The sequence below is a fragment of the Mauremys reevesii genome, unplaced genomic scaffold, assembly GCF_016161935.1.
Source record: "Mauremys reevesii isolate NIE-2019 unplaced genomic scaffold, ASM1616193v1 Contig110, whole genome shotgun sequence".
NCBI lineage: Eukaryota > Metazoa > Chordata > Testudines > Geoemydidae > Mauremys > Mauremys reevesii.
Genome location: NW_024100728.1, coordinates 191,537 through 260,010, shown reverse-complemented (window position 1 = coordinate 260,010; position 68,474 = coordinate 191,537). Strand labels below are relative to the sequence as shown.

The 68,474-nt window shown below is 58.4% G+C and overlaps 3 protein-coding genes and 1 long non-coding RNA gene across 6 annotated transcripts; 2 read left to right on the top strand and 2 right to left on the bottom strand.

The window, feature by feature from the left end:
• Positions 1-709: 709 nt before the first annotated feature.
• LOC120392716 (lipolysis-stimulated lipoprotein receptor-like) lies at positions 710-10,271 on the bottom strand (the record flags this gene model as incomplete). The annotated part of the gene is made up of 3 exons (XM_039517486.1): positions 9,941-10,271; positions 6,784-7,125; positions 710-858 (listed from the first exon to the last, which is right to left on the bottom strand). Coding segments are annotated over exons 1-3 (561 nt in total), but the record flags the coding sequence as incomplete, so codon positions are not given.
• A 3,525-nt stretch (positions 10,272-13,796) lies between these two features.
• Positions 13,797-16,557, top strand: LOC120392718. Its single transcript, XR_005591763.1, has 2 exons — positions 13,797-13,855; positions 16,162-16,557. It is a non-coding gene; the product is annotated as an uncharacterized LOC120392718 (long non-coding RNA).
• A 4,877-nt stretch (positions 16,558-21,434) lies between these two features.
• Positions 21,435-44,967, top strand: LOC120392711 (myelin-associated glycoprotein-like). 3 transcript variants are annotated; one of them, XM_039517481.1, is made up of 12 exons: positions 26,986-27,084; positions 27,769-27,836; positions 32,381-32,454; positions 34,810-35,178; positions 36,168-36,464; positions 36,741-36,998; positions 37,388-37,648; positions 38,154-38,441; positions 39,167-39,263; positions 40,612-40,711; positions 41,951-41,990; positions 43,035-43,166. In XM_039517481.1, the coding sequence occupies exons 3-11, from the start codon at positions 32,409-32,411 to the stop codon at positions 41,981-41,983; spliced, it is 1,749 nt and encodes a 582-aa protein (XP_039373415.1). In that variant the 5' UTR covers positions 26,986-27,084; positions 27,769-27,836; positions 32,381-32,408; the 3' UTR covers positions 41,984-41,990; positions 43,035-43,166. The 3 variants fall into 3 exon arrangements, with proteins under 3 accessions (XP_039373414.1, XP_039373415.1, XP_039373413.1); XM_039517480.1 differs by lacking the exons at positions 26,986-27,084; positions 41,951-41,990 and adding an exon at positions 21,435-21,463 and having other exon boundaries at positions 43,035-44,967; XM_039517479.1 differs by lacking the exon at positions 41,951-41,990 and having other exon boundaries at positions 43,035-44,967.
• A 1,808-nt stretch (positions 44,968-46,775) lies between these two features.
• Positions 46,776-59,401, bottom strand: LOC120392715 (B-cell receptor CD22-like). Its single transcript, XM_039517484.1, has 8 exons — positions 59,152-59,401; positions 57,123-57,386; positions 56,418-56,699; positions 50,117-50,204; positions 49,724-49,763; positions 49,322-49,428; positions 48,512-48,602; positions 46,776-47,648 (listed from the first exon to the last, which is right to left on the bottom strand). The coding sequence occupies exons 1-8, from the start codon at positions 59,399-59,401 to the stop codon at positions 47,529-47,531; spliced, it is 1,242 nt and encodes a 413-aa protein (XP_039373418.1). The 3' UTR covers positions 46,776-47,528.
• Positions 59,402-68,474: the final 9,073 nt, after the last annotated feature.

The following is a 68,474-nucleotide window of genomic DNA, read 5'->3' as shown; positions in this document are numbered from 1 at the left end:
AAGGGACTTTGTTGGAAGACCTCCTTAGTTTCGGCTCCCTAAGTCCCTTTGTATTAACTCCTGTCCACTCTGGTATTTACCTGACTGGGAGGCTGAAATTCCTGTTTGTGAAGCAGTGCAAGCAGCACAGAGAGGAAAGGGCCCATGAGGAAGCTGCCGTGGGGCAGAATCGGAAAGGCCCTGGGGATGAGGAAGGGAGGCAGGAGCTGTGTGCGAGCAGGACAGCACTGCCCTACGTGGGCTGCAGGAATCACTGCTTCCCCTTTCTGGTTAACCTCTTCCTAGCCCAAAAGGCTGTTGATGCCTCCGACTAGTGCTGCTGTTACTCTGCTCCAAAAGCACCTTTGGGGAAGTTGGGCACTGGGCAGAGAATGGCACGCACCAATTTACCAGCTACGTGTGGAAAGGGAAGTAGCTGCCTGTCTAGCACTATATCTGCCCCTGCGCCAATCTACGAACCCCACTGCCCTGGAGCACAGTGGTGAGCCCATATAGCCTGGTATTCCACCTCCTCCCCAGATCAGTCCCCTGGGCTCATCTAGCCCCATATCCTGCCTCCTCCCTGCCACACAGATTCAGTCCCCTGGGCCCATCTAGCCGGGCATCCTGCCCCTTACCAGCCACCCCGATCAGACCCACAGGCCCCATCTAGCCTGGCATCCCGTCTCGACAGCACCTCCCAACCCCACTAGAACATCCCGCTCCTCACCTGCCTGTGTCCCAGTCCTGGCCACTTACCCAGCACGATGAGCTCAGCGTAGGCCTCGTTGTTGCCCTGCAGGTCTTGTGAAGAGGTGACGGTGCAGTAGTACACACCACTGTCGCCCCAGGCTGTCTGGTCAATGCTGAGGTCGGCATCTGTGGGGGAGACAGAGGAAGGCAATGCTGGAGACGTCAGGGTGGGAGCATCAGGATCACAGGCTAACATGCAGGAGGGGTCTCCAAGCAGGTGAGCCAGTGCACCAACGAGCCCTTTCAGCATAGTGAAGGCAAAGGCAGTGGTGTCCAGTGGTTAGAGCAGAGCCAGGACTCCTGGGAGGGGAGTGGGGTCTACTGGGTTAGAACTGGGGAGGCTGGAAGTCAGGGCTTCACATTATTGTTAAGATACCAGCCAACTGCATGGTGTTCAGAGAAACAGCAACAATAATTAAGGGGGTCCCCGGGGGAGGCGCTCGGGCCCGGGCTGTGCAGGGCGGCAGCCTGGAGGGGCATCAGCGCCCCGGCGGGCCCCTGGGGGGGGGGGGGCGGGCGGGGAAATCTATGAATTATCCAGGGCTTGTGGGACCAAGTTATGCAGAGAAATTAAAGCGGAATACTCCCACTGGGTTCAACGGCTGCAGCCCCGCCTGCTGATCTCGAACAATGGCACTTCCACCAATTGAGGGCTTTGAAAATTGAAATGAACACTAAACCTCAAGTATGCACACAAGCCACCATGCCTGCCATCGGGAACAGGCTGGAGTAGCAGGAAGCCAGAGAACAAGCCCTTTTGATCTCAGCAACCCAGTGGCAGAGCTGAGACTGGAATCCAGGTGTCCAGAATCCCGGCCTGGGCAGCTTTGGGACAATATTTTTTAGAGACTCAGACTTTAAGGTCAGAAGGGACCATTATGATCATCTAGTCTGACCTCCTGCACAACGCAGGCCACAGAATCTCACCCATCCACTTCTATAACAACCCTAACCTATGTCTGAGTTACTGAAGTCCTCAAATTGTGGTTTGAAGACCTCAAGCTGCAGAGAATCCTCTAGCAAGTGACCCGTGTCCCATGCTGCAGAGGAAGGCGAAACCTCCAGGGCCTCTGCCAATTTGCCCTGGAGGAAAATTCCTTCCCGACCCCCAAATGTGGTGATCAGTTAAACCCTGAGCATGTGGGCAAGACTCACCCACCAGCACCCAGGAAAGAATTCTCTGTAGTAACTCAGATCCCAACCCATCTAACATCCCACTAGAAGTGGCTAGTGATTCTGGCCCTGGATTTTCAGAATGTGCCGAGCCCCAAATCCCCCAAAAAGAAAGAAGTCAGGTCTCTGTAAGGAGTCCCACCCAAATCGCTAGTTGGTTCTGAAAGTTTCAGCCCAATGTACAATATTCCCTCTAATTTTTTACATGCGGAATTAATTTTGTTATGTGCACCAATATGGAGGTGATGTGTGGTGGGGGTGGAGCTGAGGGGTTCGGAGTGTGTGCGCGTGTGTGGGAGGGGGCTTAGGGCAGAGGGTTGGGGTGCAGGGGTGAGAGGGTTCTGGCTGGGGGTGCAGGTCGTGGGGTCAGAGATTTGGGGTGCAGAAGGGGGCTCAGGACTAGGGCAGAGGGTCAGGGTGCAGGCTCTGGGGTAGGGTCAAGGATGAGGGGTTTGGGGTCCAGGCTGCCCCAGGGCTCTGAGAGAGACACGGACAGACAACAGGGACTCCCCCTAGCTCTCTCTCGCCATAGCCGGGCTGGGGCAGAGGCAGAGGCATCTCTCGCTGGTCGCAGGAGTCCCGGGGCTGGAGGAGAGGCGCCTCTTGCCCCGGAGCAGCCCTTGACAGCCTGCTGCATGGGCACATGGCTTAGAGGGAACTTAGCCTGGCTGTGTGGTGTAGTGGATAGTGCACTAGACCAGGGGTCAGGACACCAAGGTTCTATCCCCAGCTCTTGCCAATGACCTGCTGTGTGACCTCAGACACCTCTCTATGCCCAAGATCTTGTATATTGTTGGTTTAGGACCTGAACCTTGAGTCGGTTTTGACAAACTTGGTCTCGGATTTTGCTGCATGCCCATTAGATCATCTTGTACTTTGGCTGGATGCCTCCTCTCATCTGGCCTCCTGTATAACACAGGCCAGGGACTTTCACTCTGTTACCCACGGATTGTGTTGGACAAAACCATCTTCCAGAAAAGCCTCCAGTCTGGATTGAATGACCCCAAGAATGGACAATCCACTACTTCCCTGGGGAAGTCATAACAGTTAATCACCCTGGCTGTTAAAGCACTTTCTTTCTAGTTGAAGTGTCTGGCTTTAACTTCCATATGTTGGTTCTTGTTCTACCATTCTCCACTAGACTGAAGAGCTCATTAGTACCTGGGATTTTTTCCCCCATGAAGAAGAGATCAAATCACCCGCTATCTTCTTTTGGACAAATTAAACGGATCAAACATTCACACACTCTCACTGTCAAGCTTTTCTCTAGCCCTTGGATTATTTTCACAGCTCTTCTCTACACCCTCTGCAGTTTTTCCAACATCCTTCATAAAAAGCACACCCCAGAGAGCTGGACACAGCCTTCCAGTATTGCTCTCCCCAATGCCAGCAAGCTTTTTACACTTCATAAACAAGCAGTGTTCCCCGCTGCTCCAATTCACGGAGTGATGCTGAAATCTGGAATCTGTGACATCAAACACTCATCATAAAATCCAGCCACAACACCTAGCAGCCTAACTAGGACATCACTGGAGTCCTGAGCTAATTGGTTCAATTCTGCTGACCTGCATCTTCAGCCAGAGTTTCAGTTAGACTCTCACACTTCCTGCCCCAAATGGTAATTAAACTTTTGCAAAGCACTGCAAGGATGGAAAGTGTTATGTAAGAGAATCATTAGACCTGTGATCAGCTGTAATTAGGGTTATGATTTAACTGTTGGGTAGTGCTGTTAGCCAGTTGCAGCGTTCCACCCCTGAGCTGGCTGCATTTTGGTAGGGGGAAGTGAACCACATAGTTTATGAAGTGCAAGACTCTAGATGAGTATTAGAAACTGAAGATTTTTGCTGCATGAATCACGCACCAGTTGGGCCAGATTACGACAAAGCTGCTGTTATCACAGAAACGCCTCCGGGTAAGACAACACAAAAAGAAAAGGCATGCTAATTTAACAGAGTTTGGCTGGAGACAGTTGAAGCACAGCTCCAGTTGGTTTTAGACACATGATCGCAGGGCAAAGAGTTTTGCTGTGGACTTTTGACCCATCATAACACAATGCGGTTGATTTACATTGTGAAACTAAAGCAAATGCAGTAGAACCTGAAAATATTTGTCTTGGAGTAGAGCCAACCGAGATCCTGGCCCCATCATGCCAGGCACTGCTGAGATGCAGTCCCTGCCCCAGCTGAGAAACAACCCCCATCATGCCAGGCGCTGCTCAGACACACAGCAAGAGACAGTCCCTGTCCCCAAAAGCTTCCAATAAAACTACACAAAGGCAGGTTTATTATCCCCAGATGGGGAAACTGAGGCTGGTGGGAAATAACTTTTCCAAGGTCACATAATGAGTGACACTGCAGAGCTGGGAACTGAACTCAGGATCCTAGTCCTAGTCTGTGCCTTAACCACAGGATAGCGTCCCTCTCCCCTTCCTAATGGAGCTCAGAGCATCTGACACCAGAGCACTCAGCTTAACCTTAACCAGATACTGCTGTTCTGATACCCAGGGGTAGGTCACTGCAGGGCTATGAGTGGTTACAGCTGGAACAGGACCCAGGAGTTCTAGTCACAGATGGGGGACTCAGCACCCACACTCTAACCCAATGCCCCAGCAGTGCTATGCTGCAAAGAGCTGGGTGCTGGCTCTCTCCCCTCGTAGTCAGTGCTGGCCCAAATGCCCCAGCACGGTGAAATGTGTAACCGAGGCTGTGACAGTTTGCACAATGGTTAAAGATTCCCTAGTATTGTTGGAGATTGGCCACAACGCTCCTGCTATTATAGGGAGCTCAATTCTGCCTCTCTCAACTTCTCCACCTGCTACCTGTCATACAGGGCATTCTTTGCTACCTGCCCTGAACTCTCTCCTGTTATTGTCCACTGTTAAATATTTGTTTTGCCAAATCCCAGAGGTGGCTGCATTTCAGCCCTGGGTGAGCGACACTGAAGGGCTATTACAGAGTTGCAGCATTCCACCCCAGAAGTGGCTGCATTTCCATGGTAGAGAACTCTCTTCCAATAACGTAATGGCAGCCCTTTCTTTTCAGAGCCCCCACTTCAGTTTCAAAGCCACTGCTGTATTAGTTCCATCCTTCTGGAAGCCAATATGCCACGGGTATAAACAGGAATTATCCAGCTTGGAGTTAAGACACTGAACTGGGACTCCGGAGATCTGGGTTCAGTTGGTGCTTTGCCACAGGCACCCTGAGTTTGGGCATATTACTACATCGCTCCGTGCCTTAGTTTCCCCAACTATAAAATGGGGATGATAATCCCTGCTCTGTATCTCTAGACTGTGAGCTCTGGGGGGCAGGGACTGTCTCTCACTGTGTGTCTGTGCAGCACCTGGCACTACAGCCCCAAGCTCAGCTGGGGTGGGGACTGCCCCCAGTTCTCTGGCTGCTACCATAAAACACCTAATAAGCAAGCAGTACAAATGCTAAGCGCCCCACCTCATGTTATCCCCATCTCAGTTGAGGGATCCCTAGACCCCACCAGAATGCACTGAATAAGCAAACACACAGCAGCTCCTTTGTCCCATATATACTGAGGGTGATGGTGATCGGACATCACTCATAGAAGTCCCCTGAGCGCTACCGTAATACACCTAGTAAGTGAGTTGGGGGCTACCATGAAACACCTAATAAATGACCAGCACAACAAGCCCTCTACCTGGCACAGTTACTCCTGAGGGCTTTTTGCACCAAAAAATTAAAAATTCTGCAAATTTTATTTGTCAAATAAATGTGGAGGCTCCAACATGGCACTGGGGAGCAGAGGCCACTGGCTGCACAGGGATGAGAGATCACTGTGCTGCTCCCCTCTGGGACACAGAATCAATGGTGAGGCTGCACCCAACCCTGACACAGTGCAAGGACCGGGCCTGCCCCAGAAACACCCCAGGGCCCTGCCCTCCATGCCAGGTGCGGGCAGGCAGGCTCAGCAAGGCAGGAGTGGAGTGGCTTAGTGAGGGGGGGATCCAGGTGTGGGTTGAGAGGGTTTTGTGTGGGGCAATCTGGGTGCAGGGAGATCTGGGTGCCATGGTAATCGGACTCTGCAGGGGGGTCCAGGTGAAAGTGGTTCAGACTCAGCAGGGAGGGTCTGGGTGTGTGTGTGTGTGTGGGGGGGTAGAGCTCAACAGGGGGTCTGGGTGTCAGAGTGAGAGCTCGGGGGGGGTTTCAGATGCTGGGGGAGAGGGGCGGGGATCCAGATGCAGCTGGTTGGGACTCGGTAGGGTGGGGATGCGGGTGTGAGTGGCTCGTTGGGGTGGTCCAGAAGCAGGGGGAGTTGGGGAGCTCAGAAGGAGGGTCTGGGGATGAGAGGGTCTGGGTGCATGGTGGAGCAGCCCCCTGCAGCTGAGGAGCGATGGGTGCCAGAAGCAAGGGAGGAGTTTGCAGAGCTTCCTACAGCCAGAGGAGAAATCTGGGGGTGGGTCTGACAGCCCCAGATGCAGTGCAGGGAAAGAGGAAGTCCCAGCCAGCCCTAGTAGCAGAGTCCAGCACAGGGTAGGAGTCACTATCCGGGTCTTCCCCAGTCCCATCCCCTGTGCCACAGTGATTCACCTCTCTGCCAGCTGCCATGGGCACCCAAACCATACTGCTGGGGAGGGTCATATGACCACTCTTGTGACTTCCCTTTCCTTCTCTGTCAGAAAGGCAGATTTCTTTGCTTCCCCACAGAAAAATGCAGGGGACAAATTCTGCACATGCACAGTGGTGCAGAACTCCCCCAGGAGTACACAGTGCTGTAGTTCCCAGCACCCAGTGTATTACCATACTACACCTCATAAGCCCTCCACCAGGCACAATGCCCCCCTGGCATGCTACTATAATCTAGCTAATAAGTGATCAGTAAAAAAACCCTCCATCCTTCCCTGGAACTTACTGTTGGTGATGGTGATCCGACGCCCCTGATAGAAGTCCCCCAATGTCACGGCGTTGCCCTGCTTGGTAGCCACCACCCGCACGGTGCGAGTGCTGTCCTGGCACTCCACATAGGGGTTGTAGCCAGGATTGTTCTGCTGCAGCTGGTTGTTGATCTGGTTCTCCTGACTGCTAGGGTTGAAGGCATCGGCCAGGCGGCTCCGGCAGTAGGACTTATACTTCCAGGTGACGATGGGCGGCTGGGTGGCTGAGGTCTGATAGTTGCACTGCAGGGTAACAGGCTGGAAGAGGATCACCACGTTGAAAGGGTTCAGCACCGTGACTTGCATCCCGTGGGCAGGGCCTAGAACAGGGAAAGGGCAGGGTTAGCTGGGCGGTCAGGTCAGATGGGCCAAAGAGGGTCACATATGGGGAAGGGGCTGTGGCCCCAGGCAAGTGAATGACAGAGCCAGAAAAGAACCCAGGAGTCCTGCCTTCCAGACCCTCCTGCTCTAACCGCTAGACCCCACTGCCCTCCCAGGACTGGGAACAGAACCCAGGCATCCTGACTCCCAGCCCCCTGCTCTAATCACTAAGCCACATTCTTGTCACTCTAGAAGTCAGATTGCCATTACAGTGGTTGACTCAGAGACATGACCAGACTAACTTCTCTGTCCGCCCCCATTTGAGGGTAAACAGCCATTGAAGAGTCAAGCGTAAGAGGTCTCAAGTGACCTTATTACAGGACAAATCAGGAACAGAGCCATCTCAGGGCTAACTCATCATCGCTTGGATCACCATCACTTCCACTGGCCCATGAGCCATTCTGTGAGACACCCAGCCCCATGATGCTCAATCATCCCTGACCTCACTGTATTCAAAAGAGGAACGCCTGGTGCTTTTCAGAGTCACGAGTTACTAACCCACACGGCTTCATGTCTAAGAACAGCCGGGATATTCTGGAGTGGCAGAACTGGGACTAGAACTCAGAGGAGTTGGGGGTCAGGACTCCTTTCTCTAACCCGCCAGACCCCACTCCCCTCCCAGAACTGAGGATAGACACCAGGAGTCCTGGCTCCAGCTGCTCTGCTCTCATAGAATCATAGAATCTCAGCGTTGGAAGGGACCTCAGGAGGTATCTAGTCCAACCCCCTGCTTAAAGCAGGACCAAACCCAACTAAATCATCCCAGCCAGGGCTTTGTCAAGCCTGACCTTAAAAACCTCTAAGGAAGGAGATTCCACCACCTCCCTAGGGAACCCATTCCAGTGCTTCACCACCCTACTAGTGAAAAAGTTTTTCCTAATGTCCAACCTAAACCTCCCCCTCTGCAACTTGAGACCATTACTCCTTGTTCTGTCATCTTCTACCACTGAGAACAGTCTAGATCCATCCTCTTTGGAACCCCCTTTCAGGTAGTTGAAAGCAGCTATCAAAGCCCCCTCATTCTTCTCTTCTGCAGACTAAACAATCCCAGTTCCCTCAGCCTCTCCTCATAAGTCATGTGCTCCAGCCCCCTAATCATTTTTGTTGCCCTCCGCTGGACTCTCTCCAGTTTATCCACATCCTTCTTGTATCCTGCTCTAACCACTAGATCACATTTCCCTCCCAAACCCAGGGCTAAAACACAGGAGACAGAGTTGGCACTCTTCAGATTTAACAGATCTCACACCCTCAGTGAGGAAATGAAGCTTCCTCTACTGTGACCCCACAGCAGCCATTTTAAAACCACCCACACCACCACAAGCCCCAACACTTTCCAGTATCAGAGGGGTAGCCGTGTTAGTCTGGATCTGTAAAAGCAGCAAAGAATCCTGTGGCACCTTATAGACTAACAGACGTTTTGCAGCATGAGCTTTCGTGGGTGAATACCCACTTCTTTGGATGCAAGACACTTTCCAGGTCACTACACCAACAATGTTCTCCGTGCATAGTAGGGCATGCATTCCAATTAAAGGGCAGGAGGAAAGCCAGGTCACCAGTTACACCAGGAACAGGGCCAGGAGACCAGGGTCCACGCCCCAGGGGAATGGAGGGATCCTGCCCAGAGATCTCAGCTATATCTATCTTTTGCTGAGAGATCATGGTGCTTTCCCAGCACCCTGCGTTCACACCACCCCGCAGGGATAAGGGTAACAGAAAGCCCCTCCCTCGAGGCACATCACCCAGCAGGGAGTTTCGGCAGACGTGAGCTCACCAGGACAGGGCGGTTGCCCTTCCGGGAAGGAGGCCACACCTGTGTCTCTGCATTGGGGTGCGCCCAGCACCAGGGAGAGCTGTATGTGGGTGACATGGGACACCCCGCCGTCACCTCACTTGGCGTGGGAAGCTGAACAGGCCAGCGGGCATGAAACCCAGGGTTGTGGGAAAGGTGAGGGCTGAGGAGGGAGCTATATTTGGCAGCTTCTTGTGCTACCTGTTTACCTTGGAGGGAAAAGTTAAACACACACACAGAACAGAGAGAGGCGCAGGCTGGTTAGACAGAATTGGGGGAGGTGAAAGGACACTTGCAGTCTCTGATCCCACTTCCCCACCCCGCTACCTGGGACCCCCAATCCTACCCCCACGCTGCCCCCACCCCACTACCTGGGACCCCGTATCCTTCCCCCGTGCTGCCCCCACCCCACTACCTGGGACCCCCTATCCTACCCCCGCGCTGCCCCCACCCCGCTACCTGGGACCCCCAATCCTACCCCCACGCTGCCCCCACCCCACTAGCTAGGATCCTCCAAGCTAGGCCCTGAACTGCCCCAGTAGCTCAAGGGGACCCCTATGCCAACCCCCCCATGCCCACTAGTGGGGTCTCAGGCAAAGGGCAGCCCAGGGACCCACACTAACCCTGCCCAATGCCCACTGGGGGGCAGCCCAGAGACTCCCCCACTCCAACTAGTAGGGCTAAGAGCCCACCCAGATGTGGGGCAGCTCAGGGACCCATTCCAACCCCCCTGCCCCTATGGGGGCACAGCAGCCCCCACCCTGAGGGAGCCACAGCTGGACGGGGCTAATCCCCCCTCACACCTCGCCCCTCCAATCAGCCGTCGAGTTTCTCCCTTCCCGCCCCCCCTGCAGCTCGGGGCAGAAGACCCCGCAGCTCGCAACGACCCCTCAGAGGAGGGTGGAGGGGCGAGGGTAGGGGGCTATGGCGCCGCCGCTCTCTCGCTCTCCGGGCAGGGCGGTTACCTGGGATCCACGCGCCGACCAGGAGCCACAGCAGAGTCCGCAGAGCCGGCCGGGGTCCCCGGGTCTCCATCCCCGCCTCCCCCAAGCAACGCGGCCGGATTAATTCGCCCCCGTCGGGCTCCCGCCAGGGGGGCAGAGACGCTGCCCGCTTGACTCGGTCACGTCCGACTCCCGATTGATTCGCCCGCTCGCTCCGCGCGTCTGTCTCCAGCTCAGGTGCTGCAGCCTCGCCCAAGGCGCGGGACGTACCAAGTCCTCGCGGGAGTTGGGGGGGGGTGAGAAGAGAAATACCTCCCTCTTGCTCAACAGCCCCTCAGGCGTGGGCTGTCAACTCTGATTCCATCGTGTCTTTGAATCAGGGGCTCCCCCCTTCCCCTTTAAAGCTGGGGTTTAAAATAAACAAACACCACACCTGTCTCCCTGCCCCCCCTCCCCAGGGTTGAAAATGGTCCGGCCCAGGTACCCATAGGAGGGTACTTGGGACAAACCAATTTGTAGTTTGGAAATTGGGAGAGAACTTGGTTGGTTTACCCTCCCCCCCCATGCCAATGAATTGGCCCAGGGACACGCCCTAGACTAAGTTGTGGGAGAAACCACAGTAACTTTAAAAAGGGAAAAGAATGAATGTAACATTCCCCCCTTTATGAAAATGGACTGGCCCAGGGGCACACCCTAGATAAAGTGGTGGGAGAAACCAAAGTAACTTTTTAAAGGAATTGGGGGGAGGGAAGTTGTGACTCTCATAGCACCCCTCACATAATTGGGAAATGGACTGTCTCAGGTGCAGCCAGGCGAAGTGTGTGTGTGTGGTGTTTCTCTTTCTTGCAGGGCCAGTAGCACTGGGATCAAAGGGGAGTTTTGCCTCAGGCTTAAAGCCATCTTGATCTAACATACACTGTCTAACAAGTTTTAAAGACTTTAAAAGGAAGGAAACAAAATTGGGAGTGAAAAGTTTTAAAAACTTTTTTTGGAAGGGGAAGCGGAAACTTTCAAAACTTTTTCCCCTTCCAAAAAAGTTTCTGAAACTTTTTCCCCTGCCAGCAAATGATTTTGACAACTTTTTTTTGCAAACAGTGTCTGAAACTTTCCTCCCTGCTCAACACAAGTTTTGAAAATATTTTCCATCTCCAAAAGAAAGCTTCCAACACTTTTTGCCTCTAAAAAGAGTTTCAAAAACTTTTCCTATTAAAAAAAAAGTTTCAGAAACTTTACTGAGTTTTGAAAACCCTTTACCCTTCCAAGAAGAGTCTCCGAAACTTTTTCTCCTTCCACAAAAATTTCAAAAATATTTCTCTCTCCAAAAATGTTTCAAAAATTTTTCTACCTCCCAAAAAGAGTTTAAAACACTTTTCCTATTTAAAAAAAAAAAGTTTTTAAAACTTTACTCTCGGCACAATAAAAGTTTCCAATACTTTTTTCCCTTCCAATTTTTTAAAATGTTTATTAATTTTATTTAGATTGATGTAACGCCTAGGTGCCCTAGTCATGGACCAAGATCCCAATGTGCTAGGTGACGTACAAACACAGGAAAGAAAGACAGTCCCTGCTGCAAAGAGCTTTCAATAAGAGAAGAGACAACATGGATTCAGACAGACCCACGGGTGAGTGCAAGGAAACAGTGAGATGATATCCAACTCCCACCAAATATTTATCTCCCCCAGAACTTTTTTACCCAAGAGGCAGAAAAGTTATAGAAACTTTCTTTGAGGGGTGGGAACCTTCAGAAACTCCTTTTTAATGGAAGAAAACTCTTCAAAATGTCTTTATTTGAGGAAGGAAAAGGTTTTGAAAGGAAAAATGGTTCAGTTATGAAAATCTGGGACAAAAAGGTTTTCAAACTTTGTGGAGGAGATGTTTTCCAAAACTTTTGTTGAGGGCTGAAAAAGTATTTGAGTCTTTTCATAGAGAGAGGGGAAGATCTTGAATTTAAGGATGAAAACATTTGTGAAATTTATTTTTGGAGGGCAGAGAAAGGTTTTGAGAATCCTTGGGAAAATTTTTGGGAACCATTTTATTGAGGGGAGAAAAGTTTTCAAAAACTTTTCATAGAGAAATCTAAGGTTTGTATCCTACAAACACATACGCATGTGCTTGCAGCGGAATTACTTCACTCCCACCGGAAACTCACTTGGCTATGTCTACACTGCCTTTTTGTCAATAAAACTTTTGTCAGTCGGGGTGTGAAAAAACCATCCCCCTGACTGACAAAAGTTTTACCGATGTAAAGTGCTGGTGTGTACAGTGCTGGAGACGCTCTGCCACCAACAAAGCTACCGCCCCTCGTTGGGGGTGGTTTTATTTTGTCACAAAGAGCGGCTACACTGAGTACCTTACAGCAGCAGTGTAGACATAGCCTTAAAGTAGGCACATGCTTAACAGGAGCAGGATTGAAGCCCTGAGACCCTCCTCCCCTGTGGCCCATTCCCAGATTCTGGCAAACAAAAGCTAGGGATGCCCAGAGCGTGTGGATGCATTTTGAATTTACACATGTGTATTTGAGATCAGAATTATTACCGTCAGAGCATGACTCTGGATCGACCCTGGGGAGCTGAGATCAGAACCCAGCCCTGCCCCTGCTGCAGTCAGGGCATGACTCTGGATCGACTTGGGGGGAGCTGAGATCAGAACCCAGCCCAGCCCTCTTTGTAGTCAGGGTGTGACTCTGTATCGACTTGGGGGGAGCTGAGATCAGACCCCAGCCCTGCCCCTGCTGCAGTCAGGGGGTGACTCCGGATTGACCCTGGGGGAACTGAGATCAGAACCCAGCCCTGCCTCCATTGCAGTCAGGGGGTGACTCCGGATCGACCCCGGGGGAGCTGAGATCAGAACCCAGCCCTGCCCTCACTGCAGTCGGGGGGTGACTCCGGATTGACTTGGGGGGAGCTGAGCTCAGAACCGAGCCCTTCCCCCATTGCAGTCAGAGGTGACTCCAGATTGACCCCAGGGAGCTGAGAATCCAGCATGCTCTCCCTGGGGCTCCCCAGCTGGCCCCTGCTGAGCTAGGGCAATTATGACCTCACTCTCAGACTGATGACATCACAATGAGGTCAGCAAGCCGTTGCCTCCTGCTCCAGCCTCTGGGCACACCCCAGCTAGCCATGTGCCCCCGAGCAGTGGCCCTCAGCTTCCTCTTTGCCTTGATCTCTGCCGTGGCCAATGGCGACCCATCCCTAGGCGTCTCCCTGCCAGAGCCCTGCCTCCCGGGCCGCCCATGCACCCTGGCCTTGATCTCAGACAACCCTGTGACCCTGAGGTGCCCGGGCGCCCCCCACCAGGGCCCGGTCTCTTGGCAGTATGTGGATCCCTCCCGGCCCGGGGAGCGGCCGGCCACCTTCATCCGCACCGGGCACCCCTTGGCACTCATCCCCATTCGCGCAAGCTGTGGCAGCTGCGCTGAAAACCCGGCTGCTCCGGGGCGACCTGCGGATTCTGGATCCCGGCGTGGAGGACTCGGGCGTCTACACCTGCCGCCGCGGCGACGCCATGCTGGCCTACTACGAGGTGGATTTCCAGGACGCCGGGCGCCTCCACATCAGCCACGCCAGCCTGGGAAAGGCCGCCCTGGCTAACACCACCGTGGAGCTGGCCGGTGGAGCCCGGGGGCAGCTGTTCACCGCCTGGGCGCGCTGGCAGCCCTGCGACCGCTGCGGCGGCCCCGGCGAGAGGAAGCGGGTGGGGTTCTGCTATGCTCAGCTGGCATCGCGCCCCCAGGGGCCCCTGCCATGCGGGCTGGCCGGGCGAGGGCTGCCCCAGCGGGGGCCGGAGCTGCGGGTGGAGAGCTGTGAGGTGCCATGCGACAGGGCCTACACCCTCAGCCGGGATGAATGGGGCAAGGCCCCCTCCTTGTCGTCACCGCCACCGAGCCCTGCCCTACGCCAGCGCCAGGCTGAGGTGCCCAACGGCCTCTATATACAGGTACAAGGAGCCTTTCCATGCTGGGGAGACCCAGGGGCCCATGCAGCCATGTATCCCCACCCTCCATCCCCAAATCAGACCCATGGGCCCATCTACCCTAGTATCAGGCTCCCTCCCTGCTACCCCAGATCAGACCCATGGTCCCACCTCAGCTGGTATTCCCACCCCACCCCAGATCAGACACGTGGGCGGCCTATCTAGAGCAATACCCGCCCCCCATCTCTAAAAATCTGTCCCCTAGCCAGGAGCTCAGGCCTGTTGCAGAATCCGGCCCTCATGTACGGGGATAAATCCAGGCTCCTTGGTAGGGTGAAACTGGAGGGGGCCCCCGGGAGGGAACGGGGTAGATTGGAAGGAGTCAGCTTGTTTGCACTGAGCTGGTTCCTGTGTGGGTGTTGGGAACGGGAGCCAGGTTAATAATTTACCACCGCAGTGAACCTTCACCCTGGTCGAAACTGAGCTGTGGGATCAGGAGACAGTGCCTGGAATGAAAAGGTCCCAGCCCGGCATTAGGGGGCGCTGTGCCACAGGGAGCAGGGTAGGGGCACTCTCCCCTGGCGCCAGATGCCCCAGCATGACACTAGGGGGCGCTGAGCTGCAGGGAGCAGGGTGAGGGCCCCCCCCCCAGGCAGTCAGTGCTGGCCCCGATGCCCCAGCATAGTGCCAGGGGGGGTCTGTGTTGCAGGGGGAAGGGTGGGGGCTCTCCCCTGGCAGTCAGGGCTGCCCCAATGCCCCAGCATAGCCTTAGGGAGCGCAGTGCTGCGGGGGGTGCAGTGGAGGCGCTCTCCCCTTGTAATCAGTGCTGATGTCAATGCCATCCGTAGCAAAGTGTAACAGCAAGTCCCTGCCCATGTATGGTCTTTTAAAACCCCAGCGCACTTTAATAAAGAGATACTGGCTATGAACCCAGGCGTCTTGGCTCCAAAATGAGTCTAGCTCCTGCTCAGAGGATACAAACTCCACCTCTGGGGGCTTCTGACCCGTAACTTTCACCATCCACTAACTTCATCCCAGATCCCAACAGGAAAATCACACCTCGTTAATTCATTCCCCACGGGCTATTTTCTGGTAGCATTCAGTGGTGCCAGCCCTCATGATTTTACTGTGACTCCCGATTTTCCTAAAGCCCTCGACCGCTGGAATCATGTTAGCGCTCGGTCCTCTGCTTTCACGGAAAACACATGACTAGTCTTCATGGCTACACAGAAACCCTTGGAAATGTGACTCCTCCCACCTCCAACATCAGAGGGCCAATTAAAATCAGCCTGACACCGATCATTTCTTTAACCTTATGATTTTTGGAAGCTGCTCTCACGGTTTTTTTAGCCAGCCTCAGACTTTTTTTTAAAGCCGATCTCACCATTTTTTAAACCAAACAAAGGGGTTTTTGAAGCCGATCTCGCGATTTTTAAGGCAATCTCACAATTTTTCCACAGAACACCTCATTAAAAGTGAATGCCAGGTCGTCCTCTTGTGGCTGATGCATTGGAGAATAACCTACTACTGCTACCAGCTAACCATGCTTCTTCTCCTGTAGCTCAAGCACTAGTGTCTAGGGTTCAAATCATGCACAAAATCCTGCCTGGGGCCTGTTTTGGTGGCATCCCCGCTCCAGCCCTGCCCAGCTGTGTGTGGGGTGGAGAGCTGTGCAGATGAGTTTAGCTACCGGCTGCAGATGTCTCACTGGCAAATCTGATCCCACTCTAGCCCCAGCCTGTGCTTAAGGCTCTGGTAGGGTTGGCATTTGCTGTTGTGGGGATGGTAATATCTTGTGGGCCAGACACATCTCAGGTAGTTTCATTGGGAGATGCTGACTCTGACATTTGTGCTGCCTGGTAATTCCATAGATAAGCACAGGCGGAGGGAGAGATTCCTGGCATCCTAGTCCCGGCCACCTGGACCAATTTAGCCCCCCCCATCCCAGCACCCCAGACACCCCCACCCCCAGGGTCTCCCTCTAGGGGAGATCAGGCTCCATGGATAGCCAGCCTTCGGCCTCTGGTGATGAGAGCAAGGGGGCTGGTTAGTGCCAGTTGAAATGGGCAGAGACCGGGTGAACTCATTCCAGCCAGCACCCCTTAGAGGGGTCCCATTCCCTACCCCTTGAGCCAGCCAGTTCCCCGCCCTGGGGCTGGATCGGAGCTGGTGCCCCCCCTCCGAAGGGTAATGCTTTACTCTCAGCCCCCCCGGCTCTAACCTCTAGACTCCACTCCCCCCCAGAGCTGGGGAGAGAACCCGAGTCTTGTCCCGTGAGCATGTGCAAAGCCCACGCCCGACTCTGCTAACCTCTCTCTGTCTGCTCCCAGCCCCGTGTACTGGCAGGAAGGCCCCACCGCCCTGACCTGGCTGGACCTTCATCAACGCAACGGCTCCATCAGCCTGGACAAGGCGACCGGCGGCGGGACCCTGCTGCTTTCCTCCTGGAACGGCACCGATGCCAGCTATTACCAGTGCTACGTGGGCGGGCGGCTGGTGGGCCGGTTCCTGGTTACCCCACCTAGGGTGCTGGCCCCCGCCCCAGAGCTGACCCGCGCCTACTCAGCCATCGAGTCCCTGGTGGTGGGGCTGGCCATCTTCCTCATCTTCCTCCTCTTCCTCAGCATCCTGCAATCCTGCCGCAGGAAGCCAGGAACCATCATGGCTTGAGGGGGCTGCAGCTGACATCATCGCGAGGGGCTGGGGAATAAACATATTGACCAGCAGCTTGGCTAGGTGTGCACTAGGGGGCGCTGTGCTGCAAGGAGTGGGGTGGGGGGTTCTCCCCTGGCAGTCAGGGCTGGCCCCGATGCCCAAGCATGGCGCTAGGGGGCGCTGTGCTGCAGGGGGCAGGGTGGGAGGCTCTCCCCTAGCAGTCAGGGCTGGCCCCGATGCCCCAGAGTGATGCTAGAGGGCGCTGTGCTGCAGGATGGGGGCTCTGCCCTAGCAGTCAGGGCTGGCCCCGATGTCCTAGGGGGCGCTGTGCTGCAGGAGGGGCAGGGTGGGGTTCTCCCTGGCAGTCAGGGCTGCTGGCCCCGATGAGTGATGATGCTAGGGGCACTGTGCTGCAGTGGGGTGTGGGAGGGCTCCCCTGGCAGTCAGGGCTGGCCCCGATGCCCCAGAGTGATGCTAGGGGGCGCTGTGCTGCAGGATGGGGGCTCTGCCCTAGCAGTCAGGGCTGGCCCCGATGTCCTAGGGGGCGCTGTGCTGCAGGGAGGGGGCAGGGTGGAGGGCTGTCCCCTGGCAGTCAGGGCTGGCCCCGATGCCCTGACGTGACACTAGGGGGCGCTGTGCGGCAGGGTTTTGCAGCCCTAATTTATTTGCATGCTAAGCCTAGGTGCCTACCCGTCAGCAGAGGGCGCTAAAAGCCAGTGTTCAGATACAGCTGCCCCAGCCACCTTTAAAGGTGCCATCGCGAGGTAGGCACCCACCTGGCCAGTAGAGGTCACTGTTCCCGGAGACTTACCAGCCTCTCCTTGCTCCATGGGCACAGCAGGATGGTGTGGGATTGCCCGCAGTCAGCTCCCTGCCGCTGTTCCTCTCCGTAGGCCAGTTATCAGCTGTGTAACCCACTCTGTAACCCAAAGCAATGGGCCCATCTACCCCGGCATCCCTCCTCGCCACGCTGCCCCAAGGCAAGAGGTCCATTTAGCCCAGGCCTTGGTTAAGGAGCAGAACTAGGGATAGAACCCAGGAGTCCTGGTTCCCAGCCGCCCTCCCCTGGCTCTATCCACTAAACCCCACTTTTCCCACAGATCTGGGGCTACAGTCCAGGAGTCCTGACTCACTGCCTTCCCGGCTCCCACCACTAGACCCCACTCCCCTCCCAGAGCTTCGGACGGAACCCAAGAGTCCTGGTTTCCAGCCCCCTCCCCTTATCTAACCCACTAGATTCCCCACCCAGAGCTGGGAATAGAACCCAGATGTCCTGAGTCCCAGCCCCACGTCCTCTAACCACTAGACCGCACTCTCCTCGCAGAGCTGGAAATAAAACCCAGGAGTCCTGACTCCTCCCCTCCCCCCGCTCTCTCCCATGTCCTGCTGCCTTGTGTTTACAAGGGAAGAAGGAGGAGAACGGCTGCAGGTATCCAGATGGGTCCAGCCAGCACACTCTGGGGTGAGTTAATTACCCGCCCCACTGCCCGGAACAATTAGCCAATTCTCTGCTCCCAACTGCGAGGGGTTGGTGGCCGGTGAGCCTGTTCCTTGCTGCCTTTGTCTGCGCGATGAATCAGTCACACTGCTCCGCAGGATCGCCGTGACTCATGGGCGCTCACAAGCATGGCCTTTGTGTGCCTGTCCAGTGGGACGGGACACTCCGTGACTGCCACCAGCTTTCTCGCCCCGCGCCGGGGCCGGCCAACTGAGGGGTCTTCAGATACGGCCACTTCTCCGACTGCCTGAACCCAGCCCTGGGCGGGCCCCAGGAACGTGCGTGCGTGAATCAAGATCGGTGCTTTGCACGGGGCACCCGCAGGGCGGGGCACCTCAAACGTTTGAGAGACGTGTGCCAGGACGCAGCGGGGACGGACTCTCCTGCTTTAGCCACCCGCCCTCTGGGGTCAAACAAACCACAAAGGAAGGTTTCTAGGCCTCTGGCATGACGGCTGCCACACAAGAAACGGGTAAAGTTCATCTCGAAATCCTTGGCTTCACGCTGGCCCGGGGGGGGAGGTGGTCGGCCCTGAGGCTCTTAGGAGAGGGGACTGACTGAAAGAGGTTGGCTGGCTTAGCCTGCCAAATGTTTCGAGGGTGAACAGCAGCAACGGGGAAGAGCTGTTGACTGGACATCTAGAAATCAGATTGACCCAGCACGAGTGAGTTAGGTCAAGCCCCAGTGTAGACGCAGCTAGCTCAGCGGTGGAATTCTTCCGCCCATCTAGCTACTGCCGCTCCGAGAGGTGGGTCAATGACAGGGACTAGTACGCACACTACCCCGCTGGCTGCCACGGAGCACTTGCCCTGGGCTCTGGTGCACGCAGGCGGATTTAAACCGCAGGCAAGCAGAGGCTTACTCCAGGCGCTGGCATGTGCTGTGCTAGGGCACGCTGGGTCGGGCACGTGTTGCATTGGTGCAGGCTGGCTGGGTGCACCTCGCCGCCCGCCCCATCTGGCGTCAGGCGATTCGTGCCTCAGTTTCCACTTCAGCTCCGGGGTCAGCCGCAGATGTGGATCAGCAAACTGCAATGTGATGAGACCGGCCCCCTTCCGGACTGTCTTTTTTTGTTCTGTTTGTACAGCACCTAGCGCAACCGGCCCTGGGCCATGAATGGAGGCCCTAGGCACTACCGTAATACACCTAATAAATTGCACTATTAATGTACAGCAGGGAATTTTGGTCCCTGACTGGGGCGCCTACATGCTACTGTAATGCACCTAATAAATAGTACTAATAATGTACCCCACCTAGCACAATGGAGCCACGGGCCATGCCTAAGGCTGTTTACTGCTCCTGTAATGCACCTAATAAATGATAATGTACAGCTCCTAGCACAGTGGGGTTGTGGTCCGGGACTGGTGCTTTCAGGCGTGATGACAGTACAAATAATCACAATAACAGCGACATAATGGTCCTGCAGCGATGTCCCTCTTATGGTGCAGCTCCATCCCTGGAGCTCTCTGCATGATCCTCTGTGAACCTCTTCGGGGATGACTAGTCCTTTCGATCCATCCAGGACACCACCTCCTCCTTCCACAAGCATCTTCTGCCACTGACAGTCCCTTCTGGACGCGGAGATTCAAAACGACAAAGCTCTCGAGCCATTTGAACAGAAATTGTCAACATCACGTCTCCAGATATACAAAGTAAACTGCCCTAAATCAACCGGTGATAATTTCGCAAGCTGCTGTTTTCTTACTTTGCCTGTCGATAAGTTTGGATTTTTGTTGATGGGAATAATTTTTCGTCAGTTTGTGTGCAGAGTCACCAACCCTCCAGGATTTCCCTGGAGCCTCCAGGAATGAAAGATTAACCTTTAATGAAAGATTATGTCACGTGATGAAACTCCAGGAATACGTCCAACCAAAACTGGCAACCCCACTGTGTGTGTGTGGTGAAATCGACATTTACCGATAAAAAGCTAATCCTTGCAAGCCTATATATATATATACGTAGTGTATTGTGTGATCAGACATCAAATATGAAATCGGGTCGCGGGTGGGGGTTAATAGGAGCCTATATACGAATAAGATCCAAACATTAGGACTGTCCCTATAAAATCGGGACATCTGGTCACCCTAATAGCGTAGCAATGGGGTGAGTAAAATGGGCCAAGGACCCTGTTCCTTCATAGAAATCTTTCTTCCAAAAGATGCTTGTCCTTGGCCAGCCGGGCACCTGGTTCAAACACCCTGCATGGGGGATCTCTGTTTTAGAGCTGTGTATGCTGCCCCACTGGGTATAACCGACTGCAATGATTCCTTGTACCACGGCACGTCTGCCTGACTCTTTCAGGTCCCTTTTCCAGGGCGTTGCTTTATTCACCCAAACAACACTGGCAAAGTAGCACAGAACATGCAGGCTGCAGGGGCAGTTCACTCAGCTCCACTGCTAGCCCAGTCAATCAGTCAATCAATCAGTCACCTACCCCCCCTTCCTGCATCCCTCCGACCTCATCACCTGGTGCATCTCAGCTGGGTCTCATTTGCACCCCGCGCTGGCTGGCCCCAGAATCTGTGGCTCCTAAAGGATCAGGCACCGCAGTTACACTGGGCCCACGTTTTGTGACGTTGTGCCCGTCTTTATGGAACCCACCAGTGGGGTCGTGGGCCCAGCTGCACCTGCAGCGTCCGAGTCCGCCCGGCAGCGCGGCAGGGTTGGCCTTTGAGCAGCGATGATCCGCGCAGGGGGCTGGCTGGATGCGGGTTGCTCCCTGGCCTTTCGCCGCCGGTCCCTGGGTCGAATCCAGCCCCTGCTCCTGCGAGCTCAGCCCCAGATCCCAGCAGGACTCATCTCCCCTGGGGAAAGGGCTGATGGTTGTGGACACAGAGCTCCCCATTCCCAGCCCAGGGAGCCAGTGCCCCCTAGATGGAAAGGCCCCAGGCCTCCTTTTCTGCCCCTCTGAGCCAGCCTGTCCCTTGCCATGGGGCTGAAACAGAGCCAGAGCTCCCTAGAGGGGACCCCCCGCCCCGTGCCCCATTCCCTGCAAGCCGTGTCCTGGAGCTGGATGGGAACTGAGGCACATTGGTGTGGTGGCTCTTTTGGGCGGGCGGGGGGGGGCTGTATTTTAGTGTGTGTGTCTATTGGGGCTCTGGAGGGCGAGGGGGGGCTCTATGTGTGGGGGGGAGGGAGCTCCTCCTGCCTGTCTTCCCCCCCCACCCCCCGAGATTCTGGTCCCAGCCCCCTTGCCTCCCAGATCCCACCCCCAACCCCCCTTTTCCTTCCTCTCCCCGTCCCCGCCGCTCCTCCCATCGGTACATAAGCCCTGCCTCACATCTGGCCCCGAACTCCCCAGCAAAGGGAGCCATTGTGCTGGGTGCCTGCTCTGTCGCGTCCTCGTCGTGCCCATCTGGCTCTAGTGAGCTGGCCATTGAGGCTGACAGACGCTGGTACCCACCCCGGGGACATAAACCCTTCCCAGATCTCGGCTGGACCCGGAGATCGGACGCCAGGAGACATCCTGTGGATTCCGGGTAGGTGTCCCCATGGGACAAGGGGGCATCGGGGCAGCATTAGGAGCTGGTGACAGGAGAACCGGGGGGGTGGCCACGCTTATGCTTCTGGGCATGGATGGACCCCAGCTGGCAGGGTCAGGAAGTAATTTGGCACAAATAAGGGAGGGGCTAATGCTCCCCTTTTATGAGGCCGGTGGACAGTTGCTGCACTGGGAGCCAGGACTCCTGGATTCTATCCTCAGTGCTGGGAGAGGAATGGGGTCAGTGAGTGAGTGAGTGGGGGGGGGGTAGGGAAGGGCAAGCTGGGAGCCAGGAGTCTTGGGTTCTGTTAGCCTCAGTTTCCCTTTCGGTGTAACAGCAGTGACTTCCCACCCAGGGACTCTGGAATTTCAGCCCAGCCGCCTTTAGCCAAGAGATGCCCAGATATGAGGTTCTGGCCCCATGTTACCCCAAAGTCCTGGCTTCTCTCCTGAGCAAATCAGCCTCGTGGATCTTAGGCGACAGACTCAGTAGCAGGGAAGCAGGATGGGCCAGTGGTCAGGGCTCCAGCCTAGTACTTCAGTGACGCCCTGTTCAATTCCTCGTGCTGCCCCCAGACTCCCCACTGGGAGTTAGGCACCTGGTTGCTCTGTGCCTCAGCTCCCATGGCCCAAACGTGGATGCATCTCAGTGCCAGGCGAGCCATCCCTGTGCAGTGTTATGTGTGGCTGTTCCCCAGCTGCGCCAGCCCAGAGGTGGCTGCATCTCAGAGCCAGGCTAGGGATCACTTTGTGTCTAACAACTCAGTTGGGTGCTGACTCTGCCTCAGTTAAGGTTGCACCAGAATCTGAATTTTAAACAGTGTGGGCTGTGCATTAGCTCGGGGGCTGCAAAGACTTGTGAGTTTGAGGGCTGCGCGGTTTGGTTTGTTATTGTAGGGTCTCTCCTGAGCGCTGGGGCTATGCAGCCTGGTTTGTTGTTGTAGGGTCTCCATGCACTAGGTTGGTGCAGTTTGGTTTGTTGTTGTAGGGTCCCCGTGCACTAGGTTGGTGCAGTTTGGTTTGTTGTTGTAGGGTCCCCGTGCACTAGGTTGGTGCAGTTTGGTTTGTTGTTGTAGGGTTTCTGCTTAGAGCAGAACCTGGTTTGTTATCGTCGAGTGTGTCCCTGGTGCTGTAGTAACAGGGAGAGCCAGGGCTGCTGGCAAGGGTACGTCTGAGACCCCAGTGGGGACGGGACGAGTGAGAACGATTCCCCTTAACACATCACAGAGAATCACAACACGACACCAGGCTGGGTACCCCTGTCGTACCCCCACACCTGGCAGGTGACACAGATAGATCTCATCCAGCAGGGGGCAGTGCTCTCACCTCCCCCCCTTGCTGGGGCCCCTCACTTCCAAGCTGCAGCCTCTGCTAGCCCAGCCCTGGGCTCCCTATGCCAGCTCTGCCAGTGCCCCTCACTCCAGACCCACAGCCCCCTGCTAACCCAGCCCCTGGGCTCCCCCCAACCGCGCCGGTGCCCCTCACTCCTGACCCGCAGCCCCCTCCCCCTGCCATGTGACATCAGCAGATTGCACAGCCCAGTATCAGCCCAGCCCCAGACAAACAGCTTTGTTATTGGAGGGGCACAGCGTGGCGCTGCCAGGCTGTGCCATTCGGGGGCTGCCACCACCTGCTAGGAAGAGCCACACGGAGCCTGGTGCTCGAGAACCAGCCACTGAGGGGCAAAAGGAACGCGGCCCCCGAGAGAAACGTGATCTGCACGTTGCTCCCACCACTGGACCCTGCTCCCCTCCCAGAGCTGGGGATAGAACCCAGGAGTCCTGGCTCCCAGCGCCTCCCCTGCTCTAACCACTAAACCCCACTCCCTTCCCCGAGCTGGGGATAGAACCCAGGAGTCCTGGCTCCCAGTGCCTCCCCTGCTTTAACCACTAGACCCCACTCCCCTCCCAGAGCTGGGGCTAGAACCCAGGAGTCCTGGCTCCCAGCACCTCCCCTGCTTTAACCACTAGACCCTACTCCCCTCCCAGAGCTGGGGCTAGAACCCAGGAGTCCTGGCTTCCAGCACCCCTGTGCTCTAACCACAAAACCCCACTCCCCTCCCAGAGCTGGGGATAGAACCCAGGAGTCCTGGCTCCCCGTGCCCCCTGCTCTAACCACTAGACCCCACTCCTCTCCCAGAGCTGGGGATAGAACCCAGGAGTCCTGGCTCCCAGCCCACCCTGCCCCTGCTCTAACCCCTATACCCCACTCCCCTCCCAGAGCTGGGGATAGAACCCAGGAGTCCTGGCTCCCCGTGCCCCCTGCTCTAACCACTAGACCCCACTCCTCTCCCAGAGCCGTCAGTCCCAGTGCTACTGCTGTGATTTTCCAAAGATACCTGCCATGTAGTCTGTGCCTATACCTACCAGGGGGAGCCCGGCCTCCTGGGTCCAGTCCCAGGCTCTGGGAGGGGAGTGGGGGGCTCGAGAGACAGATGCAGCAGTGGAGGGGTAGGCAGAGGAATGATTCACATGTATCATTGTCTCCCCTGGGGGGGTGGGGGTGTCTCCTCACATTCACTCACCGTCCTGGCTGTATCAGCCCCTGCCAGCAGGGGGCACAGCGAAGGCCTTGAGATCCTTTCCCCAGGCTGCGAGCGGGCAGCCCCGAAGCTGTGGGGCGGGAGCACAGCTGCTGCTGAGAGGGGAGTCAGTCACCCCCCCCCCCCCCCCGGGGCAGAGCCGCAGGGTGAACACGGGAGGGGCTGGGGAGCCCCGTAGACAGACACGCTGGAGGCAGGGATCTGAGACACGCACACACACTGCACAGACCAGCTGTTGATTGAAAGCCGCATCCCAGTGCCCACGACGGCTCCCCGAGATTCACCCCTGGCCTCGATGCAGCACCCCGGGCTGGGGGTGAAGTTGCCCCATGTGCTTGTGCGACCGAGCTGGCTTTGAACCAGGAATCTGCCTGTGCAACGCACGGACACCTACTAAGGAAGCAGCAGCCAGGCTGTGATCCACTAGAGATGGTGCTAAAGGGAGTCGCTCCATTAGCTGACAGCTGTAGCAGGGCTGTTATCCTCTAGGTGGCATAAAGGAGTTGCTCCATTAGCTGGCAGCAGCAGTAGGCTTTTGTCCTCAGTGTGGGCCAGGCCACTGGAGGGGGCTTGGACTTGAACTTAGCTGACGTTGCATTTAAACAGCTCTGCCCTGTCTTGTGTCACTAACCCCCACCCCCCTCAGTCCATCAGCAGCTCCCTCGGCCCTGGGGGAGGTCGGCAGTTCGACGGATCAGCCGATGCCTGTCGGTGTCACCGTCCGGGGTAACAGCCCAGCTGCCACAGATACCAGGGTCATCCATCCATCTACCCATCCAACCTTCCATCCCTCTCCTCCTTTGCTTCCCCATCCATCCATCTACACGCCCTCCCTCCATCCCTCCCTCCCCCCTTCATCCATCACCCATCCAACCTTCCAGCCATCCTCTCCTTTGCTTCCCCATCCATCCATCTACACGCCCTCCTCCCTCCCTCCTCCTTTGCTTCCCATCCATCCATCCATCCAGCTACACACCCGTCCTCCATCCTTCCCTCCCCCTTCATCCATCCACCCATCCAACCTTCCAGCCATCCCCTCCTTTGCTTCCCCATCCATCCATTCATCCATCCATCTACACGCCCTCCCTCCATCCCCTCCTTGGCTTCCCCATCCATCCATCCATCCATCCATCCATCCATCCATCTACACGCCTCCTCCTCCTCCTCCTCTCCTCCTTCCCCATCCATCCATCCATCTACACGCCCTTCCTCCATCCTTCCCTCCCCCTTCATCCATCCCCCCATCCAACCTTCCATCCATCCCCTCCTTTGCTTCCCCATCCATCCATCCATCCATCCGTCCATCCATCTACACGCCCTCCCTCCCTCCCTCCATCCCTCCCTCCGTCCCTTCCTCCCTCTTGTTTTCCCATCCATCCATCCCTTCTATCTCTCTCTCTCTAATCTCCTCCCACTGGGGCATGGGGTGGGATTACTCCCCCCCCCCCGCTATTCCCCTGACCCTAGGGGCTGTCGGGTTTGCTGGGGAAGCTGGCCCAGGGATGGGTCGATCAGGCTGGCTCTGCGCCGGAGCTGGGAACTGGCCCTGGCAATCCCCGTCACACGGGCACAGGCAGACAGAGTTGTTCCTTAGCTAAAGTCAGCCGCGCCGGCTGCCATCTGCTCTGAGGTGTGAAGCGTCATCATCCTTATAATTATTAGGGGCTGTATCCTGCAGGCCCTGGCTCCCCGCGGCGTCGGTTCAGTCAGGCAGAGCCCGGGGGGATGTAACTGGGAGCAGAATTTGCCTCGATGACTCAGAGATCAGCAGTGATTTTTGCAAAGAGCCTTGAAAATTCAATCCGCCCACGCGGGAGATGCAGCAGCCTCTGGGGCGGGGCAGCTGGGGAACAGCCACATAGGCATGGGGATGAGATGCAGGACAGCTGGGGAACGGCCGCACATAATGCTGCACGGGGCAGGCCACCCCCAGTGCTGGGATGCAGCCACCTCTGGGGCGGGGCAGCTGGGGACCAGCTGCACAGTGACACCACATGGGGATCTCAGTGCCAGGTGAGCTGAAGCTGTGCAGTGTTGCTGTGCGGCTGTTTCCCAGATTTACCCCTTCCCAGAACTGGCTGCATCTCAGCACCAGGCGAACCCTCCCTGTCCCCACGTTTCAAAGTGTTTGTGCTTTTTGCGAAGAGAAACGCTGTGAATTAGAGCCCAGGACTGGCGCGGGTCCCATCAGCTGGAGAGATTCTGGGTGTGCCCAGCGTGTGCCCAGCGTGGGGGCATGACACAGGCTCCTTTGTGCCCAGCTGTGACTCCCCTGGGCGGGGAGGGGGGAGCTGGGGAAGCGTGTGTGTGTGTGTGGGGGGGAATGTGTTGGCAGCACACAACAGGCATGCCAGGAATTCCTGCCCCTGGAATGAATCCATGGGGTGAGGATGTCACGTGACTATGGCCAGGGAAATCCAGGTCTTCAGTTCAAACTGCCATGGACTTGTATCTGCCAGGGATAGAACTCAGGAGCCCTGGCTCCCGGCCCCTCTGCTCTAACCACTAGACCCCACCCAGGGCAGGGATAGAACCCAGGAGTCCTGGCTCCCAGGCCCCCTGCTCTAACAACTAGACCCCACCTATGGCAGGGATAGAACCCAGGAGTCCTGTCTCCCAACGCCACCCCCCCCCCCCCCCGTTCACGCACAAGACCCTTCTCCTCCCACAGCTGGGAGAGAACCCAGGAGTCCTGCGGTCTCTGATCTCCTCTCCGGGGACGATGCATCAATAAACTCAGAGCAGAACTATCCTTCCTCCGGCTCAGTGGGACCAGACCCGCTGGGGCCACCACCCCAAGTCCCACAGCCCCGAGAGGCAGAGAGCTGTGCCAGGAGTAGCAGCCAGCACATGAAGCCGGCTCCCCCTCCCCCCCGGTGGCAGGTCCCCCCCACGCACACGCTGAGCCGGAGGAATTTGTGTGTGGGCTCCGCTCGCTCGCAGCAACGCAGAGCTACCGGCACCCCAGCTCGCCAGTGCCAGCGGCTGGCCCGGGATGGGACGCTGCCCCTCTGAGAGCCAGCGGTGGGATCCGTGAGTGGGAGGCTGCCGCCACACCGTGGGAGCTCTCTGCACTGGTATCGCCTGCTGCCCCCCAGCTCAGTCACCAGCTAGCCTGGGGTTCCCCTCTTCCCTGCCACCCCAGATCAATCCCTGGGCCTGCTAGCCCGGTGTCCTCCGTCCCCCCGGCCGGGGATCAGATCTGGGGTCCCCCTACCCTGGCATCTCCCCCCCATCCTGGATCAATCCCTGGGCCTGCTAGCCCGGTGTCCTCCTTCCCCCCTGCCGGGGATCAGATCTGGGGTCCCCCTAACCTGGTATCTCCCCCCCATCCTGGATCAATCCCTGGGCCTGCTAGCCCGGTGTCCCCCTTCCCCACTGCCGGGGATCAGATCTGGGGTCCCCCTAACCTGGTATCTCCCCCCCGTCCTGGGTCCATCCCTGGGGCTGCGAGCCCGGTGTCCCCTTCCCCACTGCCGGGATCAGATCTGGGGTCCCCCTAACCTGGTATCTCCCCCCCATCCTGGATCAATCCCTGGGCCTGCTAGCCCGGTGTCCCCCTTCCCCACTGCCGGGGATCAGATCTGGAGTCCCCCTAACCTGGTATCCCCCCCGCTGACCCAGATCGGAGCTTCTCTCTGGAAGGGCCGGTCCCAGCTGTGCAGAGGGGGGCGTTGTTCTGGCCGCTGCCTCGCACCAGGGATTCTGATCACTCCGGGGTCCGTCCACGGCTCTGACCCCGCTGGTCCCTTGGGTTACAGGTGCTGGGATTTTGCCACCTTCATGCCGGAGTCGCCGAGGGGTTAGAAAACCAGGAGGACACTGATAGGTATGAGATTGCGGCGCGTCGCCATGTGCCAGAGTGGGCTTGGGTGGGTTAGAGCAGGCAGGGCTGGGAGCCAGGACGCCTGGTTTCTGTCCCTGGCTTTGGGAGGAGTGGCCCAGTGGTTAGAGCAGGGGGGTGGTGGGAGCCAGGATGCCTGGGTTCTATCCCCAGCTCTGGCAAGGGAGTGGGGTCTAGTGGTTAGAGCAGGGGGGCTGGGAGCCGGGACTCCTGGGTTCTGTCCCTGGCTGTGGGAGGGGAGTGGGGTCTAGTGGTTAGAGCAGGGTGGCTGGGAGCCAGGACTCCTGGGTTCCATCCCCAGCTCTGGGAGGGGAGTGGGGTCTAGTGGTGAGAACAAAGGGGCTGGGAGTCCAGACTCTCGATGGTTAATGAGCCTTGTTGCTCTGGTGACATTTTCCCTTGGGAGGCACAAAGGCCTTTGTCCCTCAGATGGGGAGAAGTCGCCTGTTTATCTCCGTGGGGGCAAGCGGGGTGGGGTTGTGCTAGTCACTACTGATCAAAACAGAATAGAACCAGGAGTCCGGGTGCCCAGCCCCCCTGCTCTAACCACTAGACCCCACTCCCCTCCCAGAGCCGGAACCCAGGTGTCCTGACCTGCAACTCATTCCACACAGTGCGTAACCCAAGCTGATGGCAGCCGCGCCCTGAGCCCCGTGTCACCTGGCTACCCCCTGGCCTAGGCCTGCTGCCCCTGGCTTTTCTCCTCAGCTGAGCGTGGGCGGCGGGGGGTGTGTGTCACGGCTTGGATGGGAGACCCCCACGCCCCAGCGGATGGGATTGGTGGGAGGGGCATTGGGTGGGCACAGAGCCAGGCGAGGGCTTGTGGGGAGCTGGAGCTGGGGTTGGTCTGGGGCTTGGGGGCCAGAGGCTGAGGACCGGAGGGGTTCAGGGAATTTAGGGGGGCAGATGGAGAGCCAATGGATTGGGGGCAGAGGGCAGGGTTTGGAGATGGGGCTTCAGGGGGACATGAGGGGTTGAGGCGATTCAGGGGGAGAAAGGGGGTGGGGCTGGTGGCTTCAGGAAATGGGGTCAGGATTTTTGGGGTGGGCAGCTGGAGGTGTTGGGGGCAGATCAGAGCTGTTCTGGGGAGGGGACCCGGGGGGAGGATCAGGAATGAGCGGGGTGGGGCGGAGTCGTGGGGGAGGGATCAGGAGGGCCGAGGCCTCCCCCAAAGGGTTATGGGGCCGCCCTGCATCGGGATGGGGCTGGCTCCACGGCCCGTGGGGCTCACGCCAGGGCTGGGCCCTGACAACCAGCCTGTGCCAGGGGGTTGGGGAGCGGCGGAGGCTTGGAAATGGGGCCTGATGCGGGCCAGGGGCTGGAGCCGTGTTGCCCGGCAGCCATCTTGCCTCTGGCCTGCAAAGGCCTCGGTAGAGTGGGCCCCACAGGCCTCTCATTAAGGTTGCCAACTTTCTAATCACACAAACCCTAACACCCTGCCCCCCCTCTTCTCTGAAGCCCCGCCCCTTCAAAGAGGCCCCGCCCCTGCCCCGCCCCTTCAAAGAGGCCCCATCCCCCACTCACTCCATCCACCCTCCCACTGTCGCTCGCTCTCCCCCACCCTCACTCACTTTCACTGGGCTGGGGCAGGGGGTTGGGATGCACGAGGGGGTAAGGGCTCCGGCTTGGGGTGCAGGCTCTGGGGTGGGGCCAGAAATGAGGGATTCAGGGTTCAGGAGGGGGCTCTGGGCTGGGGCAGGGGGTTGGGGTGCAGGAGGGGGTGAGGACTCTAGGGTGGGATTGGGGATGAGGGTTTGGGGTGCAGGAGGGGCTCCGGGCTGGGGAAGGGGTTGGGGTGTGGAAGGGTGAGGACTCTAGGGTGGGATTGGGGATGAGGTTTGGGGTGCAGGAGGGCTCCGGGCTGGGGCAGGGGTTGGGGTGCAGGAGGATGAGGACTCGGTGGGATTGGGGATGAGGGGTTTGGGGTGCAGGAGGGGCTACGGGTTGGGGCAGGAGTTGGGGTGCAGGAGGATGAGGACTCGGGTGGGATTGGGGATGAGGGGTTTGGGGTGCAGGAGGGGCTCTGGGCTGGGGCAGGGGTTGGGGTGCAGGAGGGGTGAGGACTCTAGGGTGGGATTGGGGATGAGGGGTTCCGGGTTCTGGAGGGGGCTCCGGGCTGGGGCAGGGGGTTGGGGTGCAGGAGGGGGTGAGGACTCTAGGGTGGGATTGGGGATGAGGGGTTTGGGGTGCAGGAGGGGGCTCCGGGCTGGGGCAGGGGGTTGGGGTGCGGGAGGTGAGGACTCTAGGTGGGATTGGGGATGAGGGGTTTGGGGTGCAGGAGGGAACTCTGGGCTGGGGCAGGGGGTTGGGGTGCAGGAGGGGGTGAGGACTAGGGTGGGATTGGGGATGAGGGGTTGGGGGTGCAGGAGGGGGCTCCGGGCTGGGGCAGGGGGTTGGGGTGTGGAAGGGGGTGCAGAGTGCAGGCTCCAGGAGGGGGCTCAGGGCTGGGGCAGCGACGGGTATCGGTGAGCGGGCAGCACTTACCTCAGGCAGCTCCCGGTCGGCGGCGCAGCGGGGCTAAGGGAGGCTCCCTGCTGCCCTGGCTCCGCGCTGCTCCCAGAAGTGGCCGGCACGTCCCTGCAGCAGCGGCCCCTAGGCAGAGGGGTCAGGGGGCTCTGTGAGCTGCCTGCGCCGCAAGCACCGCCCCCACAGCTCCCATTGGCCACGGATCCTGGCCAATGGGAGCTGCGGAGCCGTGGCTGGGGGCAGGGGCAGCACAGGGAACCTCCCTGGTCGCCCCTGCACCTCGGGGCTGTAGGGACCTGCCAGACGCTTCCGGGAGCAGCGCGGGGCCAGGGCAGGCAGGGAGCCTCCCTTAGCCCCACTGCGCCGCCGACCGGACTTTTAACGGCCCAGTCAGCCGTGCTGACCAGAGCCACCAGGGTCCCTTTTCGACCGGGCGTTCTGGTCAAAAACTGGATGCCTGGCCACCCTACTCATAGTCCAGGCCTGAGTGGGGTTGGCCTCTCCCCATAGGCCTCTCACCCCCTTCTCCCCATGTCGTGGGGCCTAGGCCTGAGTAGGGTTGGCCCCACAGACCTCTCTACCCCTCCCCCAGGTCTTGGTTTCTACTCAGAGTCTAGGATTGGGTAGGGCTGGCCCCATAGACCCCTTTTCTCCTTCCCCCCATGCCATGGGGCTACTCAAGGTCTAGGCCTATGGAGCTCTGGGTAGAGTCGGCCCTAGCCACCCCCTCCAGGCCCTGTGTCATGGTGACCGTTCAAGGTCTGGGCCTTCAAGGCCGTTGTGTCTCTCAGGGGTGCTCCATCGCTAGCTCCCCACGGTGCCCCCCAGCTCTGCTGGCCCATCGGAGCCCAGAGCAGCCGCCACAACTTCGGAGTCGGAACCGGCCAGCCTGGGAGTTGTGCTGGCTAATAGGGGAGAGTCTGTGTCCCTGGGGGATGTCTTTGAGGTTAAGGCGGGATGGCTGGGAACCAGGACTCCTGGGTTCTCCCCCCAGCTCTGAGAGGGGGGACTGGGGGCTAGGGCAGGAGGGGTTGGGAGCCAGGACTCCTGGGTTCTCCCCTGATCTCTGAGAGGGCGGGGGCTTGGGCGGGAGGGCCTAGGAGCCAGGACTCCTGGGTTCTCTCCTTGGCTCTGCTACTATTTTACTGTGTGTGAATGTGGCGGCTTTTCTATGAGGCCCCACTGCCATCGTGTGGCCATTGTGAGAACAGCAGCGACCGTTCCCATAGTTTGCTTGAGTTGGGTTGAGGTTGCATTTCTCCCCCCCTGGGCCAGGGATCTCCCTGCCCTGTTGCAGTCACAGCTGAGAGCCCGTGGGGCAACCGGGGATGGGCAACACCTACACAGGCCTGGGGTTAAATCTCCTGAGTGTCAGGGAGAGATCCCAGAAGTCCTGGCTCCCAACCCCCCCCATCTAACCACTAGATCCCACTACCCTTCCAGTGCCAGAACCCAGGAGTCCTGGCTCCCAAGCCCCCTCCCACACTCTAACCACTAGACCCCACTACCCTCTCAGTGCCAGGGACAGAACTGGCTCCCAACCCTCTGCCCCCCCACTCTAACCATTAGACCCCACTTCCTTTCCCTTATTGGGACGTGATTCCCCAACCTCAGAGGCTCCTTCCCCCACACCTCTGCATTGGGAGAACTGTCTCCTGAGATCCACCCTGGAAAGTTTCTCTCCAGTTAATTTCATCCTTACTTCTGTAGGGGAAGGCTCTGATTGCAGAGGGTGGGGTGTGGGAGGGGAAGCCAGGACTCCTGGGTTCTATCCCCAGCATGGCCCTTAGGGGGCATCACAGCACTTGCTGCTTGCAACGAATGACCTCTAGCTTTGGTGCCCATTTGCCCTGATCTCTCCCCGACTGTTTGTTTGAAGGCCCCAGCACCTTCTGCTGGGAGGAATAAATCTGATCTGTTTGGCTGCACGCTGCCCCCTGCTGGATGGGATCAGACCCACCGTTCGCATAGTGCTCTCTAATGGGTCAGGTCACATTTGCCCTGGGGGTGAGATGGGAAAACACCAACCACACCTCCTCTAAGCCCCTTTTCTCTCTCCCCAGTTCACACAACCTCGCCGCCCCTGAGAAGATGAAGGCTGCTGGGGCTCTGCTCATCTTGGGGATCCTATTTGGAGGTATTGAGGGGACCCCAAGGAAGCAAGCCACAGCCCCATTTCCTGTCTTTTACAGCCCTGGCTCCAGAGGGTGGGTTTGAACCCGGGGCTCGCAGGTACTAACATCCCGAGCTGTTGCTCACCGAGCCAAATGGCAGTAGGTGGCTCATGCCCCTCAATGCATGAACTGTCCACTCGCCCTGCGTCATCACACAGACTTAGCCAAGCAGGCGGGATGGTGCATCTGATTGGTTTTCCAGCCCTGCCAATCAGCTCACTGTCGGCGGGTCAAATTTTCCTGGTGCGTGAGCTGAGTTTGCTGGACCTTGTCTAGCTCTATTGTACCCCTGGACTGAGGGTTGGCTGGTCCCGGGAGAACAAGCTACCCACTCCCTGATGGGGGATGTGTCCTCCAAGGTGGGGGGGCTGTGGGTGGGTGTTTGGGGGAGCTCTCCACACTGGGGGGAAACAGAGGGATGGTCTCCATGTTGAGAGCTTGGGGAGTAGGATCCGGGTTCTAACTGGGTGCTGAAAGCTGGTGGTTGGGTCAGCAGGGAAACTGAGGCACAGGAGGAGTTCCAGGGTCAGGTGCGTGTTCATTCAGGTCTCATGTTCCCAGCGCGGGAATAGCCCTGAACTAGCTCTGCTGGAAGAGGGTTCCCAAAGGCCTCAGGTTTGGGCTGCACTCACAGGACGGGGGATCCTGCTGGGGGGACCCTACAGGCAGCCTTGCTTGGTGTCCTCGCTGGAGCAGGATCCGTTGGGACGAGTCAATGAGGAGGCCGTGAGGGTCAGAACTGTAATTTTATATAGGTTGAATTGCACCTGTGGCTTGGGTGGTGTTTAGATACGGCGCTGCCAAGTGTCTGAGAAATAACTAGAGAGAGATGAAGGCAGGGATGGCTGGATGGTGGGATAGATGAATGGATGATTGGATGGGGGGGGATGGATGGCTGGATAGAGGGTAGGTTGGTTGGGTGGATGGTTAAATGGACAAATGGTTGGTTGTTCAGATGATTGGGTGGTAGGTGGATGGATAAATGGGGGATTGTTTGGATGGGTGGATGGATGGATGGATGGATGGCTAAATGGTTGGATGGGTGGGTGGATAAACAGTTTATTGGATGGATGTGTGGATAAATGTTTTGTGGGAGGGAAGGAGGGAGGAATGGATGGATAAGTGGAGAGAGGGACAGATGGATCGATAGAGATGGATGGATCATGGATGGATAGAAAGGGATGGATGCATAGGTGGAGGAAGGGATGGATGGAGGGATAGGTGGAGAGAGGGATGGATAGGTGGAGGGAGAGATGGATGGATAGAGATGGATGGATGGATGGATGGATAGAAAGGGATGGATGGATAGGTGGAGGGAGGGATGGTGGATACAGAGGGATGGATGGATAGGTGGAGGGAGGGATGGGTGGATAGAGAGGGATGGATAGAAATGGATGGATGAATAGGTAGAGGGAGGGAGGGTTGGGTAGGTGGAGGGAGAGATGGATGGATGGATAGATAGGTGCAGGGAGGGATGGATGGGTGGAAATGGATGGATGGTTAGAGAGGGAGGGATGGATAGGGAGGGATGGATGGATAGGTGCAGGGAGGGATGGATGGATGGAAATGGATGGATGGTTAGAGCGGGAGGGAGGGATGGATGGATAGGTGCAGAGAGGGATGGAAATGGATGGATGGTTAGAGAGGGAGGGATGGATAGGGAGGGATGGATGGATAGGTGCAGGGAGGGATGAATGGAAATGGATGGTTGATTAGAGAGGGAGGGATGGATAGGGAGGGATGGATGGATAGGTGCAGAGAGGGAGAGAGGGATGGAAATGGATGGATGGTTAGAGAGGGAGGGATGGATAGGGAGGGATGGATGGATAGGTGCAGAGAGGGATGAATGGAAATGGATGGTTGATTAGAGAGGGAGGGATGGATAGGGAGGGATGGATGGATAGGTGCAGAGAGGGAGAGAGGGCTGGAAATGGATGGATGGTTAGAGAAGGAGGGATGGATAGGGAGGGATGGATGGATAAAGAGGGATGGATGGATAGGTGCAGGGAGGGATGGATGGATAGGTGCAGGGAGGGATGGATGGATGGAAATGGATGGATGGTTAGAGAGGGATGGATGGATAGGTGCAGAGAGGGATGGAAATGGATGGATGGTTAGAGAGGGAGGGCTGGACAGAGAGGGCTGGACAGACGGGTAACAAAGCAGGGACTGGCAGGTTTGGCAGCTGGGCAGAGAAGAGGGCAGTGGGGAAACCGACGGGAAGGAGACCGTGGCAGGAGAGGTTGGGGGCAAAGGAGACGGGCGTGCGGGTTCCTGTCCCCACCGCCCAGCACCTGTCGCTCCCGTCTGCCCACCAGGCACCCTGGGTGGGCCGTGGAGCGCGTGGATGCCGCAGACCATTATGGCCTTCGAGGGCACGTGCGTGGCCATCCCGTGCCGCTTCGACTACCCAGACGAGCTGCGCCCCTCGACCGTGCACGGCATCTGGTACTTCAACAGCCCCTACCCCCGGAACTACCCGCCCGTGGTGTACAAGTCGCGCACCAGCATCGTTCACGAGAGCTTCCAGGGCCGCTCCCGCCTGCTGGGCGACCTCCAGGCCCGCAACTGCACCCTGCAGCTCAGCCGGCTCAGCCCCGAGCTGGCGGGGAAGTACTTCTTCCGCGGGGACCTGGGCGGCTACAACCAGTACACGTACTCGGAGCACAGCAACCTGGAGATCGTCGGTGAGTGGGGGGCGCTGGGGCCAGGCCCCTTGGATGGCTGAATCGGGGACTGAGACACGGGGCCTTTCCTCTAGGGCGCCGGCGGCCCGCCCGCTTCCGGGCACGGGCCTGGCGGGCTCGGGTGGGGGGGAAACGGGGCACAGGGCCCTTGTCCCGCTAGGGGCTCAGAATTAACAGTGATGAGAGAGCCCCCCCCCAGTGAATCATGCACCCTGTGCCATGGAGCTCAGCACCCCCTACTGCTGTATCAGGGCGCATTTGGGTCTCTTCTTATCTCTGGAAGGGGAATGGGGTCTAATGGTTAGAGCCAGGGAGGCGGGGACTGGGAGAAGGACTCCTGGGTTCTATCCCTGGCTCCAGGAGGGGAGTGGGGTCTAGTGGTTACAGTGGGGGGTGGAGGGACTTGGAGCCAGGTCTCCTGGGTTCTACCCTTGGCTCTGGGAGGGGAGTGGGGTCTAGTGGTTAGAGGAGAGGGAGGCTGGGAGCCAGGACTCCTGGGTTCTCTCTATGGCTCTGGGAGGGGAGTGGGGACTAGTGGTTAGAGGAGAGGGAGGCTGGGAGCCCGGACTCCTGGGTTCTCTCTATGGCTCTGGGAAGAGAGTGGGGTCTAGTGGTGAAAGCGGTGGGGTGGGGGGGACTGGGAGCCAGGACTCCTGGGTTCTATCCCTGACTCCAGGAGGGGTGTGGGGTCCAGTGGTTAAAGCGGTGGGGTGGGGGGACTGGGAGCCAGGACTCCTGGGTTCTATCCCCAGCTCCAGGAGGGGAGTGGGGTCTAGTGGTTAAAGCGGTGGGGTGGGGGGACTGGGAGCCAGGACTCCTGGGTTCTATCCCCAGCTCCAGGAGGGGAGTGGGGTCTAGTGGTTAAACCGGTGGGGTGGGGGGACTGGGAGCCAGGACTCCTGGGTTCTATCCCTGACTCCAGGAGGGGTGTGGGGTCCAGTGGGTTGGAGCCCGAGTCCCTGGCTTCACCCAGCCTCTTCCCTCGCCAGACAAACCCACCATTGTGCCCCCGGCTGTGGTGGTGGTGGGGACGGAGGCGGAGCTGCGGTGCGTGGTGCCGGATAACTGCCCCACCATGAAGCCCGTGGTGAGCTGGTTGAACCACGAGGCGCTGGAGGGACAGGCTGTCTTCGGCCAGCTGGAGGAGGAGAGCGGCACCTGGAGCCAGGTGTCCCTGCTGAAGTTCCAGCCCTCGCGGGAGAACGACGGACACGAGCTGGGCTGCCAGGTCACCTACCCCAACACCACCTTCCTCTTCGAGGCCTTCGCCAACCTGGACGTCAAGTGTGAGTCGCCAGCACCGCCCCCCTCAGCCTGCTGGGTTCTGGCCCTGGCACCGGGAGGGGAGTGGGGGCTAGTGCTTAGTGCAAGAGGAGCCCTGCGGGTTAACCCTGCTGGCACCCAGTGGCAGGGAGTCCCGTGGATTAACCCCACTAATACCCAGTAGTGTGGCCTAGACCCCCAAACACCCAGTGGCAGGGAGTCCCGTGGATTAACCCTGCTGACCTCCAGCAGCAGGGAGTCCCACAGGCTAAGGCTCAGCTCTGCCTCCCCCACCGCAGACGTGCCCCGGATCCTGCAGGTGAACTCGTCCGTGGAGGTCACGGAGGGCTCGCCCGTGGTGCTGGTGTGCGTGGCGGACAGCAACCCCATGGCCTTGCTGGCGTGGTTCAAGGAGGAGGCCGTGCTGCGGGAGGAGCCGTCCACCAAGCTGACGCTGGAGCTGGACAACGTCACCCACGCGCAGGACGGGATCTACACCTGCGTGGCCGAGAACGTGTACGGGCGGGTGAACCGCTCCCTGGCCCTCACCGTCATGTGTGAGTGCCTGGGCAGGAGGGGAGTGGGGTCCAGTGGTCAGAGCAGAGGAGAGGGGCTGGGAGCCCGGAGTCCTGGGTTCTATCCCGGCTCTGGGAGGGGACTGAGATCTAGTGGTTAGAGTGGGGCGGGGCTGGGAGCCAGGACTCCTGGGTTCTATCCTGGCTCTGGGAGGAGAGTGGGGTGTAGTGGTTAGAGTAGGAGGGAGCTGGGAGCCAGGACTCCTGGGTTCTATCCTGGCTCTGGGAGGAGAGTGGGGTGTAGTGGTTAGAGTAGGAGGGAGCTGGGAGCCAGGACTCCTGGGTTCTATCCTGGCTCTGGCAGAGGAGTGGGGCCTAGTGATTATAGTTCTGGGTCTGTGGGTCAGTGAACCCCTGCCCTCCCCTTGCAGACGCCCCGCGGAAGCCGTCGGTGAACTCCTCGGTGGTGGCGGTGGAGGGGGAGTCAGTGACTATCCTGTGCACCACCGAGAGCAACCCTGAGCCCATCATCACCATCTTCAAGGAGAAGCAGATCGTGGCCACGGTGGTCTACGAGAGCGAGCTGCTGCTGGAGATCCCCGCCGTGACCCACGAGGACGACGGGGAGTACTGGTGTGTGGCAGAGAACCAGTACGGCCAGCGCGGCTCCGCCTTCAACCTCACCGTGGAGTGTGAGTCACCCATGCCGGGTGGGAGAGGGCGTCAGGGCTTTCCCCCCACTTCCTGCACCCCACAGAGGTGGCTGCACCTCAACACCAGACGAGCTGTCCCTGGGCAGCGTTATGTGTGGCTGTTCCCCAGCTGCCCCGCCCCAGAGCTGGCTGCATTTCAGGTAGCTCTGGTGCAGGCTATCCCCGTGCAGTATTGTGTGGCTGTTCCCAAGCTTCCCTGCCCCAGAGCTGGCTGCGTCTCAGGCCCGGCGAGCTGTCCCTGTGTGGTGTTGCAGTGTGGCTGTTCCTCAGCTGCCCTGCCCCAGAGGTGGCTGCATCTCAGGCAGCTCTGGCACAGGCCATCCTTGTGCAGTGTTATGTGTGGCTGTGCCCTGCCCCAGAGCTGTCTGTATTTCAGCACCAGCCTAATTGTTTCTGTGCAGCATTATGTGTGGCTGTTCCCCAGCTGCCCCGCCCCAGAGCTGGCTGCATCTCCACGATGCTGACGCTGCATCTCTCCCCGCAGTCGCTCCCATAATCCTCTTGGAGTCAAAGTGCACGGCGGCTCGGGACACGGTGCAGTGCGTCTGCGCCGTGCTGGCCAATCCGGAGCCCGTGATCTCCTTCGAGCTGCCCACCCGGAACGTGACGGTCAACGAGACTGACCAGGAGTTCGTCTATTCCCAGAAGACGGGCTACACGGTCACCAGCATCCTGACGCTGCGCGGGGAGCTGGACTCGCAGCTCTTCATCGTCTGCTCCGCCCGCAACCTGTACGGCACCAAGAACCAGCAGCTCCAGTTCCACCACTCCAGTGAGTGTCTGCCCTGCTCCGTACAGCGCCCCCTGCTGGGAGCGGACCGAGCTGGGGTAGCCGAGAGCTCCATTCCAGGGCCAGTGCTCCTGCCCCGCTCCCCACAGCGCCTCCTGCTGGGAACAGCCAGGGCTGGGGTAGCTGAGAGCTCCACTCCAAGGCCAGTGCTCCTGCCTTGCTCCCACAGCACCCCCTGCTGGGAACAGCCGGGGCTGGGGTAGTCAGGAGCTCCCCCCATGGCCAGTGCTCCTGCCCCGCTCCGTACAGCACCCCCTGCTGGGAGAGGCTGGGTCTAGGGTAACTGGGAGCTCTGCCCACAGCCAGCACCCCACCCCCGACTCCCCACAGCGCCCCCTGCTGGGAGAGGCTGGGGCTGGGTTAACCGGGAGCTCTCTCCACAGCACCCCCTGCTGGGAGAGGCTGGGGCTGGGTTAACCGGGAGCTCTCTCCACAGCACCCCCTGCTGGGAGAGGCCGGGGCTGGGGTAATTGGGAGCCCCCCCACAGCCAGCACCCTCCACCCCCTGGCTCCCCACAACGCCCCCCACTGGGAGATGCAGGGGCTGGGTTAACCGGACGCTCTCCCCACAGTGCCCCCTGCTGGGAGAGGCTGGGACTGGGGTAACTGGGAACTCCCCCCACAGCCAGCACCCCTCCCCCCTGCTCCCCGCAGCGCCCCCTGCTGGGAGAGGCCGGGACTAACCCCAGCCCGCATGCTGCTTTCAGACAATCTGATGTGGGCGAAGGTGGGGCCGGTGGGCGCTGTGGTGGCCTTTGTGATTCTCATCGCCGCCGTGTGTTACGTGAGTCAGACGCGGAAAAAGTAAGTGCGGAGCCCCCCCGGGGCTCAGCTGTACTAACGAACGGGGCGTCCCGGGAGCGGGGTGACGCCGCGGCCCGAATCCAGGCCGGAGCCAGACGGGATCGCAGCCCGTCCTCTTGCCAGTACGAGGCAGAACTGCCCTTAAAGGGAGAGCAGCTGTTCTGAAATCCTTCCTGGACCAACCCCAGGCCTAACTGCCATCACCAGGCGGCTCTTCCGATCCAGTCGGGTTCTCAAACGAGGCGGCGCTTTTACCGGGGCAGCCGGCAAACGGCCACCCACCGAAATAAGTGTCAGTCGCCACAATCGTTTTAAACGCGGTTTCGCCGTTTATTTTAGACAGGGCGATTTTGGCAGAGAGAGGACTCCATTTTTGGTCCCTCTAAATAAAGGCAGGATAACAATTAACACATGACGGTTCTTCTCTTAAAACTAAGGAGCGTTTTTGGAGGAGAAGGATAAACATTTATATCCAGATCGGTAACCCACAATCGCTGGTTAAATGGCATTTCTACTGACTAATTAATGAAGCACCAATGTTAACCCGTGTTCGGTAATTAGCAGTCGCCTATTGACCAGTCAGGGGCATTAGCCGTTAATTGATCCTAATCAAAGATGTTTGGTGGGTAATTAATGATTGATAATTTATTAGCAACTATCAGCTACGGATACATCAGGAGCAAACTGCTACCTTTTGGTTATTAGGATCATTATTAAATTATGTCGTTAATGCAGATGCAGTTACCTGATGCAGATTGTTAATTGAGGGATGAGATATGTAATGTCATAAGGGGGAGCGGGGTTTGAGGTCGCCCAACGACAGAGAATCCCCACTTCCCCGCTGTGGGGGTCTCCCAGTGACGGAGAATCCCCCCTTCGCCTGCTGTGGGGGTCGCCCAGTGACAGAATCCCCCCCTCCCCTGCTGTGGGGGTCGCCCAGTGACAGAGAATCCCCCCCTCCCCTGCTGTGGGGGTCGCCCAATGACGGAGAATCTCACCTTCCCCTGCTGTGGGGGGGTCGCCCAGTGACTGAATCCCCCCTCTCCTGCTGTGGGGGTCGCCCAGTGATGGAGAACCCCCCTTCCCCGCTGTGGGGGTCACCCAGTGACAGAGAATCCCCCCTTCCCCACTGTGGGGGGGTCGCCCAGTGACAGAATCCCCCCCTCCCCCACTGTGGGGGTCACCCAGTGACGGAGAATCCCCTCTTCCCCCGCTGTGGGGGGGTCGCCCAGTGACAGAATCCCCCCCTTCCCCGCTGTGGGGTTGCCCAGTGATGGAGAATCCCCCCCTTCCCCGCTGTGGGGGTCGCCCAGTGACAGGGGTGTCTGTGTCGTCTCTCTCTCCCCAGGAAAAATGTGAATGAAAACTCCAGTTTCGTGCAGCTGGAGCACCCACCCGTGGCGTACAGCGGCGAGTACCGGCCCCCGGGGGCCCTGGACAAATCCGAGGTGGGACGATGGGACTGGCATGGCGGGAGAGCAGGGAGGTGCAGAGAGTGCTGGGTGTGTGGGTAGGGAGGGGTGTGTGTGGGGGGGATGGATGAAGGGAGGGGTGTGTATGGGGGGATAAGTGGAGAGGCAAATATGGGGAAGAATGGGTGGATGGATGGATGGAAGGGTGAGTATAGGGGTGGATAAGTGGAGAGGTGTGGAGGAGGATGGAGGGATGATAAGTGGAGTGGGGTGGATGGGGATGGAGGGGTGGATAAGTGGAGGGGTGTGGATGGGGATGGATGGAGGGAGGGAGGTAGGAGTGTGTATAGGGATGGATGGATGGATGGAGGGAGGGGTGTGTATAGGGGTGGATGGATGGATGGATGGAGGGGTGTATAAGTGGCGGGGTGTGGTTGGGGAGGGATGGATAGAGGGAGGGAGGGGTGTGTATAGGAATGGATGGATGGATGAAGGGGTGGATAAGTGGAGGGGTGTGGAGGGGGATGGATGAGGGAGGGAGGGAGGGGTGTGTATAGGGATGGATGGATGGATGGAGGGAGGGGTGTGTATAGGGGTGGATGGATGGATGGATGGAGGGGTGGATAAGTGGAGGGGTGTGGATGGGGATGGATAGATGGAGGGAGGGGTGTGTATAGGGGTGGATGGATGGAGGGATGGAGGGGTGGATAAGTGGAGGGGGTGGATGGGGATGGATAGTTTAGATAAAGTTGATCCCTCTATGTTGTCAGGCACTATTTAGTGTCCATAAGTGGAGAGGAAATCTAGCCCGGACTGGCTGGCTCAGGGGGGTGGGGAATGGGACGTGGGGGAACTAGCTACGTTCCTGGAGGTTCAGTCTCTCAACGATAATACCGACTAATGGCTGGGCAGGGAAGGTGTCTCTAGCCTCTGTTTGCCAGCACCTGGGCATGGGCGACAGGGGATGGATCACTTGATGATTCCCTGTTCTGCTCATTCCCTCTGGGGCGCCTGGCACTGCCCGCTGTCGGCAGACAGGACACTGGGCTAGATGGACCTTTGGTCTGACCCAGTCTGGCCGCTCTTATGTTCCTATGACCCCGCCCCAGGCTGGCGCATGGGGGTGGGGGAAGGGATTCTTCCATCCCTTTGCATCCCAGACCCAGTCCAAAAGCTGTGGCTTCGGAGGTGCTCCCCAGAGGCATCCTTCATGTGGGGCGGCAGCAAGGGGTCGTCCCCCCAGGTACACAGTGACAGCTCTTCCTTCTCCGCTAGTCTAAGGAGATCTGCTCCCTGGAGAGCCACTGACCCCCGGGTAAGTCTGGATTCCCTAGTCTGTGTCACCCCCCACCAGTGTGCGTCACCCCTTGGCTCGGACACGGGGACCCCTCTGCACCCCACAGTCATGCAGCGGACTGGCCGGGCAGGGAATGGGACACAGGGCCTTTCCCCTAGGGGACGCTGGTTACGATCTGGCCCGAGAGCCGGGGACTGTTGGGCTCGTGGTGGGCGCCGGTTCTGGTTTCTAGCCTGTTGCTTGGGTAGCTCTCACAGGTCAGCTGTGGGGCAGTGCATGGGGGTCTTCCTGGAATACTGGCAGCCCCTTGTCCTGGCAGCAAGGTCCCTTGCAGTGTTGTGGTGTTTTCCCTTCCTCCTCTGCTCGTTCCTTGGTCTTGTCTCTTTGTGGCGTAAAATCTTAACAGACACCCCCCCCCATGGGACAATCCTTGCACCCCTGGCACCCCCTGCCCAGGAGAGCTCTGGTTAGGAATGCATCCTTTGGAAAGGATCCTGCAGCTATTAGTTCCCCAGGTTAACGCCAATAAGGTCCCACAGGCTAATCCCAGTGAGATCAAGTGGCAGTGAGTTTCCTAGGTAAACTATGATATTATTGGACCGGCTAACCCCAATGGTATCCTCCTGCATCAAATCCAATAGGTTGAGCCCCTAGTATCCAGTGGCAGGGAGTCCCAGTGGTTAATCCCACTAAAACCCAGTGGCAGGGTGTCCCATGAGTTAATCCTATAATATCCAGTGTCAAGGAGTCATATGTGTTAATTCCATAATATCCAGGGGGAGGGAGTCCTGTGAGTTAACCATATAATACCCAGTAGAAGGGACTCCTCTGGGTTAATATCCAGTGTCAGGGAGTCCCACAGGTAACCCTATCATATCCAGGCTCAGGGAGTCTCCCAGGTAAGCCTACAATTTTCACCAGCAGGGAGTCCCACAGGTTTATCCTATAATATCCATTGACAAGGAATCCCACAGGTTAACCTTGTAACATCCAGTGGCAGGGAGTCCCACAGGTGAACACACCAATCGTACCCAGGCTGACACTGCTCTGCTTCCCCCGCAGTACGAGCGGCGCCCAGTCTCCGACAAACGCCTCCTGAACAAGCCCGAGGGCTCCCTGGACCTGAATGTGGACTACGCCAACATTGACTTCACCAAACTGGCCACCAAGGACAGCTACACCCTGACGGAGGAGCTGGCGGAGTATGCAGAGATCCGGGTCAAGTGAGCGCCCCAGGCCCCCCCCCCAGTGACACGCCCTCTGCCACGGAAACCACGCCCGCCAGAATCAGGACCTGTCTGTGCCCCCAAATCACCAGGCACGCCCCCGCCATGGAAACCCCATCTACCAGGATCAACCCCATGCAGAGTGCAGGTCCTGCCCCGCCCACTACTGGCAGGACACGCCCCCTGCCATGGAAACCCCACCCATTGCCATCAGGACCTCCGACTGAATACAGCTGGGACAGGGACTGTCTCTCGCTGTGTCTGGGCAGTGCCTGGTGCAACGGGGCTGTGATCTCAGCTGGGGCAGGGACTATCGCTTGCTGTGTGTCTGGGCAGTGCCCCATATCCTGATGCCCCTTCTTTGACAGCCCTATGGCTGGTTATGTGGGTCTGGCCCTGCACGGGGACCCAGGAGACCTGCAGTTTAAATCCCACCTGCGCTACAGATTTTGTGCTACCTTGAGGTATGTCCTAACCTCGCTGCGTGCCTCAGTTTCCCCACAATCTCTTAACTTCCCCTGTGCACAATGTGGCTCATAATTCCCTCCCACCCCGGGCTTTTGTGAGGCTAAATTTGGAACCGATTGGGAGGCTCAACCAAAGCCCTGTTGAACCATTAATGACCCCGCTGAGCTGTCTCTGTAGGAGCCACGCAAGTACCTGCCTAGATCCTCCCTAAACCCATCCAGTCCTTGTTCTAATCCCCCCAGGCTGTCTTTGCACGTGCCGAGGGAACAAGATCCGTCTCCTGCTGCGTAAAGACTTGTCTATGGTACAAAGCTACTTAGACCAGCACCACCATCCCCAGCCAGGAAGGGGAATAACTATACTGGGATCAGCCCCGTCCTACCGGGATAACGGCCCCCACGGCTGTACTGGTGTAGGCAGATCAGCCCTGTCCTACCGGGATAACGGCCCCCACGGCTGTACTGGTGTAGGCAGATCAGCCCCGTCCTACCGGGATAACGGCCCCCACGGCCGTACTGGTGTAGGCAGATCAGCCCCGTCCTACCGGGATAACGGCCCCCACGGCTGTACTGGTGTAGGCAGATCAGCCCCGTCCTACCGGGATAACGGCCCCCACGGCTGTCCTGGTGTAGGCAGATCAGCCCTGTCCTACCGGGATAACGGCCCCCACGGCTGTACTGGTGTAGGCAGATCAGCCCTGTCCTACTGGTATAACTAGATCAGTAGAAAATCACACGTCTAATTGACAGTTATTCTGGGGGGAAAATCTCTGGGTGGCTCAGATGTAAATCGGGAGCCCGAAACCCCCCACAGCTGTAATCTGTGTTTCCCACTGGGATAAACAGGTGCTCATGGTCTGGGTCCGACCCCCTGGAATTTTATGCTCCACTGGCACCAGCCATCGGGGGGGGGGGGGAATTTATAACAAATCGTCATTTATTTTTGGTGCCATTTTTGTACAGATATTTGCCTGATGATAGAAAACGAAATAAATAAAAAGCCCCAACTAACAAGGTCAAAGCTCTCTAACCAGCGCTTCCTTCTGCCCAGAAACCGCCCCCTAAGCTTGTTAACCCTTCCAGGCACCCGGATCTAGGCTCTATTTATTGATTAGCTGGATGTGACATGATTAGACGTTAAATAAAACACGGCCCTGGTATGATAACAATAAGGCCCCTTCGCAGAGCTCTGGCAGGCAAAGGAACCACGTGCATGACGTTGACATGAGGGCTGGGTGGGAAGGATCCAGGGGCCTCGCGAGGCAGCCAGCTGCCCGCGCTGATGCAGAACCAGGTAACCCCAGACCAGGGGCGGCTCTAGGCACCAGCAAACCAAGCTGTTGCCTAGGGCGGCCAAATCTAGGGGGCGGCAGGCTGGGCCGGTGGACCTGCCGCAGTCATGCCTGCGGGATGTCCACGGGCGCGCGACGGACCTGCCGCAGGCATGACTGCGGAGGGGGCGTCCCGGCTGCTCGCTGGACCTCCGCAGGCATGACTGCGGCAGCTCAGCGAACGCGGACCCGCGCGCCGCCCGCAGCCGTGCGCGCGGGAGGTCCGCTGTTCCGCGGCCCGTGGACCTCCCGCAGTCATGCCTGCGGCAGGTCCGCTCGTCCCGGGGCTCCGGTGGACCTGCCGCGGGAGCTCAACCGGAGCCGCGGGAAGAGGGGACCCGCCGCGGGACCGAGGAAAGGCGGCGCAGCGCTCCGCGCTGCCTGGGGCAGCCTATTTTCTAGAGCCGCCCCTGCCCCAGACCATCCCCGTCAGGCGTTTCTCGAACCTGGTCTTAAACCCCTCCACGGACGGGATCCCACAACCTCCCTGGGACTCCCCGGAGAGTTAGGAAGTTTCTCCTAATACCTGACCACAATCTCCCCTGCCCAGGACATGTGTGAAGACTGTTCTCAGGTTCACTCTCAGCCTCCTCGTCTCTAGACTAAACAGGCCCAGTTCTTTTCATCTTTCCTCAATGGTCAAGTTTTCTAAACCTCTGACCCTTTCTGCTGCTCTCCCCAGGAGCGGCGGAAGCTGTCTAAAAGTGGGGGGGCCACCAGTGCCTGAACCATGGCCCCCCCATCTTCCTGAGATCCTGCCCCTTCTCTCCTTCTCCCCGCCCCCACCTCCACCCCATCCCTTCCCCCAAGGCCCTGCTCCCGCGATGCCTCTTCCCCTCAAGACCCCACCTCTCGCTCGCGCCTCTCTCCCCTCCCCCCCACCCGGCGCTGACCCTTATGTCCGGTAGAAAGCGCTGGGGCCATGGCCCCATGGCACCCCCATTCCGGCACTCCTGGCTCTGCCCTGGACTCTCCATTCGGGCCACCCCTTACTGAACGGGCAGCGCCCCAACCCGGACACGGGTCTCCAGCTTCGGCCTCTCCAGAGCAGGCCAATTCCCGCCCGTGTCGCACGTCCGACACTCCTGTTTCCACAGCCCAGAACGACGTCAACTCGCAAATAAAAAAGCTCAATGGAAACAAAAAGTTTCCATTGACCCAAAAAAGAATTTTTTTCGCTGCAAATTTTCATTTTGCAGGAATTTTTTGCCATTTTGTTCCAATTTGGAGCCTTCTTTGGTTTGAAAACACAGAATCCCGCCCCCCGCCCACCAACATTTAAATTCAACCAGCTTTCGTTTCCATCTCCCGATATTTGGCTTTGTGTTCCCAGAGCTTTGTAAAAGAGCCGCTGCCTAACCCAGGACGCCGCCTCCGTCGATTTACACTAAGTCGTGTGGACAATTCCCGTTCTTGGCTTCTATGTAAATAGGGAAGAATGTAAAAAATAATTGAAGCCAGGATTAGCGCAGTAACTTTTTAGTAGCGTGTGTGCGCGTGTGTTACAGGACAAAATTGTGCCACTGGCTTAGCCAGCCCTGCTCCCCGGTAGAATTAGGCTCGCGGACATATCAGGAGAGCTGGATTAATTCCAAAACGATGTCGGTTTCGTTGTGTATCATTGTTCCGTGAGGTGCCAACTGTTTAATGACTTTAACCCAGCAGACTTTGTATTCCCAAGGAAATAAAATGTATTTTACAAATCCACACGGTGTCTCACATTGTGTTCCCTTTTGGGGGGTCTTCCCAATGCCACACCATGGTGCTAGGGGGCGCTGTGCTGCAGGGAGGGGGGGGCTCTCCCTGGCAGGCAGGGCTGGCCCCGATGCCCCAGAGCGGCACTAGGGGGAGCTGTGCTGCAGGAAGGAGGGTGGAGGTGCTCTTCCCGGGCAGGGCTGGCCCCAATGCCTCAGGGCAGCAGTAGGGGGCGCTGTGCTGCATAGGGGCAGAGTGGGGGCTCTCCCCTGGCAGTCAGGGCTGGCCCCGATGTCCCAGTGTGAATCAAACAGAGCAAGGGCTTGAATCTGGGTCTTCCACAGCGCCGGCCCCACCAGCCCATTGGCTGTTCTGGGTCTGTCTCTCTCTGTGGTTCTTCATTAAAAAAATTCAGTCTTGGTTACCTCGTCACAGAACAAAATCAAACACCAAACCCCACCTCCAGCCCCAGCCACATGAGGCCGGCCGCCCCATGGATCTCTAGATCTCAGCACGACCCCATTCCCTGACTTCCTCCCCATCCCACACCTTGTGAACCCTGAGATCCTTCGCTCCTCGGATTTTCATGTCCTCCCAGTGATCTGGGAACTGATTATTTTTGTGCTGCCCTGCAAGGCGCCACCTCCAGGCCTGATTTGGAGCAACCCCCCCAACCGCTGAATCCAGATCCAGCAAACCTCTGAATTTGGAGCCTAATTCCCAGATTCTCAGCTCAGCCGGGGGCGGGGAGATCACCCAGCCCGGCCTCGTGTGTTGCCCAGGCAGTGGGGCTGCCCTGAATTTGGGGGGAGGCGCCAGGTGAGCCGCAACTGGATGCTAGCACTTAATAGCAGCGTATTCGCAGGTGAGGTCGCAGGTGAGGTCGGCGGCAGGCGCTGCTCTCTGGGTGGGAGGCTGCAGCTGGATGGCCGAGTACTGGACCTCGTCTGGGTCACCCTAGGGTGAAGAATAATAATGAAAACCCCCAGCTCTGATGGGGAACTTGACGTCAGCAGAGCTCAAGGCATGGCTGGGGAAACTGAGGCACCAGGCAGGGAAGTCACTTAGCCAAGGTCACCCAGCAGGCAGGCGGAAGAGCCAGAAAGAGAACCCAGGTATCCTGTGTTTCAAGCCAGTGGTCTATCCACTAGGCAACACTGTCTCCTAAAAACAACCCCCACACCCACAATTTTAGCCTTGATGATCACCACAGCGCCTGGCATTCTGGAGACCCCTTATGTCGACAGAAACACACCGGCTAAGGGCATCACCTCCGTAGTGGGAGATACGCAGGGAGGATAACAGTCCTACCACCGCTGCTGGCTAATGGAGCAACTCCTTTAGCTCCCCCCTGGGGATAACAGCTCTGCTACTCCTGCCGTCTAATGGAGCAGCTTCATCAGCTCAAGGCAATGCTGCTATTGAGTCACCAGCAGTTGGATCAGAGCTGACGCCCCCTACAGGGGAAAGGCCCCAGGCCCCATTCCCTGTCCCAGCCAGTGGATGAAATATTTCTGCAAACGCCAGCTGCCCACAGCTTGTCCCGCTGCCCCAGGCGATACAGAGCCCTCCCTCCAGGGCGCTCTCCTCTGCATGTCACGCCCCAGCCCCGTAACTCAGCCTCCCGCCCACCTCTGTGCCCTCCAGCTGCTGGGCGATGCCTCCTCCCCTGCCCTGCCCAGCAGCTGTGCTCCCCCTGACCCAGAGCACGCAGCCCAGCCTGATCTCGCTGCCCCTGGGAGCTGATCTCACAGGGGGCAGAGCTGGGATAGAACCCAGGAGTCCTGGGCCCCGTGTACACAGAGGAATGAGTCGCTCACCTGCGGTACTTTGCCCATGTCCATCGGCTGGCTGTAGATGTGGGATTGCTCGGTGCCGGCCGGAGAGCCTGGGCACAGCTCGGTGGTCGTGCTGCCACGGAAAGAGAGAACGTTAGGGGGGTGGGGATGGCGTGAGGCATTTGGTTGCTAGCGCTGGGTCGGCTGCAGCGCCGTGGCTGGGGATTGGACAGGCTGCGTCGGTCGACAGCTCAGAACCCCTGTGGGTCAGTGGCTGGGGGGACCCCTGGGCTAAAGCTCCCCAGAGCAGACATGAGTCGTGGATTTGGGGAATGGGGCCTTTCCCCTCTAGGGGGCACTGGCTCCAATCCAGCCCCAGAGCAGGGGACTGGCTGGCTCGAGGGCAGGACAGGGAAGGGGGCACAGGGCCTTTCCCTTGTAGAGCAGTGGTCCCCAAACTGTGGGGTGCAGCACCATGGGAGGGCCTGGGGGAACTTTCGGGGCAGCACAGCAGGGCCAGCTCCCATGGGGGGCAGGGAGGGAGCCCCAGCCAGCCCCGCTCTGCCCCAGCCGCAGCTCCTGCCCCAGCCTTGACCCCAGCTCCCGACCGCGGCTCTGGCCCCAGTCCCAGCAGGGGACGGGGGTGGGGTGGGTCAGGGAGGCAGTGCTGGCTACGATCCAGCCCCCGCCCCGAACAGGGCTCATCCCTCCAGCAGGGGGCACCACACACACACCCCCCCGCCCCCCAGCAGGAAGCATATTAAGCTCCTGTTGGCGACATTCTCCTAACACGTGGGCACCGCCCCACACCCAGCCCCTGCACAGTAGCTCCCAGCCAGGCCCTGCTGTTACCTGGGGGGCCCGGGTGGGGCCAGGCGGGCTGGCTGCCCCATGCCATAGTCCTGGGCGTTCTCGTAGATGTGTTCAGACATCGGGGTCTCCCCCGGGCCTGGCTGGTGCTGCAAGGCAGGGAGAAGTGAGGCCGCGAGCCACTGCTCTGGGACTGCTCGGTGATGTGTAATAACAAAGGGAAATGTACATAGAGCCCCCCAACCCCGATAAACTACCCAGGGGATTGGAAAGACCTTCTGTCCTGCTCAGGTACGCGTGTGTGTGTGGGGGGGATTTTATGATCCTGTTTTATGGAGGGGGAAACTGAGGGACAGAGCTCATCTAAAGTCAGGCAGTGAGTCAGCAGCAGAGCTGGGGATAGAACCCAGGAGTCCTGGCTCCCAGCCCCATAGACGCACTTACCGCATTGCTGCTCATTCCCTGGCGTTTGCGCCGCATCTTACTGCAAATAAAGGAGACCAACAGCTCAGAGGCAAAACATCATCTGCTTCGGTTCAGGGGGGAAGGAACAGGACAAAGGCTCCCACAAAATAGAACCTCCTGCCTGGGCTCGACCCCTGCTCTCCTGACGACCAGCCCAGCCGTTTCACCAGGAGGCCACCCAGCCCTGCCCAGGCCCCTTGCGGGTGTCAGGTATCTGTGTGGGACCCGACCACCACCATTCAATCACCTCCCCCCAGCTGGGTTTTGATGCATCTGAATGGGCTCTGCAACTCCGGCAAAGGCCAGGGGGAGGGGATGGGGATTGCCAGAGATCAGAGATGTGGATATTACCGGTTTGCAAAGCACAAATACCTCCAAGCTGTGACGCCGACCAGCCCCACCAGCAGTAACAGGACAAGCACAACTGTAAGTCCTATGATGTATGTGGGTGTCCCGGGGACTGGAAAGGAGAAACGAGGGTTATTGGATCAACCCTGCAGCAGATTTTTGAAGCCCTTTTGCTGATGGGTGGCAGCTGGGTAACAACCACACAGTGAGGCTGCCTGGGGATGGAGCATGACACGTGGTGCTAAGATGCAGCCACCTCTGGGGTGGGGAGCTGCGAAACAGCCGCACGCTGCCACTGCAGAGGGATGGGTAACTTGGTGCTTAGATGCAGCCATATCTGGGGCAGGGCAGCTGGGTAACAGCCGCACAGCAACACCGCACGGGCATGGGACTGTCATCTAATTTTACTGGGACTGTGTGCATGGGGGATGGGAGAGCTGGGGGTGACTTTATTTGAGGGACGATACCTGAGCCTGTAACCTGAGCCGGGAGGGGGATGGGGCCAGGTGCCACCTTTGCCCGGGACACTGGACAAAGGCTGCAGGAGGAGCTGGGGGGAGGGTGGCAGGAGACGGCTGCAGGGGAGTTTCAGTTTGAAGCTGGCTGGGGAAATGAAGGGAAACCCCGGGGTTGGAGTCTAAGCTCCCTGCCCCCCAGAGGGACCTGGCTGAGGGGTCCAGGTTGTACCTACAAGCTCTGCTTGGGACTGTGTCCTGTCGTCTAATAAACCTTCTGTTTTACTGGCTGGCTGAGAGTCACGGTGAATCGCCGGAAGAGGGGGGTGCAGGGCCCTGACTTCCCCCCACTCCATGACAACTGGTGGCAGAGGTGGGATCTACTGCACCCCATGGATGGCGCGTCCTGCAGTAAGTGACTGGGAAGCAGTGAAACAAAGGGGGATTGACAGGGACCAGGCGTGCTGTGCTGAAGACTCAGCGAGGAGCGTGGGGCGGAGGAGCTACGCTTAACCCCTGAGAGGTGGGGACCTGAGAAGGGCTGGCACACAAGGGGTCCCCTGGAAAGCGTGGGGAGCGGCGAGCACCCAGGCCTGCGAGGGGCCAGCAAGCAGGTGTACAGCAAGCGCCTTAAGAGCGACCTGGTGGCGCTGTGCAGGCAGAGGGGGCTGCGCAGTGGGAGGCTCACCAAAGAACAGCTGATGGCCCAGCTGGAGGAGGAAGGTCGCTCAAATGAACCGATCTCTGTCTCTGAGGGAAGCAGCCCAGCAGATGCAGCACAGGCACCGCTGTCTGTTCCAGCTGGGAGTGGTCAGCCGGCTGCTGCGGGCTTCCCGAGACCCCTCCTACCTATCCTAGGGGAAGGGCTGGCAGGAGCCCAGTGAATACCACGGGCACCATGACCCCCCCGGCCAGCAGGGGATCCTCCCGGCGGAGCTCCCCATCGCTGGAGCTGAGGTGGCTGAAATGGGAGAAGGAAATAAGGCTAAAAGAGCTGGAGTTGAGGCAGCAGGAACTGATGAAGGAGCGAGCAGAACGGGAGAAACAAAGACAGCATGAAAAAAAACGGAAGCAGCATAAAGAGCGACAGAGACAGCATGAGCTGGAGCTGGCCAAGCTGAGGAGCAGCGACCCCCCGGCTGCGGTGAGTGAGGGGGACCCAGGACTGCATGGAGATTTGATAAGGGCGTCCTGGCCCGGCGTAAGGAAGGGGAGGACAGAGATGACTTCCTGAATGCCTGTGAGACGGCCTGCGAGCTGCACAGGGTTGACCCGGCAGAGGCTCCAGTTTCTCACCCCCTTACTGGACCCCAAAGCCGTGGCGATGTACAGCCGAATGAAAGGGGCGGAGGCAGGGAACTATGAACTGTTGAAAAAGGCCCTGCCCCGCGAGTTTGGGCTGACTCCCGAGATGTACCGGAGTGAGCGTAAAACCCCTGAGGTCACATATCTAGAACTGGCCCTCCGGATGCAGGGATACGCCCACACGTGGGCAGATGGGGCCCCAGCTAGGGAGGACGTGCTTAACCTAATGGTACTGGAGCAATTGTATGAACAGTGTCCATCCAACCTGAAGCTGTGGTTGGTGGGCAAAAAGCCAGAGGACCTGCGACGCGCAGGGCAGCTGGCTGACGAGTCTGTGACCAGCCAGTCAGGGGGTGGCAGGGAGAAGTCCCATAGGATGAGATCCACCATGATGCAGAGAGAAAGTCACCCTGGGACCTCCCAAAGGGGAACCATGGAGAACCCCCTCCCAAGGGGAACATCCGGCATCAGGACCAACCAACCAGCTTCTCTGGGGGTCTGGATGCTCCAGACACAATGTTCTCAGTTTACAGGGTGGGTGCGGGGCTGTTCCTGCGGAGCAAATGCCTTGTTCCCCTGAAGGTGGATGGGAGGAAGGTCAATGGATACTGGGACACGGGCGCTGAGGTGACACTGGCCCGGCCTGAGGAGTTAGCTCCAGATCGGGTGATGCCCAACACCTACCTGACCCTGACCCCATTCAAGGTGCCCGTGGTGAGGGTACATCTGAAACAGGGGGCCAAGAAGGGCCTCACGGACACGGGGGTGCACCACCATTTGCCCACCAAGGTGTTAATGGCGGGGGGGAACCTAGAGAACTGGCCAAGCAACCTGCAGAACGCTCTAGTCGTGACCCATAGCCAGAGCCAGCAAGGGGCATGACGCCCTGTTCTTGGGAAGGATATCACATCGGATGCACAGAACCCTACCCTGGTGGGGAGGAAGTGCCCAGGAACAAGGCTCAGAGGGGCTGCAGCTTCCGACCCAGCCAGCGAGAGGGAGCCGATCCCCATCCCTTCTCCAGCCGCTGAGTTCCAGGCCGAGTTGCAAAAAATCCCTCCTTGCGGAAGCTAAGGGACCTGGCCAATCTCAGTGTGGTACGATGGGAAGAGGTTACAAGGAGAGGTTCCTGTGCAGAAAGGGGTTCCTATACCGAGAGTGGGCTCCCCCAGGGGAGATGGAGTCATGGGGGATCGTGGGCAGCTGGTGGTACCTCAGAAGTCTCGCTGCCAGCTGCTGTGCTGGGCCCATGACATCCCTCTTGCAGGGCACCAGGGGATCCGGTGCACCAGGCAAAGGCTGCTACAGAACTTTTACTGGCCTGGGGTCTTTACTACTGTCCAACGGTATTGCCGATCCTGTGACCCCTGTCAGAGGGTGGGGAAGGCCCGGGACAAGGAGAAAGCATCTTTGAAACACTTGCCCATCATAAAGCAGCCTTTCCAGAAGGTGGCTATGAACATAGTGGGACCTCTCAGCAAAACAACGCGGTCGGGTAAGAAATTTCGCCACCCGCTACCCCAAGGCAGTGCCCTTATCGTCCACTAAAGCAGACACCGTGGCAGATGCGCTGCTAATCATTTTCAGCCCAGTGGGGTGCCCCAAGACAGTCTTGACAGACCAACGGTCCAGCTTCATGTCGGCCCTGCTCCGGTGCTTGTGGGAGAAATGTGGGGTCCGGCATAACTGGGCCTCAGCGTATCACCCCCAGTCCAACGGGCTGGTGGAGAGGTTCAATGGGACACTAAAGATGATGCTAAAAAGATTTCTGAACCAGCACCCGCAGGATTGGAACAAGTACTTACCTCACCTGCTGTTTGCATACAGGGAAGTACCCAGGAGTCTACCGGGTTTTCACCTTTCGACCTGTTATACGGCAGAAGGGTAAGGGGATCCCTAGACCTGATGAGAGATGAATGGGAGGGGAAGACCACTCCCGATGAAAAGTCAGTGGTGAAGTATGTCCTGACCTTCCGGGAAAGACTTGCTAAGCTCATGGGCCTGGCCAGGAAAAATCTGGCCAGATCCCAGAGGAAGCAAAAGGTCTGGTATGACCGCACGGCGCGGGCCCGCACCTACGCCACCAGGAATCAGGTGATGGTTCTCATCCCTGTGAGGAAAAACAAACTACAGGCCTCCTGGGAAGGGCCTTTCAAGGTTGTCAAGCAACTAAAGAAGGTAAACTATGTGGTGGAGCTGTCTAACCAGGCACACCACTGCTGGGCGTACCATGTCAATATGATGAAGCCATATTATGACAGGGGGAATGTGGTGTTGGCCGTGTGTGGACATTGGGAGGACATTGGGAGATGACCCTTTAGTAAATCTATTCCCTGAAACAAGAGCTGGCTCCCCACTGGAAACAATTCCCTTCTCTGATCGGCTAACCCCTGCCCAGCAAGCTGAGATCAGAGGGGTGCTGCATCTGTACCAACAGCTGTTTTCCAACCAGCCTGGACACACTAATCTGACTATCCACCGGGTGGAGACTGGATCGCACCCGCCTGTAAGATGCTCCCCATTCCAAGTCACAGGAAAAACTGTGCAGGACCTAAAAAAAGAGATCAGGGGCATACTGGCTTTGGGGGTGATCCAGCCCTTGGGCCTCACCAGTGGTGCTGGTCCCCAAGAAGGACGGGTCGATCCAGTTCTGTGTGGACTATCGAAAGCTCAATGCCTTCACCGTATCTGATGCCTACCCCATGCCCAGGCCTGACGAGCTCCTAGACAAGCTGGGAGGCGCTCGGTAGCTCACCACCATGGATCTTACCAAGGGCTACTGGCAAGTGCCGCTGGATGCAGATGCCAGGCTGAAATCGGCCTTCATCACCCCTCTGGGGCTCTATGAGTTCCTGGCCCGGCCTTTTGGCCTGAAGGGAGCGCCGGCCACCTTCCAGCGCCTGGTGGATCAGCTACTGTGGGGGGTGGAGAGTTTTGCTGTGGCGTATATTGATGACATCTGTGTCTGTAGCCAGCCCTGGGAGGGTCACGTGTCCCAGGTTAGACAAGCGCTGGACAGACTCCAGGAGGCTGGGCTGACCGTAAAGGCTGAGAAGTGCAAGGTGGAGATGGCTGAAGTATCTGACCTGGGCCATCGGGTGGGGAGCAGCTGCCTAAAGCCGGAACCAGCCAAGGTGGAGGTGATCAGACACTGACCCGCTCCCCAAACCAAAAAGCAGGTCCAGGCCTTTATCGGGATGGCGGGGTACTGTCGAAGGTGTGTGCCCCACTTTAACTCCATAGCCACCCCCATCACTGAGCTATGCAAGAAGGGGAAGCCAGACAAGGTGGTCTGGACCAAGCAGTGCCAGAGGGCTCTCCGGGCGCTGAAGAAAGCTCTGGTCAGTGGCCCAGCTCTGGCAAACCCAGACTTTAACAAGCCCTTTATGGTGTTCACCGACGCCTCAGACACAGGGCTGGGGGCGATGCTAATGCAGGATAACAAAAAGGGGAAGAAACACCGCATCGTGTACCTGAGCAAAAAGTTCCTACCCTGGGAGCAAAACTATGCGGCCATCACAAAGAAATGCCTGGCCATGGTGTCACAGCGTGGGGGGAAGTCAGGGCCCTGCACCCATCCCCCATGCAGACAGTCCCAGTAAAACTAGACACATTCCCAGGTCAGTCCACCCCGCTCCCTACTGCGTCACAAACCCCATTTCCCACCGGGATCCCCTCAGCTGCCGGCCACCCCGGTACCAGGCGTAGGAGTTGGGGGCGGGGAGGCTGCTGGTGTAACTGCACGTTAGTGTCACCGATTCCCCTTCCTGCAGGCTGGTGCCCGGTGCTGCCATAACACGGACACCTGTGGGGGCGTCTGGGGGGTGAGACGGAGACATGGAGAGTGAACGGAGAGTGGGGGGGACCTGGTCCAGAGGGGGGAAGGGATCCAGGGCAGGGGGCGAGGGGCAGGGCCTGGCCCATGTGGCTCCTGGGGGTCAGAACAGGCAGGGGAATAAGGGGGAGGGGTCCCCCAGAAGGGTCTGGGGGCTCAAGGCAATTGGGGAGGGGAGCGTGTCTGGCCCAGAGCAAGCTGGGGGCCAGGGGCAGGGGAGGGGTGGGACGGGGACTAGCCCATATGGGTCTGGGGGGTCTCTGGCAGTTGGGGCGGCAGAGACTGTCCCAGAGGGGTCTGGGGACACAAGGCAGAGGGAGGGGCAGGGCCTGGCACAGAGGCGGCTGGACAGCCAGGAAGGTGGGAGGGGACAGGGCCCAGCTCAGTGTGGAATGGGGCCCCGGGTCAGGTAGGGGGATGGGCAGTGTCCCGGAGGGGGCTGGGGGCCCAGGGCAGGTGTGGGGGGGGGACACAAACTGAATGTGTTGCTGCTGGGCCCAGCCATGGGAGTGATGCAGAGGAGGTTGGGGGCCCAGCCTAGAGGAGCAGCACAGGAATTAACCAAACCCGGTTATTAGGAGGTGGGGGTGGAATATGAGTCTGGGGCTCATGAGGTGGGTGGGGTGAAGCAGGGGGATGAGGTGGGGGCACGTCGGGCTGCTCCAGGAGGCCGTGTGGGGAGCATCGGGGGCTGCGAGGGAGGAGGCTCTCGCCAGCCCTCGCTGCTTACGCTGAACTTGGACCGATTCCCTCGCAGAGAGGCTCAGATACCCCCAGCCGGGGCCGGAGACCCAGACCCCGCACGCGTAGCTCCCTCCGTCAGAGACGGCTGCCTTGTCAACACGTAAATCCTGCCCGGCTTCTGGCAGCCACACGTCCCCGCGGGACCAGACGTACCCAGCGATGGGCCGCAGGGCAGCAGCCTGGCAGCGCAGGGTAAAATTGTCGCCTTCCCTCAGCGCTGCCTTCCCTGCCGGCCACGAAACCTCGACCCTGGGCACGTTGGGGGCGACTGAGGGCGAGAGTCGGGTGAGAGTTAGTCAGAGAGGCCCCGGGACTGAGCGAAGGGGCAGGTCCCTCCCCGTCCAGTCCCACGGGGCAGGAATATTTGCTAAAGCCAGATTACAGTTTTTGAGGGAATAGAACCGAGAAGTCCTGATTCTCAGCACCCCCTGCTCTCACCGACATATCCACTCCCCTCCCAGAGCTGGGGAAAGAACCCAGGAGTCCTGACACTGAGTCTCCCCAACCTTAACCCACTAGACCACCCCCCTCCCCAAAATGGGGACACAAGCCAAGAATCCTGACTCCCTGCTCCCAAGCTCTAGCCACTAGTCCTCCCTCTTCTCCCCTCCCTGTGTCAGGGATAGAACCTAGGCATCCTGGCTCCCACCCCCCCTGCTCTACCCATGCCATGTCTAGCAGCAGAGCTCACCTGTCCCCAGGGGCTGGGATTGGTCAGAGTCACACTCATCCCTGTATCCATCCACCTGGCATCTCAGCGTCGTGCCGGGGCCCAGCTGGGACGGGGATATTCGCAGCTCGGTCACCCCAGCCCTGCCTGGGGTTTGCTCTGGGCTCCGCCGTGCACCATCTCGGTCGTACCAGGAGGGGCGATGGGGGCAGGCGGCCCCCATGGAGCAGGTGAGGGAGGGTCCCGGTTCCAGTCGGTGCCCCAGGGAGGGCTGGCACCGATCGTCTGTGAGGAGAGGAGGGGTGAGGAGCCACTGAACCCTGCTGGGCCCTGGGGCTGGCACCTCCCAGGGGCCGCGGCCTGGCTGCAGAGCGGGGAGCAGCCCCCAGGGGGCGGGCGCGGCCCAGCCTGGGGGCTCGACTGCCCGGGGCAATGAGGGCTCGTGGCAATGGGGGAGAGCAGCAAAAGTTGGCCTGAGACACGGGGAGCGCTGGGTCTGCCCGGAGGGGGGCAGCCGCCAATGGGGGCACCACACATCGGGCCTCAGACCAGAGCCCTAAGCGGGACTGTTTTGAATTCTGTCCCGTTCCTGTTATTCAAGTGCCCGGCTTTGGTTTTTGCATTTTCACCCCCCTCCCAGCCACAAAAACCTTCGATCCCACAAATCCCGCAAGAGAGACAGATTCCCCCACGCTGCTAAAAACCAACCAACCGACAGACAGAAACCGCTGGGTGAAGATATGATCGATACCAATGGAATTCAGACCCAATTTTTACCACTAAAAGAATAAAACAAATCTTGCTTGAGCCAGGTACAAACACACTGTAACTCCTGTTATCACAGAACACGTCTCTGACCTGCCTTGGGCCGGTGCATTTCCCCAGGTTTGGAGCGAGGGAGAGAAACATGGAGAGGAAAGAGAAGCTCAAACAAAATATTTAGCAATTTCCCCACTAGGCGACTGTTGATACATTTGTGAGATTTAGTGTTTTCCAGCCAATTCCCACAGCCTGTTTTTTTGCCCACCTGAAACCCCCACAACAAAGCACATTTTATCCGCTTCTGCTATTCTGCCGGGGGGTCCTGCAGGGTCCCAGTCCCACTATCGGGCTCCCCCTGAGACCCCTCACGCCTGCTGCATTACGCTGGCTGCAGGGTCAGTCTCAGCGGCTCTTCAGCACGGGCCAAGGGTTAGACCAGGGCCGCCCAGAGGATTCCGGGGGCCAGGGGTCTTCGGTGGCGGGGGGGCCCTTCCGTTCCGGGACCCGCTGCCGAAGTGCCCCGAAGACCCGCGGCGGGGGCCCCCCTGCTGCCAAATTACCGCTGAAGCGGGACCCGCCGCTGAAGTGCAGCCCGGTCTTTGGCGGTAATTCGGGGGGGGGGTGTCCCCGCCGCGGGTCTTCGGGGCACTTCGGCGGCAGGTCCTGCTTCCCCTCCGCCCCGGCCCCAGCCTCTTACCCCCGGCTCCCTCCTCACCCGGAGCCTCAGCGCCTCGCAGAACAGCTGCAGCGTGTGGCCGGCAGGGCCTGAGCTCCGTCCCGCTCTGAGCCACGTGGTGAGGGGGCGGGGCTGGGAGCTCCACGCCGAGCGGAGGGAGCCGAGCTCAGCCTGGAGCTCCCGGCCCCGCCCCCTGACCACGCGGCTTGGATCGGGGCGGGGCTCTTGGGCTCCGGCGGAGACTCGGCGCTTGATGCGCTGAGGCTCCAGGAGAGGGGCGGAGGCGGGAGCTTCCGCTGTTCTCTTGGGGGCCCCTGCGGAGCCCGGGGCCCGGGGCAAATTGCCCCCTTTGCCCCCCCCTCTGGGCGGCCCTGGGTTAGACAGAGTGACGGGGACGCGGGTCTGACAACACAGCCCAGGAGTCTGACCCATAAGTCCCCCCTGTTCTAACCACTATCCCCCCTTCCCCTAGAGCTGGGGAGAGAACCCAGGAGTCCTGGCTCCCAGCTCTAACCACTTGGATTGCAGAGCAAGGCAGAAAGGGTGTGTGTGTGTGTGTGTGTGAGAGAGAGAGAGAGAGAGACCCGGGGCTGCTGGGCAGAAGTTGGTTACCGGAGACATTGAGCTGCTGTCCTGTCTGGCCCGTCCATGCGTTACGGGTGCTGCCATTGGTCACTACTTCGAACCGGAAGCGGTAGATGCCCCGATCGCTGGGGTGCAGCCCTGCCACCCGCAGGGAGCAGTTGTGCTGCAGGTCCCCCAGGTAGCGGACGCGCCCCTTGAAGTCAGCGTGGACACGAGCCTCGTCCGAGTGATACACGGTTTGACCCCCTTCCCGTGTCCAGCTCACGGCCCTGACCATCCACCCTGCGGGGTAGGTGAAGGAGCAGGGGATGATCACGCAGGAGCCGGCCCCTCCAGCAAGGGGCCCTGGAGCGAGTGTCACTTTCCACTCCTGGGCGTAGGCACCTGCTGGGGACAGGAATCGGGGGTCAGACCGGGCCCAGGGAGATGGGGAACCCGCCCCGCAGGCTGGGCTGCCGCACAGATCCCGCCGGGAGAGGCCAGCATCAGCTCAGCCCCCAAACCAGGGGCTTTAAAACACAATGGCGGATGTTGTGTTGTGGGGCTCTCCTGGTCTGGGGGTGACAATAAGCCCAGCGAGGGCTCTCCTGTGAATTGGGGAAGGGGAGTTTGGAGATCCCCCTCCCCAACATCAGCCCATCACCTGCCCAGCAATTCCTGCCCAGAACCCCAGTTCCTGAATCACTCCAGGACCCCCAAGTTCTCCCATCAGTCCAGGGCAACCCCCTCCCCCGCATCTGTCCAGCCACCCTCAGTCTACTCCATCCTCTGCTTCCCATTAGTTCACCCCCCCTCAGTTCAGTTCCCCTAAATCCGTGCTCAGTTCACCTCCCCTGGCCACCCCCTTCAGTCCAGCCCCCCTCAGTTCACCTACCTACCCCCCTCAATTCAGCCCCCCATATCGCCCCTCAGTGCACCCCTCATCCTCTCTCAGTTCATCCCCCCCACAGCTGGGTGTTTGACCCTGGGGCAGAGGCCCTGACAGGAGGAGGAACCCCACTGGCGAGGGATCAGGTTAGGGTTGCCAAGTTTGGTTGTACAAATTCCTGGAGGTTTCATCACATGACAATCTCTAATTACAGATTAATCTTTAATTCCTGGACAATCCAGGACAATCCTGGAGGGTTGGCAACCCTAGGTCAGGTGCTTCCCATGCACAAGGAGCCGGGTGCAGACGCGGGCAGGGCCCAGCCAGGCCGGAGCTGGGCGGACAGGCAGGGCAGGGAGCAGAGCTCTCCAGGCCGGCCCAGCAGACGCCCCGACTCGCCGGGGCAGCGAGAAGCCCGGAGGCAGGACGTGGCACAGGGCAAACGGCAGCCCGGGGGCCGAGAGCGGCTGAGGCCCTCGCTACTCAGCCCAGGGTGGCCGGGACTAGACCAGGCTGACTCTGCCCTGAGAACCAGGCGTGTTCTCCACCGGGTGAAACCAGCAGCGAGGACCCGGCCGCTCGGGGTCAGGGTCAAGGCCAGACGCCCCCTGGGCTTGAACTGGAGCCGCTGGCGCGAGTGGCTGGGACTTCCCTGCGCTGGAACCCGGTTCCGAGCCCCCTCCTGGCAGTGTAGACGCACTCCCAGGGCTGGGAAACGGTCCCCACCGGCCCCCTGGGCGGCAGCGCAGCGCGTCTGTGTGAATTACTCACCGCTCAGAAGGCAAAAGGCAGCGACCAGCACCCAGGCCATCTCCGTCCAGCACAGAGCGCTCAGCCGGCCTGGGGGGACAGGGGCCGGGAATGAGTCACCTGCAGCATTTCTGGGGGACAGCTCGTCTGCGCCGGGTGATAGCGTCCGGCCACGGGATCGGCTGCGACACCAGGGATTTTACACCTAGAGCCCTTCGTAAAAGCATTTCCTAACCAGAAGGGAGTAAAGCTCGGAGATTGGCCCGGTGGAGCGATGACTGGTTGCATTTCTATCCCTGTGTGCTTAGCAGGCCGTGTGTGCAGGACTCATAGCCCCAGGTGTGAAATGCAGCCACCTCTGGGGAGGGGCGCATGGCTGTTTGGCAGCTCACAGCAACACAGAGGGCAGGTTCAGGGCAGGACCGAAGGATGGTTCGTATTTGGGGCTGACATGTGCAGGGAGAGTCAGGGAGGTGGAACGGAACAAACCATTTCAAGGGGCGGTAGGGTCCCCAGGGGGGCATCCTGACCCCTTGGGATAGAGCCATGTGGGGGAAGGGTATCACAGGCCCAAGGGGCAGGGTTGGGGTTCAGTGGCTCAGCTGGGAACAGCAAAGCCCCAGAAGCAGAGATCAGCCCTGACTGCAAGGGGAGAGCCCCCTACAGAGCCCCGCTGCCCCATCCTACATCTCCGCACCCCCTAGCGCTTCCTCTGCTGCTTCGTCTCCGATAGCTGGATTGTTTATCAGGTCCTGTCTCTGTGTGAATCTGTGACCACAACTTGGGCAGAGCCAGTGTCTGATGTTACCCGACCGCTCTGAGAACGTCTCTCTGGGTAATGGGACAACTGGCCAGCGAGGGTCTGAGGGCCAGGGTGTGTCTGAAAATAAATTTCCCTTTGCAGAGCTGGGACAGAACCCAGGAGTCCTGGCTCCCAGCTTCCCTTCCTTTAACCCACTAGCCCCCACCCTGCTCCCAGAGCTGACACTGAACCCAGGAGTCCTGGCTCCCAGCCCCCAGTTCTACCCCAAACATCAGGCTCCCTCTCTATACAGTTGATCAGTCTAGCGTGGTCTCCCCCATATGATCTCAGACACCTTCACAGACTGCCCAGTTGTTGATCTGTTCAACAAGCAGTGAAATGCAGCCTTCTCTGGGGTAGGGCACGGCAGCTGTTTAACAGTGCAGGGTAATGTTGCCCTGCCATGCTCAGTCCCCATATCTTACACCGTGAGCTCATCGGGCGGAGACTGGCTCTCACGCCGTGTTTAGAAGGCCCCAGTGTATTTTCAATGCTACCCCCCAATCACAGTGTGACAGTGTGGCCTAGTGGCTAGAGCAGAGCAGTGGGACACAGAGCCCTGGGTTCTACTCCTAGATCTGTCATGGACCCACCATACAATAGCAGGTCAGTCACTGCTCCTCCCTGTACCTCAGTTTCCTCGCCCACCTAGTGTCTATTTTAATTGTAATTTCTGTGGGGCACGGACTGTCTCTGGCTGTGTCTGGGCAGTACCTGGCACAATGGGGCCGTGATCTCAGCTGGGGCCTCTCCCATAAGAAACTCTCACCGTTTAATCTCCTTTCAGTGATTTAGAGATGCGAAGAATCGTTCTCCCCAAATCTGGCTTTTTGCCCCAAAACAAGGAACAGCAGCATTTACCTGGGCCTTGGGCCTGAGTTAACGGCTGGGACTCTGGTCTGATCCCACCGCTGACACTAACGGGAGAGCAGGGAGGTTGGGGGCAGGTATCGAGGAATCATAGAATCATAGAATCTCAGGGATGGAAGGGACCTCAGGAGGTTGTCTAGTCCAACCCCCTGCTCAAAGCAGGACCAACCCCAACTATAATATATTAATATATATATACTAAAATATAAATTATCATATTTGTCTACATCTGTGGCAATAGCCCCAGGCGCTGTGAGTGGCTGGTGGCTCAGGGGAGGGAAGGGAACCGTGATAGTGTGTTCCTGGCCTTTAAAGGCAACGTACTTGCTGCTTTGGTAGCAATAATGTCTACTGGTTACAGTGACTGAGACTCAGGACTTCTGGTTTTTATCCCCAGCTGGGGGAGGAGCATAGAGTCTAGTGGTTAGAGCAGGGGGCTGAGAGTCAGGACTCGGGGGTTTTCCCGTGGGAGCCTTTCACTTTGTTGTCTTGCTGTGGCAGAGAAACTTCCCCTTTCTCTGGAAATTGTGAAAGCTCAGCCCCAGTGCTGATTACAACGGGGTGTGTGTGTGGTGGTGCCAGTTCCTTTTAACCCTGTCCAGCCCCCGAATCTCCCCAGCCACAGGCCAAAGGGGCTGCTGGGTCAGAGTTCGAAGGCCCACGACCCCCGGGCTCTGAGAGACCCTGGTGAAGGGATGAGGCTTGGTCCTGTTCTAGCGCCGGCCAGCTGGGATCTCAAAGCATCTGAGGAGCCGCTCAGCTCTCGGAGTGAGAGAAGGGTCCCCATCCCCCAGGGGTTAAGGGGCAGAACCAAGACTGGAATCCAGGAGTCCTGAGTCCCAGCCCCACTGCTCCAACCCACAGGACCCCACTCCCCAGGGCCGGCTTTAGGAAGTGCGGGGCCCAATTCGAACAGTTTTGATGGGCCCCCAGCAGGGATGTCTAAAAAAAAAAAACCACACATGTAAAAAAACATGTGAGGCTTGTATTCACTGGACAGTGCTCTGAGTCTTCAGCGGCACTTCGGCAACGGGTCCTTCACTCGCTCCAGGTCCCCGGCGGCACTGAAGGACCCGCCGCCGAAGACCCAGAGCGAGCGAAGAACCCGCCACCGAATTGCCACCGAAGACCCAGAGCGCCGCCAGGTGAGTAAAAATTAAAAAGGCGCCTCTAGCCAGGGAAGGGATTTTCACTGGGCATGGGGCCCGATTCAGGGGAATTGGTGGAATAGACCTAAAGCCGGCCCTGCCGCTCCCCTCCCCTAGCTGGGGATAGAACCCAGGAGTCCTGACTCCCAGACACTGTGATGGGTTCCCTGGGGTGAAACCTGGAACTGGGGCACTGCTGAGCCCTCTGGCTAACCAACCTAGGGTTAGCACACTGTGACGCTGAGTAAGGACTGAGTCTGGGGAGGGCTCCAGGGAGATGGTGTCTCCAGGGAGGAAGCCCTGGGGATACGGCCCCATACCAGGGCTGGACACCTTGTCCAAGAGGACGTGAGATTGTATAAAAGATCCTTGGGTCCTGATTCCGTCATCTCAGACCTGCTTAGAGTTCATCAGGGGAAGTTTGAGTCAGAAGATTGAGGTCCCAGTTATGCTGGTACGGCCTGAATGTGAGATTTGGACATTGGACTCTAAACTATGAACTATTTCTGAAAGAACTCAGTTTCCCCAGCCGTGCCTTGAGCTCAGCTGACATAAAGTTCCCCGTCGGAGCTGGGCATTGTCATTATTATTCTTCACCCTAGGGTGACCCCGATGAGGTCCACTACTCGGCCATCCAGCTGCAGCCTCCCACCCGGAGAGCGGAGCCTGCCGCCGACCTCACCTGCGAATACACTGCTATTAAGCGCTAGCATCCAGCTACGGCTCACCTGGTGCCTCCCCCCACGGCTGCCAGCCAACTGCACACGCTTGCTGCTAGCGCCGGCTTCTCGGTCAGGGATCCCGCGAGGCAGCGGAGGGGCAAGGAGGAGACACGAGACAAACAGATTTCCACGGCCAGAAGGGGCCAGTTTGGTCAGCTGGTCTGACCTGGGCCAGAGCCAGGGGCAGCTCTAGGCAGCAGCAAAGCAAGCACCTGCTTGGGGCAGCCCATTTGCAGGGGCGGCAGGGATCCAGCCTGGGAGCTGAGAACCAACAGGGGGCTCTGGCAGCTGTAGTTCCTTGGGTAGCTCCCTGCCTATAGAGCCAGCCCTGGAGCAGGGAACGAACTACATTTCCCAGCATACCCTTGGACACTACCAACTGGAAAGGAAGGAGGGGGACCTCATAACTTTCAAAAAACAGGACACTCCACGGGGAGGGAGGGTAGCCCCCCCATCGACTCCCTCCAACTGCCCCCTACAGAAACCCCAACCCATCCAAACCCCCCCCCCCCCCGGTTCCCTGATCACCCTCTCCCGGGACAAAAAACCTAGAGCCAGTCCTGCCCAAGTGATCTCTGTGCATCTGGAACTGGGGGCGGGGCCGCACAGCCGGATGCAGGATTCCACCGGAGGTCGCCCCTGAATGTGGGGGGTCGGCTCTGGCCAGGGCTGGCTCTAGGTTTTTTGCCACCCCAAGCACACAAAATTTTGGCTGCCCTCTGTCCCAGTCCTGGGCTCCCCCTCGCACCTCCCCTGCCACCCCAGTGCTGGGCTTCCCCCGTCCCCCCCCACCAGTGCCCTCTCCCCACCCCCCTGCTGCCCCAGCTCTGGGCTTTCCCCTTTCCCCCCACCAGTGCCCCCCACACACACCTCCTACCGCCCCAGCCCTGGCCTCTCCCTCCCCCAACCTGCACCCTCCTTCTGCCGCAGCCCTGGGTCACTGGTAACTCGCTCCCAGGGCGGGTCATTCAGCAGGAATTTTGGATGTGCACAGAACACAGACAGGATTGGTTCCCACATGGTTACAGAACTGCAGTAAAGTGGAACAATTTTCAGCTTGTGTGATTGGAGGATATCTGGATGCATATTATAAGACTGTCCTACATAAATGAAGTAAAGTTGAGGTGCCTTTATTATTCTTTCGTTCCACTCTCTTTCTATGGGGAATTTGCCAATGCAGTAACACTGTCTTCCTTTCAAACAAACAGGCAATGGCTGTTGAAAATAGCAATTCCAGTCCTAATAACCACTGGGAAGCATTTCTTGCTCAACTTTATCCTACTTTTTCTACAGCAAGTTACAGTGGATCAGTATATTTGATTTGGGAGAAATGAAGTAACAGCTGCCCAAACTGAGCTTGAGCACTCCTGAATTTTGAGGTGTTCAAATCTGGAAGGCAGGTGCTGGGGGGGAGGGGTGGGCTTCGCGGGGGAGCACGGCAGCATGTATGCAGCAGCGTGTCTGGTGCTGCACGGAGCCAGACACGCTGGTCTGAGTTGCATGGTAAGGGGGCTGGGGGGTTGGAGAAGGGGTAGGGAGTTCCGGGGGGGCAGTCAAGGGACAGGGAGCAAGGGAGGCTGGATGGGATGGAGGTTCAGGGGGCAGTCAGGGGCAGGGAGAAGGGGGTTAGATAGGTTGGGGGGGATATCAGGGGATAGGCAGCGGTTGGATAGGCATGGGAGTCCCAGGGGTTTGTCAGGGGACAGGTAGGGGTGGAGTCCTAGGGGTAAGTTGGGTGGGGTCTCAGGAGGGGCAGTTGGGGATAAGGAGAAGGGAGGCTTAGATAGGGGTGGGGTCCCAAGAGGCCGTTAGGGGTAGAGGTCCCGGGAGGGGGCACCCAGGGGACAAGGACCAGCAGCGCTTAGGGGGTGCGGTCCTGGGAGGCAGTGAGGGGCAGGAGTCCTGAGAGGGGGCAATCAGGGGACAAGGACCAGCAGCACTTAGATAGGGGGTGGGATCCTGGGGGGCAGTCAAGGGCAGGGGTCCCGAGAGGGGGCAATCAGAGGACAAGGACCAGCGGTGCTTTGATAGGGGGTAGGGTCCTGGGGGGCAGTTAGGGGCAGGGGTCCTGGGAGGGGGAAATCAGGGTACAAAGACCAGTGGTGCTTAGATAGGGCTGGGGTCCTGGGAGAGGGTGATCAGGGGTCAGGGAGCGGAGGGGGCGTTGGATGGGTTGGGGTTTCTGTAGGGGGCAGTCGGAGAGAGTGGATGGTGGCGGGGGGGGCTACCCTCCCTCCCCATGGAGTGTCCTGTTTTTTGAAAGTTATGAGGTCCCCCTCCTTCCTTTCCAGTTGGTAGTGTCCAAGGGAATGCTGGGAAATGTAGTTCGTTCCCTGCTCCAGGGCTGGCTCTATAGGCAGGGAGCTACCCAAGGAACTACAGCTCCCAGAGCCCCCTGTTGGTTCTCAGCTCCCCAGCCGCCCCTGCAAATTGGCTGCCCCAAGCAGGTGCTTGCTTTGCTGCTGCTTAGAGCCGCCCCTGCACTTGGGGAGGGGCCGGAGAAGAGCCAGGAGAACGACTCCAGGATGGGAAGCCAGGCCTGAGTCAGACGCCAGGCGCTCAGTCTATCCAGCGTCACACGGAGAAGGCTGAGGGGTGACTCAGTCCCCTCTAGAAATACCCCCCGGGGACAGAGATCTGGTGAGAGCGGCTGCTCCGTCTAGCAGGCCAAGATCCAGCGGGCGGGAAGGTGAAGCTCGACACATTCAGACTGGAAACAAGGTGGGAATTTATACCAGGGAGGGGAATTAACCCTGGGAACGATTTACCCAGGGCTGGGGCAGGTTCTCCGTCAGGGAGGCCGCTCATCCGGTTTTCACCCGGACAGGCTGGGTTTGGCTTGTGTGTCCGGGGGCCATGTGACAACCCTGGTGTCTGGTTTTTTTGATCTGGGGGGGAAGAGGCAGAGCAGGGGCGGGGCCTTCGGGGAAGACATGGGGCGTGGGCGGGGCCTTGGGGGGAAGAGACAGGACAGTGGTGGGGGGACCTTAGGCAGAAGAGATGGAGCAGGGATGAGGTCTGGGGGCAGAGGCTGAGAAGGAGGCGGGGCTCGGAGGGCAGAGGCTGAGAAGGGGGCGGGGCTCTGAGGGCAGAGGCTGAGAAGGGGGCGGGGCTCTGAGGGAAGAGGCGGAGCAGGGGGTGGGGCTTTGGGGGTCAGTTACCAGCCATTAGAAAGGTGGAAACCCTGTTCTCCATTGGTGGCAATTCTGCCGTCGAGATGGGATGTTTTGCTTAAGGGGCGACTCCAGTTCAGCCCGTGATGGATTCAGGGCAGCCCCACGGCCTGGGCGACACACGAGGCCGGGCTGGGTGATCTCCCCGCCCCCGGCTGAGCTGAGAATCTGGGAATTAGGCTCCAAATTCAGGCTATTTTCATTGGGGGTGTTGACAATGCGTGTGTTAAGAGTTATAAAATGTTCAATCTTGACACATGCAGTCATGACATAAATATTGGCTGACACCCCCCCCACACAAGTTCCTGCAATTAGGACAATTTAAATTGATAAAATTAGATTAAGGCCATAATTTTGCACAACTGTGAAAATGTAAAATCAATCAAAATCTGAAACACGCTTAAGAATAAATATTGATATTATTGAAATTAAGGCTGTCGATTAATCACAGTTAACTCACACCATTAACGCAAAAAAGTTAATCACAGTTTTAATTGAACTGTTAAACAATAGAATACCAAGTGAAACGTGTTAAATATTTTGGATGTTTTTCTACATTTTTATATATATTGTATTCTGCGTTGTAATTGCAATCAAAGTGTGTGTTACTTTTTATTACAAATATCTGCACTCTAAAAATGATAAACAAAAGAAATAGTATTTTTCATTATCTGAGTCCGATGCCACCAGCAGAAGGTTGATTTTCTTTTCTGGTGGTTCGGGCTCTGTAGTTTCTGCGTCCAAGTGTTGCTCTTTTAAGACTTCTGAAAGCAGAAGTACTGTAGTGCAATCTCTGTCCTGAAAGTGCAATTTACAAATGTAGATTTTTTTTGTTACATAACTGCACTCAAAAACCAAACGATGTAAAACTTTAGAGCCTACAAGTCCAATCAATCCTACTTCTTGTTCAGCCAATTGCTAAGAGAAACAAGTTTCTTTACATTGATGGGAGATACCTCTGCCTGATTCTTTACAACGTCACCAGAAAGTGAGAAGAGGTGATCGCAAGGCACTTTT

Bases quoted from the DNA above. Each gene is read 5' to 3' on its own strand.
- LOC120392715 (XM_039517484.1), bottom strand. From the start codon at position 59,401: ATGGTCAGGGCCGTGAGCTGGACACGGGAAGGGGGTCAAACCGTGTAT. The intron at 57,387-59,151 runs GTAACCAACTTC...CTCTCCTCACAG, and splicing joins ACAGCAGCTCAATGTCTCCG to ACGATCGGTGCCAGCCCTCC. The intron at 49,429-49,723 runs GTAAGTGCGTCT...CCTGCCTTGCAG, and splicing joins AGGGAATGAGCAGCAATGCG to CACCAGCCAGGCCCGGGGGA.
- LOC120392711 (XM_039517480.1), top strand. From the start codon at position 32,409: ATGAAGGCTGCTGGGGCTCTGCTCATCTTGGGGATCCTATTTGGAG. The intron at 36,999-37,387 runs GTGAGTGCCTGG...CTCCCCTTGCAG, and splicing joins CCTGGCCCTCACCGTCATGT to ACGCCCCGCGGAAGCCGTCG. The intron at 38,442-39,166 runs GTGAGTGTCTGC...TGCTGCTTTCAG, and splicing joins GCTCCAGTTCCACCACTCCA to ACAATCTGATGTGGGCGAAG.